General features: G+C 36.0%; 2 protein-coding genes and 3 pseudogenes across 2 annotated transcripts; 1 reads left to right on the top strand and 4 right to left on the bottom strand.

Annotated features, from left to right (window-relative positions):
• Nucleotides 1–15,089: 15,089 nt before the first annotated feature.
• LOC101435871 (axin interactor, dorsalization-associated protein pseudogene) lies at nt 15,090–16,007 on the top strand (annotated as a pseudogene).
• A 6,521-nt stretch (nt 16,008–22,528) lies between these two features.
• LOC101436289 (olfactory receptor 4F17) lies at nt 22,529–23,446 on the bottom strand. The gene has a single exon (XM_023583782.2). It carries the CDS (start codon nt 23,444–23,446, stop codon nt 22,529–22,531), a length of 918 nt encoding a protein of 305 aa, XP_023439550.1.
• Nucleotides 23,447–28,586: 5,140 nt separating this feature from the next.
• Nucleotides 28,587–29,391, bottom strand: LOC101436696 (olfactory receptor 4F21-like; annotated as a pseudogene).
• A 14,477-nt stretch (nt 29,392–43,868) lies between these two features.
• LOC101437970 (olfactory receptor 4F15-like) lies at nt 43,869–48,921 on the bottom strand (annotated as a pseudogene).
• A 16,445-nt stretch (nt 48,922–65,366) lies between these two features.
• On the bottom strand, nt 65,367–66,302 carry LOC101437116 (olfactory receptor 4F15-like). Its single transcript, XM_004475496.1, has one exon. The coding sequence runs from the start codon at nt 66,300–66,302 to the stop codon at nt 65,367–65,369; it is 936 nt and encodes a 311-aa protein (XP_004475553.1).
• Nucleotides 66,303–72,089: the final 5,787 nt, after the last annotated feature.

Here is a 72,089-nt window from a genome sequence, read left to right as displayed (position 1 = left end):
GATCATTGAACCCAGAATGTCTTTCCATTTATTAAGAGATTTAATTTCTTTTAGCCATGCTTTGTAGTTTTCATTGTACAAGTCTTCCATCTTCTGTATTTTATTTCCCAATCCAGAAATTCAAATTTCTGTTTGTTTTATTCATTGCTGGTGGATAGAAAAACAACTTTGCTGAAATCACTTACTAACTCTGGTAGATTTGCATGGGACCTTTAGAATTTTCTTTTTATAGGAACATGGCATCTGTGAATAAAAATAGTTTTACACATTCATTTTTACTTCAGATGTTTTAAATTTGCTTTTTTTTGCCTTATTTCTCTGTTTAGAATTCCCAGTATAATGTTGAATAGCACTTGCAAGAGTCAACACCCTTGTCTTGTTTCTAATCTTTTTTTTTTTTGTTGTTGTTGTTTCTAATCTTAGGGAGGATATTTCCAGTCTTTTACCACTGAATATGATGTTAGATGTTGGTGTTTTCATGGATGCCCTTTACCATGTTGAGGAAATTCCTTCTGTTCTTTATTTTATGTATTTTTTTTAATCATAAAAGTGTGTTGGATGCAATCAAATGCTTTTTCTTCATATGAAATTATCATGAGGATTTTTGTCTTCATTCTATCAATGGGTACGTTACTTTAATATTAATAGAATTTCATATATTGAGCCACCATTGCTTTCCTGGGATAAATTCTACCTGATCATGGTGCATAATACTTTTAAGATATGTAGTAGTTTGAGGTTTTTGTGGATCTCAGAAAAATAATGTCCTTGGAGTTAATCCATTCCTATGGATGTGAGCCAATTATGGGTGGGGACTTACAATTAGGTAATTTCAGTTAAGGGCCTTCTGATTAGATTATTTCAGTAAAACATGAACAAGGATGAGTCTTAATACTCTTTCTGGAGTCCTTTATATACATAATGAGTATGGAGAGAGTAGCAGAGAGAAAAACCACAGAAGCAAGTAACACCAAGAAGCTGAGAGAGAAAGCCACAGAAACCAGAAGCTAAATCAACAGAACAGAGAGGCAGAGATAAACCCACAGAAGTTAAGAAAGAAAACCAGAGGAAGCTCAAAGGTGTGGGCAGTGGAGTGCAGAGGAAAAGGCTGAGACTGGCAAATGCCATCATGGTCCTTGCTGTATGACAGAGGAGTCAAATATCACCAAGGCTCGTCTTTGAGGAGAAAGCATTGCCTGATGATGCCTTAATATAGACAATGTTCTCAGCCTCAGAAAGGTAAGTTTGCAAGTGAAGACACTCCCATTGTAAAAGCCAACCCATTTCTTGTATATCAGCTGCTTTTAGCAACCTAAAACAATATGCTATTGGATTTAGTTTGCTAAAAATTTCCTGGGGATTTTTTTTTTAAGAAAACTATTTCATTGATTAGCATATATCAATTTTATTTATAAAGCATATATCATCCAAATGGAACCATCAGTGGTATTTGATATAATCATGTAGGTGTGCATTCATTACTTCAATCATTTTTAAAGCATTTTCATTATTACAATAAGAATAATAAAAAACAAACAAACAAAATTCATCACCTTTTAATCTGTCTATGCTTCCCCTGTGAACATAGCTGCAATTCTGTTTCCTTCTCTCTAGCGTATTTATAATTTGTGGAAAATAGTCATATATGCAATATCACCCATATTTGTATTTTATGTTTTCACTATGTTATACAGTAATATTACTTATTATTTATATTATTTATATTATTTTAGTAATACACATGACCTTAGACATACTCTTTCAACCACTGTTATACCATATAGTGCCTACTCCAATGCCACCTTCCTGAAACTGCTGCTGAGGATTTTTGCATCTATATTCATAAATTATTTTTATTTGTAGTTTTATTTTTCATGGTTTCTTTTTTCTGGCTGTGGTATTAAGGTAGTATTGGCCTCATAATACAAGTTGGTGAGTGCCCCATTCCCTTAAATTTATGGATGAGTTTGAGGAAGATTGCTTTTAATTCTTCTTTAAATGCCTAATAGAATTTACCAGTGCAGCAATCTGGTCCTGGAACTTTAGATTTTAATAACTGATTCTCTCTCTTTACTTATTATAATCTATTAAGATTTTCTACTTATGGTCATTTATTTTCTGGTAGTTTGCCCATTTCTTGTAATGTATCCATTTCAATAAGGTTATCTAATTTGTTGGCAAACAATTTTATATAGTATTCTTTTATAATCTTTTTTATTTCTGTAATGTCTGTAGTAAGGCTTCCACTTTCATTTGTTTTATTTGCGTGTATTCTTTTTCTTCATTTAACTAAAGGTTTGTAAATTTTGTTGATGCTATCAAAGAATTGACTTTTTTTTTCAATTGATTATCTCTATTATTTTTCTATTCTCTCTTTCATCTATCTCCACTCAATGATTTATTTTTTTAAAAATAGTTTTTAAAATTAATTTTAAAAGATCCACAGATTACATAAATGCTACACAAAAAACCACAAGGGATTCCCATTCCCTACACCTCCCACCTTTCCCCACACAAACAACCTCCTTCATTAGTATGGCACATTTATAGCAGTTGGTGAACACATCTTGGAGCATTGCCACACAGCATGGACCATAGATCACATTGTAGTTCACACACTCTCTCTCCATTCTGCATGTTATGGCAGGATATATATAACATCCTGTGTCCATCTTTGCAATGTCATTCAGGACAATTCCAAGTCCTGAAAATACCTCCATATTATACCTCTTTTTCCTTCTCCCTGCCCTCAACAACTCCAGTGGCCACCTTCTCCGCATCAAAGATATAATTTCTTCCATTGCTAGAATCACAATAAATCCGTAGTAGAATACCAGTAAGTCGACTCCAGTTTATATTTTATTCCCAATCCTGAAGACTCTGGGATGGTGATGTCCACTTTATCTCTAATTGAAAGGGGATTTCAATCCCATATGGCTGATGGATGGGACACTCTTGCTTGCAGTTGTAGATTCGGTTCCTTGGTGTGGTAGGTGTCCATCCTCATCTCCCTGTTAGCTGTCCTAGGTGAGTCCAGTGAACTGGATAGTAGGTATTGCAACTCCACTGATGCTCAGGTTCCAGCTGTCACATGGACAGCCCAGATATTCAAGTCTCTTGAACATGCATCTACCAACTTCAGTGCCAACTATAGATTCAATAAAAGGGAAAGAATGGCATGTGTAGAGAAGTCACATCTGAGTCCACACCCAGAAGCACAAACTACAAAGTAGTGCCTACCGACAGGGAACCAGATACAAAGAGCCATATGCCATGACCATAGGACCTGGGTGTCTCCAGAGCCCTCAGGATCACCCCCATTTGGGGTAGTATCTTCTTTGGCTGTCTATGAGATCCTGCTGAGACATGCATAAGTGTTACTTCTCTGATGACCTCCTGACACATTTTGAAGCCTACTAACCACATAAACTCAATAGTCTTTACCATTTCCCTCTCTCATTAAAGGTATTCTTCCAGTTGCATCACCATCTGGTGCTTTGTAGTAATCCCTCAGCACCAAGGAGGCTAATCTCCAGGAGTAATATTCCACACTGGGGTGGAGGCAATGCATTTATACACTGAGTTTGCCTTAGAGAGTGACCACAATTGAGCAACATAGAGGCTCTCAAGAGGTACCTCTTAGGCACCCTTTAACTCTAGGCTAAGTTGTAGTTTCAAGAGCAAAAAGCTCATAAGCATAGTCATCAATACCATCAATGGACCATCCTTCTCCACCAGTCGCTGCCCCTGCACTTGGGGGAATGGTTGCCCTTCCATTAGAGAATGTGGCAGGGTTCCCCAGTATTCTTTTAATTGTTGTGTGAATCTATACCCACTGTAGTAATGCCCCATGAACATTTGAACATATTTATATCCATACATGTATGCCCCCATAGAACTTCCTCCCATGTATCTCCCTTCACTGACACCCCATTCCAATGATCCTCCCCTGCCATAGTTGTAACCCCTCTGTGATCCAAAACCTCTTCAAAATTCAAACCAAGAATATTGCCAAATACAATTAATAGGAAAATGAGATAGTAATGATAGGTTTAAATATATGAAATAAAATATATAATAATTTAGGAAAACTAAAACTAAAATAAAGGAAAAATTGGAATATTTAAAAAATGAAAAATATTTAAAAAATTTCTTTTTGATATTTTGCCTTTCATCACTGTAATAACAGTTGTCCGGTTTGTACGGTGCCATTTTCTTCCATTTCTACCTCAGTTCCTTGCATTTTTTTTCATTATGTCTTCAAAAAAGTCCCAGGTCACAACATATTCACACATAGAACAAAGGGGACTCTCATACACACAAGATTCTCTTCCTTTACCCCTTCCCAATCTATGACCTTTTTACATGTGGCTGATACATTTGTTACAACTGATGTGCAAATATTGAAATATAGCTACTAATCATGGTCAATAGTTTATATTATGGTTTACATTTTAGACCATAACTTCTATAAATTTTTTATGTAACTTAACAGGGACTGTATCTATCATTGCAAAATCATGCAGATCACTTTCATTGTCCCCCAACAACCCCCTTTTCCATCTGTTCTATTTCTCCCTCACTTTCTCTTTGGGGCCCACAGTGACCAACAGGCTTCACTCCTTGAAGGACAAGATTTAAAGATACTTGCAACAATGTTGAAGGCTTGACACACTACTTTGTCCTCCTCTATTAGGAACTGCCTATGATGTCAAGAGACACTCTTCCCTCCATTTGAGAACACATTGAGCCTCCCCAATATGGGAGCCCAACTCCTTTCCATTCATAGTGTGGGTCTCCCCCAATGATACAACTACCAATGACAAAATGATCACTCACACACTCTCTAGAAGACTGTCCCAGGTGTGCCCTGTCCCAAATGCCCCCCAACCCCCTGAACCAGTAACCCTTCCTTGTCATATTGCCAAAAGAGTTTTCACAACATTGCAATTTCAACCACTTACATGCCAATCACCAGTGTTCACCCACTCCCTCCCCAAATGCTCATCCCAGTTCCATGGAGAATTCAACACATCCTTCCCACCCTAACCCCTGTCAAGCTTGCACCATCCAACCCAATAGTATCCCTACATCCCTTTCACATCCCTTCACTGCAAAACTACTCACTTCCACCTTATAGATTTTGCCCGTGTGGATGTTGGCTCTCAGCCTACTCCCTTTCTATTTACTGTAAGTCAATCTTCCAGATTGTAGGTCTCTGAGTCAGCTTGATTTGCTTAATTCATATCAGAGAAGTCATGTAATATTTGTCCTTCAATGCATGGCTTGCTTCACTCAACATAAGGTCCTCAAGATTCATCCATGTTACCCTGTGTGTTGGTACTATATTCCTTCTTACAGTTGAGTAATATTCCACTGTATGTGTATACCACATTTTGTTTACAATTCATCTGGGTATTAGGGTTGATTCCAAATTTTGCTATAGTGAATAATGTTGCTATGAATGTTAGTGTACATATATCAGTAGGTATCCTTGCTTTCAACTCTTGTGGGCTTATAGCTAGCAGTGGAACTGCCTGGGTCATATGGCAGATTTATAGTTACTCTTTTGAGGAACCACCAAATTGTCCTCCACAATGACTGAGCAATTCTACATTTCCACCTGCAGAGGATGAGGGTTACCATTCCTCTACATCCTCTCCAATACTTGAAGTATTCTGTTTTCTTAACGGCTGCCAGTCTAAGGAGTGGAAGTTGGTATATCATTGTAGCTTTGATTTCCATTTCCCTAATTGCTAGTGATTTTGAGTATCTTTTCATTTGCTTTTTAGACATTTGTATTTCTTCTTCGGAGAAGTGTCTGTTCAAATCACTTGACCAATTTTTAATTTTTTTTTCATCTTATTTTCAAGATATAGGATTTCTTTATATATGCTGGACATTAGGCACCTATCAGATATATGGTTACCAAATATTTTCTCGCATTGGGCAGGCTGTCTTTTCACTGTCTTAACAAACTCCTTTGAGTTGCCAAGGGTTTTAGTTTTGAGGTCTTTTTTATTTATTTTTTTGCTGTTTGTGCTTTGGGTGTGAAATTCATGAAACCATTTCCTATAACAGTGTCCTATAGATGCTTCCCTATATTATCTACTAATGTCTTCATGCTCTTGGCTCTTATACTTGGATCTTTGATCCATCTTGAGCTGATTTTCATATAAGGTGTGAGACAGTGTTCTTCTCTCATTCTTTTGCATATGGATATCCAATTCTCCAAGCACCATTTTTTAAAGAAGCCATTCTCTGCCAGTTGAGTGCCTTGGTGGCCTTGTCAAATATCAGATGACTGTACATGTAAGGATCTATATTAGAATTCTCAATTCAGTTCCATTGGTCAGTATGTCTATCCTTGTGCTATTACCATGCAGTTTTGACCACTGTAGCTTTTTAGCATGTTTTAAAGTCAGATAATGTGATTTCTCTGATTTCATTTTTATTTTTCAATAAGTCTTTGGCTATTCAGGGTCTCTTGCCCTTCCAAATAAATTTCATAGTTAGTTTATCCAGTTCAGTAAAAAATGCTGTGTTGTTTTTTCTTGGGATTGCATTAAATCTGTATTTAGTTTGGATAGTATAGTCATTAATGATATTTTGTCTTCCTATCCTGAACAGGGAATATTCTTCCATTAATTTGAGTCTTCTTTGATTTTCTTTAACAGTGTTGTGTAGTTGTCTGTATATAAGTCATTTACATATTTAGTTTAATTTATTCTCATGTATTTGACTTTTTCAGATACTTTTGTAATGGTATTTTTTCTTGATTTCCTCCTCAGATTGCCCCTTATTGGTGTACAGAAATGCTACTGATTTTCACACATTGATCTTATAACCTGTGACTTTACTGAACTATTTTAAAAGTTCTAGAAATTTTGTTGTAAATTTCTCAGTGCTCTCTATGTTTAGAATCATGTCATCTGCAAATAGGGAAGTTTTTCCTTCTTCTTTTCTCATTTGGATGTCTTTTATCAGTTTTTCTCATCTATGTGCTTGAGCAAGTACTACTGACACAACGTTAAATAGGAGAGGTGATCGTGGGCAATTTGCTCTTCTTCCTGAACTTAGAGGAAAAGCATTTAGGATTTCAACATTATATATGATATTAGCTATGGGATTTTCATATATATCCTTTATCTTGTTCAGAAAGTTTCCTTCTATCCCTATGTTTTGCACTGTTTTATCAGGAAAGGTGCTGTATTTTGTTGAATGCTTTTTCTGAATCTATAGAAAATATCCTGTGATTTTTTTTCTTTCAATCCATTTATGTGGTGTATCTCACTGAGTTCTTATGTTGAACCATCCTTGCATATCCGAGCTGAAACCAACTTGATCATCATGTATAATTCATTTGATATGCTGTTGAACATGATTAACAAATATTTGGGTGAGGATTTTAGCATCTAGGTTCATTAAAGAGATTGCTCTGTAATTTTCCTTTCTTGTGGCATCTTTGTTTTGCTTTGATATTAGGGTAATGTTGGCATCATAGAATGAGTTAGGCAGTGTTCCTTCTACTTCTATTTTTTTGGAAGAGTTCAAGCAGGATTTGTATTTGTTTTTTCTCCAGAATGTTTGGTAGAATTCAGCTGTGAAGCCTGAATTTCTGGCTCTTCTTATTTGGAAGGTTTTTAATGACTTATTATATCTCATTGCTTGTGATTGGTCTGTTAAGCTTATCAATTTCTTCTTTCATCTATGTAGGCTATTCATGTGTTTCAAGGAATTTGTGCATTTCCTCTAAATTGTCATTTTTGCCATATCATTTTTCAAAGTATCTTCTTATGATTCTATTTATTTCTGTGGGGTAGTGGTGATATCCCTTTCCTCATTTCTTATTTTGTGTATTTGTATCTTCTCTCTTTTTTCTTTGTTTGTCTAACTAAGGGTTTATCAATTTATTAACCTTCTCTGAAAATCAGCTTTTGATTTTGTTTATTTTTTCTATTGCTTTCTTATTTTCTATTTCATTTAGTTCTGCTCCAATCTTTGTTATTTCCTTCTTCCCACTTTGTTTGTTGTTAGTTTTTTGTTCTTTTTCTAATTCCTCCAGGTGTGGGGTTAGGTCTTTTTCAATTTTAGCTCTTTCTTTCTTTCTTTTTTTTTTTTTTTGGATGTATGAATTTATGTCTATGAATTTCCCTCTCAGTACAGCTTTTGCTGCATCCCATAGGTTTTGATATGCTGTGTTATTGTTTTCATTCTTCCAAGGTATTTACTGATGTCTTTTGTGATTTCCTCCTTGACCCACTGTTTGTCTAATTGTGTGTTGTTTAACTTCCTTATCTTTATGCCTAATCTGGTTCTCTGGCCCTTTCTGATTTTCAGTTTCATTTCACTGTGGTCAGAGAAATTACTTTTTATAATTTCAATCTTTTTTAGTTCATTGCAAAATTTTCTGTGGCCTAGAATTTGGTCTATCTTGGAGAATGATACTTATGCACTTAAGAAGAATATATCCCACTGCATTTGGATGTAGTGTTCTGTATATGTCTATTAGGTCTAGATCCCCTAGTATGTTATTCCAAGTTTTTGTTTCTTTATTGATTCTGTTGAGATGTTCTGTCTAAAGGTGATAATGGCATATTAAATTCCCCCTTTATAGTTGTAGAGGCATCTATTTCTCCACTTAGTTTTGCCAATGTTTACCTCATGTATTTTGAGGCACCTGATTAGGTATATAAATGTTTTTGATTGTTCTTGTTCTTGAAAGATTAACCCTTCTACTAATATATTATGGCTGCCTTTGTCTCTTACAATAATATTGCATTTAAAGTCTATTTTGTCCAATATTACTATAGCTACTCCTTCCCTTTCTTGGTTGTTGTTTGCTTGTAAAATTGTTTTCCAGCCATTCACTTTCAACCTCTTTGAATCCTTGGGTCTAAGATTTGTTTCTTGTAGACAGCATAAAGATCGTCATATCTCCTTATACATTCTGCCAATCTGGGTCTCTTGGCTGGTGAGTTTAATCCATTGAAATTCAGTTTTATTACTGTCAAGGAATTACTTATATTAGCCATATTTCCTTTGGGTTTATGTATTTCACATGTTGTTTCTTTTTTCATCTTTTTAGTTTTCCTTACACTCTTTTCCAACTCTCTCTCTTGTTTTTTTTTTTTTTTTCCATTTCAACATGCAGATATCCCTTTAGTATTCTTGAGGTAGAGGCTTCTTATTTGTGCACTTTCTTATTTTCTGTTTATCTGTGAATATTTTGTTCTCTCCATCATTTTTGAATGCCACCTTTGCTGGATAGAGAATTCTTGGCTGGAAGGTTTTTTTTTTTTCTTTTTCTTTTTTCTTTTAGTACTTCATCTATGTCTTATCACTGATTTCTTGCCTCCATGGTTTCAGAAGAAAAATTAGCACTTCATTTTATTGAGCTTCCCTTATATGTGATGGTACTCTTTTCTCTTGCTGCCTTCAGTATTTTCTGTTTGTCTTGAGAATTGGAGAGTTTAACAAGTATGTCTTGGGGTTAGCCTGCTGGGATTTATATTGTTTGGGGTGTGCTGCGCTTCCTGGACATGTATTTCCATCTCCCTCAATAGGGTTGGGAAATTTTCAGGCAATTCCCTCCAATACTCCTTCTGCCCCCTTTCCCTTCTCTTCTCCCTCTGTGATGCCTATTATATGTATGTTTGTGCATTTTGTGTTGTTATTCAAATCTCTTATTCCCTGCTGGATTTTATTTATCCATTCTACTACCTGTTTGATTTCAGATGTACTGTCTTCTACATCACTAATTTTTGTCCCTGCCTGTTCAAATCTACTGTTATATGCTTCCAGTGTATTTTTGATCTCTTGGATTGTGCCATTCATCACGATCATATCCATTATCTTTTTATGTATGTTCACAATTTCTTCAGTATGTTCTCCCAGTGTCTTCTTAATATCCTTAATCCCTTCCTTCACTTTTTAAAGTTAGTCCATGATATTTGTTGGGCAGCTTTGATTAGTTGTTCAATGTTCTGCTTCTGGTTTTTAGTTTGTTCATTGGACTAGGGCACATCTTCCTCTTTCTTGGTATGGTTTGTAACATTTTGTTGTTGTCTGGTCATCTTTTTATCTTTATGGGTTAATTCAGTTGATTAGCTTCTCTCACTACTCTAGCGTTTTATTTAGTTCCTGTTTTTCTGTCTGTGTTAAGCTTTCTCATTGACACTTCGTTCTTCTTCTTTTATTTCCTTGCTGTTGTATATGTTCCCTTGAAGGAAAAAGATTAGAGCCAGAGAAAGCAAAAATGGTAATAAAATAATAATAATAATAATAATAATAATAATAAAATTTAGAACTGGAACTCTATAAGACATAGGAAAATGAATATTTAGTTCATGTATGCAGTGTAGAGTAATAGGAATTAAAAAGTGGAGTACTGGGAAACAAACTTGGCCCAATGGATAGGGCATTCGTCTACCACATGGGAGGTCTGTGGTTCAAACCCTGGGCCTCCCTGACCTGTGTGGAGCTGGCCCATGTGCAGTGCTGATGCGTGCAAGGAGTACTGTGCCATGTAGTGGTGTCTCCTGCATAGGGGAGACCCATGTCCAAGGATTGCACCCCATAAGTAGAGCCACCCAGCATGAAAGAAAGTGCAGCCTGCCCAAGAATGGCACCGCACACACAGAGAGTTGACACAACTGGGGGAAGGAGAGAGAAATAAATAAATAAATAAATAAATAAATAAATAAATAAATAAATAAATCTTTTTAAAAAAGTGGAGTACCCACAATGAAATGGGAAACTGAATATAGAAAAGTATGTAAAATAAATTTAAATGCCAGAATGATGAGTACAGAGGGAAAGATAACTGAAAGGGCAAAAGGAAAAAACGTCATTAAAAGAAAGAAAATGGAATAGAAGAGTCAAAAATAAAAATAAAAAATATTGAGGACTAAACAAAGAGAGCTGGAATGTAAGAACTACAACAGAAAGTGAAAAATAGAAAGATGGAAGAAGGAAGAGATAGCATTGGTAGACAAAATTGGTACACACAAAAAAGTGAAAATCAAGGAAGAGAAAACATAGCAAACAAGAAAACAAATCAGCAGCACCTAATTTAAAAAGAGTGGGGAGAGCAAGATGAAAGAAAAACAAGAAAACAAAAATCAAATCCATAAGCAAGCACTCAGACAAAAACTAAAGAAATACAGCTGTCCTTTTTGGGCCCCTGTGGAGTTTCTAAGGTTGTTGGTATTCAGATACTCTGTAACCTTCCCTCTGCAGGTTTTGAAGTGGGTTTTAGTGTGTAAAGTAAGTTAAATTTTAAAACCAAAGTAACTTTTTTTAAGGAAAAATAAGAGACCCAAGAGAAGCTACTACAAGAATAATGTCTATGTTTTCCCTCTCCTAAAGTATCAACTGAATATTTGATATCCTGGTGGATCACCACTCTAAAAATAGCTGAGAATCAAACTAGGGATCTTGTATATTCAAGGCAGAAACTCCTTCAGTGAGTTAAACCATTCTTTGGGTCAGTTAGCTCTTGAGACAGTTATCTAGTCACTTTCCCTTGGGCAGGTTTGACTTTGCAATTGGATAAATTCCTACTGAGTAGGAATCTGTCCCTATTCCTTTCTATTCTTATTGCTTTCTCTTCCAGGGCAGCAATAGCCTGTGTGCATGTTCACTTTGAGATTGAAATGGGGCCCAAGTGACTTAGCCCACCACAGAAAAAAATGACTCTCAACCCTCTTTCGGACTACACCCACCTCCCAGGGGACCTCGATAGTCTCTTGGAAGGTCATTAAGCACTTACTACTGCCCACCTCCCTTAGGGGAGTTAAAATTTTGATAGTTTTCAGCACCAGACTAGTCAATTGCCTGACTCCACCTTCTCTCAGGTCAAGTTTCTCTAACCCAGGTGGTTAGGTAAATCAGGCTGCCTGAGCATACTTGCCTATCCTCTGGTCCTGGTGCCACCTTGAGCCAGCTCATGTGCTCTTCAAGTTCAAAGGGGGTCCAGTCAACCAAACCCACAGAAAGGAAACTCCTCTCCACCCTTCATCAGAACCCTCCCACTCTCAGAGAATGCTTCCTCCAACTGCATGACTGGTGGGGGTCAAGGCTTGCTGCAATTTTTTGCCTTTAGAGTGGGGCCTAGCTGTCCCACCAGTTTCCAACCTCAAGGGCTAGAAACACATGGTTTTACCTTGACCAATTTATCTCTCTGTCAAGCTCTCACCAGATTGATGCTCTGAAGCCTCCTTCTCTGTGGGTCACAAAAACAGATCACTTGGGCAGGGACTTGCTCTTACACAGTCATTTTTTTGTGAGAGAGATGATGTGTGAGCACTTAAACTGATACCATCTTGTCCTTCCCTCCACTCAATTCTTTGTTATTTACTTCCTTTTGCTAGCTATGGATTTAGTTTTTTCATATATTTCCTTAACTTTAAAGCTAGGTTATTATTTTGAAATCTTTCTTCTTTTTCATGTATTATATATATATATATATATATATGTATTATATATATATGTTTAAAATTATAACAATTGTTCTGAGCAATTCTTTTGCTGAATCTCATAAGTCACATTATTTATATTTTCATTTCCCTTTTTCCATAAGTATTTTCTAACTAATCTTATGATTTCTTGTTGTTCTTTTGGCTATTTAAGACAATATGTTTATGAATTTTTTAGTTTTTCCTATATTATTCAATTCTAGTAGTATCATTCTATTGTGTTCATAGGAGATATATAGTATAGCTTCAACTTATTAAATTTATTGAACTTGTTTTGTAGTGCAATATATTGTCTATCCTGGAAAATATTCTATGTCCACTCTGTTCATATTTCTTCACTTTTTTGTGCTCTACAAACTAAATAATTTCAGTGGGCTTATCTTTGAGTTCGCTGATTCTTTTTTTCTGATTGTTCAAATCCATTATGAACTCTTTAGTGAGTTTTTTCTTTCAGTAATTATACTTTTCAGCTCTGCAATTCCTGTTTTGTTATTTTTGTAATTTTGATCTATTAATATTTTCCAATATTTCAAAATTATTTTCAGGCCTTGATTCTTTGTCCATAATTTTAGCTTTGTGAGCTTACTAAAGACAGTTGATTTAAAATCTTGGTCCAGTAATCTCAATATCTAGCTTTCAAAGCTGGCCATTTTGAATATTATCATCACACAATAACAAGGAAATGAAATTACTTCTCCTTCTAATGGTTTGCTTTTGTTTTTTACAGTGAGCTATAGATATTTATGATTTTTATAAGGTCTGTACTCTTTGGCATATATTGTCTCTGAAATGTTTAATCCTTTACCTTGTGTTCTGCTAGTGTTCTGACAGAGATTTCCTGTAATTAATGAAGAGAGAAAGAGAGAAAAAATGGGTAGGATAAAATAAGAAAAAATTAAAAAATAAAGAAATCTCTTATTTTTTTTCAGACTTTCTCTGTGCTGTAGTACTACTTTAATGTTTAGCAGGCCATTTACATAATGTCTTAGTCTTTACTTCCTTAGGATTTTCTTAGGTCTTTTCTGAACACGCATCCTAACCTGGGCATGTAGTGGCTTTCTAAATTCCTCCGTATACATGTTTGAATGTCTTAATTTCCCAAAGAACTCTCTTCCCAGTTTTCTTTTCAGGCTTTCTTTTCTTGATAGTTTGCCTCAATTGCAATTTTTTTTTTTTTTTGCCCCAGGCAGGTGTGGGTTATTTGTTTACCTTACAATGATTTTGAGGAGCATTCACTGCTTCTTTAGCCTGAGTGAATTCCAACTTATGTGAAAAAATGGTAAGTGTCTTGAACCAGTCCTTCAGGTAGTGCTCAGATTGCTTAAAATAGATAAACTAATTCCTAGGGAATTATGTATTCTCAAGACTAAGGTCCCCACTGGGCACATGGCCTGCTGTCTTTAAGACCACCCCTGAACTGGGGGAAAGAGGGGGACAATGGCAAGTGAAAATGCCACAAAGTTTTGCTATCTTTTTCTAACTCTTTATTTAGAAATAATTCCAAACGTAAGTTCCAAACACAGTTGCAAAAATAATACAAAACCCATACAGAGAACTCCTACATACTCACCATCTAGACATCCTTAGATCCACAAATTTTTAACATTTCACCACAGTTGTGGTAGGTGGCAGTTTGAAACTTTTAGTGGATTCCAGAAAACTCCATGTTCTTGGAGCTAATCCATTCTTGTGTGTGTGTGTGTGACTGTTTGATTGCATTGGATTCAGTTGGGGAGGGAACTTTTGTTGGATTGCTTCAGCAAAGCATGACCCAGTGCGGGTCTTATTCCTCTTGCAGGAGTTCTTTATAAAAGCAGTGACATACAGAAAAAAAGTAATAGAGACAGAGAAACCCAGAGGGGCTAAGAGAAAGTTCCCAGAGGCTGGAAACTGGAATCAGTGGAGCACAGGGCATGGAATGAGGCACTTGAGAGGTTGAGAGATCTGGAGGATAAGGGAGAGATAAGTCATATGCCTGATTGCCCATAGAGAGCTTCACTTAATGCCTTGATTTGGGAAGAGCTATCATTATCCTCTGCCATGTGCCTGATTACTCACAGCCAGTCTTTGGTGAGGCAGCATCTCATATGATGCTGGACATTTTCACAGCCTCAGAACTGTAAGAATTTATTAATTTAATAAATTCTCATTTTATAACTTTCCTCCTTCCTTCCTTCCTTCCTTCCTTCCTTCCTTCCTTCCTTCCTTCCTCCCTCCCTCCCTTCCCTTCTCCCTCCCTCCCTCCCTGCCTCTTTCCCTTCCTTTCTCATATTAATATCAATCTAATTTAATCTAAACTAATTTATCTATTATCTACACATTTGAAATTAGGTTGTATAAATTGTGCTCCTAGAACACTTAACACTTTAGTGAATGTTTCAAGAGAACAAAGATATTCACTTATTTATGTACCTTAAGTACAGTTGTCAAGTTCAAAAAGTTAGCATTGAAAAACAGCTTACATTTGGTGGCTGCAAATGGGTTTAGGTGGTTCCTGGGTGGGTGGCTGTGGTGACCACTGCAGATTCTCCTGGCCCTGTTAATATTGGGGCCAGGCCTAGGGAGGACGGCATCTTAGAGATGGCCTTGCTGTGGTAGAGGTGGGAGAGGATGGGGTGGGGACCAGCCATTTCAGAAGTAACCAGGGATCTGCTATAACACTGGGGTGCCAGTTTTAGGAGAGGCACTGACTTTTGCTCTAAAGGCCAGCTGGTTGAGGTGATAGACAAGTATTACATCTACAAAAAGAGGCCCACACTCAACATAATATTTCAGAATTCACAGAAGAACTAAAGAAAACAGTAGGCAAAATTGCAGCATTCTTGGAATTGTGAAGTGCAGCCTTCAGTCTACACTGTCCCAAAAAGAGATTAAACTGGAAGATTTGAAAAAGCTAGAACCAATCCTGAAGAATATTCTTAATTATAATAAGGAATTCACAATTTACATTCAGAATGTCCAATTAAGAAGTTTAGCACCTGGTAAGGAAGAGAATTTGGAATTTGAAGATGAAAAGGAAGGTGGTGCTGGAGCTGGGATTCCTGATTCCTTTCCTGAAAGAGTCCCTGGTACTTTATTACCAACGTTATCATCAGAACTAGGAATGACACTGCTCACTATCAGAATTGAGAAGATTGGCCTGAAAGATGCTGGGCAGTACATTGATTGGTATATTACTGCTAATGTAAAGGATCTAAATCATATAGATTTAACTCCTGTGCAAGATAATCCTGTGGCTTCAAGAAAAGAAGGTACGTATTTTCATTTTAATGTGGATATTGAGCTCCAGGGGTGTGTTGAAAAATTAACCAAAGATTCAGCTATCTTCTTCGAATTCACACACACAAGCCTAAGAAAAGATTTACCAGCACCAAATGTTTTGATTTCATGGAGATAGATGAAATCAAACCTGGGCCAATTGTAACAGAACTATATAAGAAACCTATTGACTTTAAAAGAAAAAAAATGCAGTTATTGATCAAGACACCACTTTATCTACCCCTATATCAAACTTTGGACAAGGAATGATCTTGACATGAAAGTCCTGGAACTTCTGTGAAATTTACCACTCAGTAGAAACCATCATGGTTATGTGTAACATATTCACCTTTCCACAAGCAGGAAGTGGGTTGTACCCATGCCAGTATACCAAGTAAGTCTGACACACAGCTATTCCACAGAATTCCAAAGCTAACACATCATTAATATATAAGACTTTTGTATATGGGCTTAATATAGATTCTGATACATGTTTTTACTTTTCTATTAATTATACAATTAATAATCTATTTTCTAATTTACCACTCTACATACCCTGCCTCCAGGAATAACACTGTTGTCGGTAGAACATGGTCATCTTCAGACTCAATACAGCAATAAGAATGTGCTAGAGTTTACACATCTGCTCATTTCAGCTCCTGTATGCTTTTTTGGATTTTGAGGTAGCTTCAAACTTTGGGTTGATGTGGATAAGGTATGAAACTGCTTTGAGAAGAATTCATTGGAACAGTTGTGCTGCCTGCCTGCCTAAGAAGGTCAGTCTGGAAATTTATAAGCTGCTCCTCAGAGGTGGCTTAACGTCATCCTGATCTGAGTGTTCCTAATTAGAAATCTTGTGCCTTGGCCACATCAGTGGCCTAGTTAGGAGTGTTCCCCAAATTACAGCCATGATTTTTCCAAATGACCAGGTTACTTTTTGAAAAGTGAGCATATTTTCAGTCATGTTGATTAGCTGGTCTTCTGTATCACATTGTTATTCTTTCTGATAATGATTCTAAGGTTAATGTTGGAATCATCTCAGAATAATTACAAATTTTATGAGTATTTAGCTACTATAAAGTAGCTAGCAAATGGTTATATAAGGTCTACTAAATCATGTAACCTAAAATTAGTTAGATGTTAACAAAATATTGTCGGAGTGACTACTGTTTTCTGACAACTGATTATGAAATCTTAAAACCTACTACCTCTTCTTATAGTGATGTGTATGCACATCTGGAAGGATCATTCTATTTTCTTTTCTGACATAGGCAGATAGGATTGTCATTTATTTCCTATTTAGATACACTGACATTCAACATTCATCTGTCTGAAAATACACACTATAATTTGACAATTTATATTACTTTTGATTGAATAATGGGGCATAAATAAAACTTTTATAGTATACATGAGGTGAATATTTGATACACAGACCTTTGATTCATAGTGGGCTTTCTGTGGGTTAGATGTAGAATCCACATAGTTTAATATTCACTGTTTTAAATGAACAATGCTAGCATGAAGGGAATGTAGTATCACTACTTGGCTTATTTTTAAAGTAATATAACCCTAGTCACACTGCATATTTGCTTTTTAAATTAAGTAACCATAGTAAGTTCTTTTAATCCTTGCACTTCAAGAGATCTAGTTTTTACTTTCAGTTGTCTATTTGGTCAATTCCATTTACTAAATAGATGTTAATAAAGACTGTAAAAGTATGAAAGAATGCACCAAACAACAACAATAACAAAAATAACAACAACAAATGAAAATAAAAAAACAATCAAACAAACAGAGCTTACATTCAATATTCCAGTTGTTTTTATGTGTCCCAGTAATTCACTTTAGATCTTTACTTTTCCATGACTAGTTCTATTGAAAAATCATGGACTGCTTTTAATTGTCATTGCCATGTTAGTCTCACTCTCTTTTTGAATGGTGGAAATATACAAGCAACATAAACTTTGCCATCTCAACCACTCTCAAGTAAACAATTCAGTGGGATTAATCACATTCACAATGTTACACTAACCTAATCATCATCCATTACTAGAATTTTCACATCACCCCAACGGAAACTCTGTATCCATTACACATTAACTCCCCTTCCTAGCTCTACCTCATCCTTGGTAAACTTTACTCTATTTTCTATCAGTATGGTTCTAGTTATTTCCTAAAAATGAGGTCGCACAATATTTGTCTTTTTGTGTCTATCTTCATTCGCTGAATATGATGTCTTCAAGGTTCAGCCAGGTTGAACATGCATCAGAAATTCATTCATTTTATGACAATATATTCTAACACATGTATAAACCACATTTTGACTATTCATCCATTGATGGCTATTTGATGGGCTTCCATCTTTTGGCTATTGTGAATAATGCTGCTATGAACAGTGGTATACAGAACCCTGGTTTCAATTCTTTGGAGTACCTAGAGTTGTGATTGTCTTTTCACAGGTTTAACTTTTTGAGGAACTGCCCAACTGTCTTGCACAGTGAGTGAACTGTTTTGCATTCTACCTAGCAAATGTACTAAGGTTCCTATTTCTCTGCGGCCTCACTAGTACATTATTTTCTGTCTGCTTATATTTTTAAAAAATAATTGTCATTATAATGGGTAAGAGATGGTACTTCATTGTGTTTTTTATTTTCATTTCTCTAATGGCTAATGATTTTGAGCATCTTTTCATGTATTTATTGACATTTGCATATCTTTGGGGTAATGTCTATTTAAGTCCCTTGCCCTTTTATTAAATTGGTGTTTTTATCTTTAGTTTTGCTGTTGAGATACAGGTTTAAAAAATACATACATATATATATATATATATATATGTATGTATTTTTTAAAGATTTATTTTATTTATTTTTTTCCCCTTCCTTCCCACCCCCTGCCCCCAGCCTCAATTGTCTGATCTCTGTGTCCATTTGCTGCTTGTTCTTCTTTTTGTCCGCTTCTGTTGTCAGCAGCACGGGAATCTGTGTTTCTTTTTGTTCCATCATCTTGTTGCATCAGCTCTCTGTGTGTGTGATGCCATTCCTGGGCAGGCTGCACTTTCTTTCGTGGTGGGTGGCTCTCCTTATGGGGTGCACTTCTTGCGCATGGGGCTCCCCTACACAGAGGACATCCCACCATAGCACAGCACTCCTTGCGCACATCAGCACTGTGCATGGGCCAACTCCACATGGGTCAAGGAGGCCCAGGGTTTGAACCACGGACCTCTCATTTGGTAGAAGGATGCCCTATCCACTGGGCCAAGTCCACTTCCCTATATATTAGATATTAAATCTTCTTAAAATATGTGGTTTCCAAATATTTTTTTCCCATTTTAGTGGTCATCTTTTCACTTTCGTGATAATGTCCTTTGATGCACAAGTTTTTTTTTATTTTGATGAAGTCCAATTTATCATTTTTGTTTTATTGCTCATACTTATTGTATAATCTATGATTCTGTTGCTTATTATAAGGCCTTGAAGACATTTCCTTATGTTTTCCTCTAAGAGATTTGTAGTTGTGAATCTTATATTTAGGTGGTTGATCCATTTTGAATTAATTTTTGTGTAGGCATGAGGGCAAGGTCCATTTTCATTCTTTGCATGTGGATATCCAGTATTCATTGCAACATTTGTTGAAGAGGCTTTTCTTTCCCCATTAAATGGCCTTGACATCTTTGTCAAAATTTAGTTTGCCATTGATGTTTAGGCATACTTCTGTGCTCTCAGTTCTATCCATACAATTGCTTTGGGTAATACTGACATTTTTAAAAAGATATATTTATTTATTTTCCCCTTTCCCTGCTCTTTGCCCCTCCCATTCCCCCTGCCCTGTTGTTTTTGCTGTCTGTGCTCATTCACTATGTGATCTTCTATATCTATATATTTTTTTGTCTTCTCTTCTCATTTTTTTTCCTCTGGGATTCACCAGGCTTCAATCCTGGGGACCTCTGATGTGGACAGACTTTCCCTGTCAGCTATACCACCACAGTTCCTGGTTTCTGTTGTGCTTCAACTTGATTTTCCCCTTCATTTTTCTTTTGTTGTGTTATCATTTTGCTGTATGATTCACTTGTATGGGCACTTGGCTCTCTGCATGGGCACTCGGCTCACCATGTGGGCACTGGCTTACCATGCAGGCATGTTTTCTCTTCTTTTTTTTTCATCAGGAGGCACCCAAGATCAAACTTGGGTCCTCCCATATGATAGGCAGAAGCTCTATCACTTGAGTCACATCCACTTCCCTAATATTGACATCTTAATGATAATAAACTTTTCAATATACAAATATGGTATATCATTCCATTTATTTAGATTTTATTTACTTTCAGTAATGCTTTATAGTTTTCTGCATACATGTCTTTTATATCCTTGGTTAAATTTATTCCTAGATAATTTATTCTTTTGGTTATTCTTGTAAATGAAATTGTTTGCTTGATTTCCTTTTCAGAGTGTTCATTGATGGTGTATAGAAACACCACTGATTTTTGAGAATTGATCTCCTAAATTGCTACTTTCCTGAATTAATTTATTAGTTCTAAGAGCTTTCTTCTGTCTTCTTTGGGGTTTTCTATATAGACATTCCCGTCATCTATGAATTGGAATACTTTTAGTTCTACCTTCCCAATATGTGTGTTTTCATTACTTTTACTTCTTTAATTCTTCAGGATAGCACTTCTAGTACAATGTTTTATAGCAGTAGTGACCATGGGCATCATTGTCTTGTTCCTGATTCTAGGGGAAATGTTTTCAGTTTTTCTTTGTTGAGTATGTTCATTATGGGTTTTCATACATACACTTAATCATTGTCAGAAAGTTCCCTTCTATTCCTACTTTTTTGAGATTTTATTAGCACATAGTGCTAAATTTTTCAAATATCTTTTCAGTGTTCATTAAGATCAACATATATTTTCAATTTATTTTATTAATATATTATTATATTGATTTCTTTTCTATGTTAATCTATTGTTGCATTCATGGGATAAGTCCCATTTTATCATTGGGTATGATATTTTGGATGTGGAATTGGATTCAGTTTGCAAGTATTTTGTTGAGGTTTTTATGCATCTACATTCATGAGGTATATTTGTGTAATTTTCTTTCTTTGTGATATTGTTATCTTGCTCTGGTAGTAGGAAGATGGTGGCCTCATAGAATTAGTTAAGTGTTTTGTCATCTTCAATTTTTTAGAAAGATTTGAGCAGGATTGGTATTAGGTTTTTTGTTTAGATTTATAACTTGAATTCACTTAAAAATCATTTTGGCACATTGTGTGGGAAATGGATCCAATACATCTTTTCACATACTGCTGTAGAGTTGTTCTACCACAAAAGGTTTTTCTTTTACTGCCAGTTTGAGATACTATAATTATCATATACCAATTTACCTATGTGTTTTTAACCTATTTATGGGTTTTATATTTTCTTATTTTCTGGATTAAAAATATTTTTACCCCTTCTGTCATCTGACACTCCTTTTGTATTAATTCAAACCATACTTTGACAAGCTACATTTCCCTTTACTTAGAATATTTAATCTTCATTTAGCCAGTTTCAGTGATTCTCACTGTAGTGAGTAGATATTTATCAGAATCACTTGTCAAACTGTTTTTCAACTTATGTTTCCCTTTACATCTATCCTGAATTTTTGGCATGCATCCCTAGGATGGTGTATAGTATGAGTATAAAAATACACACTTACTCAAAAATATACACACTTGTACTTTCAAGTATAATACCCCAAATGAGCAACTACTAATGATAGGAATGTATCATGTTCCTCAAGTACATTGGGATATGAAAGAAAAATGAAGAACTTTTGACTTTGTTGATATATTTGATTTACATATCATCATCAGTATACCTAATATTTCTTGAGAGGTAAAAATATGCCACAAAATGTACTTTGTGATCTATTACCTCATTTCCCATAGTAACCGTATATATGAAGTAATATTATATCCCTTTTAAAGATGTGGAAACTGAAGCTTAGGAAATGTAAATAATATGGAACCCATGACTAGTAAGGAAAATGTTGGATTGAACCCTGAATCTTTCTGACTTCAGAGACTGTGCCTTTAAAATCTAACTATAGAAAATGACATGGACAGATCCAAATGATTCCATTTTGGGCCAATGTTTTAAGGCACCAGATCCCAATAACTACCATTTACTTTTTATGAGCAGTTGCTGTATATCACAAGATGTCAAGTGCCCCCAAGGCAAGTTTAATGTTGGCAGTCTCCTTCTTCCTGTCACTCTTAAATGCACTCATAGATTATGGGTTGATGCAGTAGTAGAGGGTGAACTATAGAGTAAAATTTTATATGGGAAAAAGTTTTTTTTTAAATTTAATATAAGTTGGCATACATATTCTTATACCTAAGCAAAATTTTGAGCTAGACAAAAAGGACTTGCTTACTTGAAGTTTTTAGACCAAATGAGCCATGTAAAAACTTTTAAAATTTTATAAGCCAGACCAGTATATCCTTTTGTCAAATTTCCTCAGGATCACCCATACTGGAAGGCAGGGGTGCACAAACACTAATGTATTTATTCCTTTCATTGTGCTGAGAAATAGATGAGGTCATATTTTGAAAACACAATATTAGCTTTGCATTCCAAAAATATGAAGTACAGGGTTTTTGAGGATAAACTGAAGTAGTATATGTGAAAAATCCTTGAAAATTCCTAGGTGAAATGAAATGTACAATTTTTAAGAATTCTACTAAGTAATTTAAGTACTTTACTATATATTATGTCTTTATCTCAGAAAATCCTTGTAGTTAGAGAAGATCTATAATTTTACTCTAGAATTCACATTCTTTTTTCTCAGCCATCTCATTGCAGCTTTCATGTCTTTGTTCCGCAGTGTGTATATAATTGGGTTCAAGAGAGGGGTGACCACAGAATAAAATACAGCAAGGAATTTATCTAATGACTTGATGGGGAATGGCCAGGCATAAATGAAGATACATGGTCCAAAGAACAAAAGAACTACTGTGATGTGAGCAGTCAAAGTTGACAGAGCCTTGGATGATGTGTCTGAAGGGCGATGCTTGATGGTCACTAGGATGACGGTGTAGGAGGTGATTAGGAGCACAAAAGAACACACAGTAAGCACTCCACTGTTAGCTATAACCATGATATCCAACCTGAAGGTGTCTGTGCAGGCAAGTTTGATGACTCTAGGGAGGTCACAGTAAAAGCTGTCTACCTCATTTGGGCCACAGAAAGGTAAGTTCATTGCAAAGGCCAACTGACTCACCGAATGGAAGAAACCAATTCCCCATGAAGCAGCTACAATACCAACACACACACGGCCATGCATAATTGCAATGTAGCGAAGGGGTTTACAGATTGCTATATATCTGTCAAAGGCCATGGCTATGAGAATCACCAACTCACCCCCACCAAAAAGGTGAAGGAGAAATATCTGAGCAAGACAGCCTTTGAAAGAGATGACTTTGCGCTTCCTGAAAAAGTCAACTATCATTTTGGGGGCTGTGACTGAAGATAGACACAGATCATTAAGTGAGAGGTTGGCAAGCAAGAAGTACATGGGGGAGTGAAGATGGGTGTCAGAAATCACAGTTGTAATAATAAGAAGGTTCCCAAACACAATTCCTACATAGAATACAAAAAAGAACACAAATAAGAAAATTTGGAGTTCCTGAGAATTGGAAAGTCCCAGAAAAATGAATTCAGTCACCATAGAGTGGTTTGTTTCACTTCTTGACTTATTCCATGAAGTAGCTCCTGCAGTTACCTTGGAAAGGAGAAGGAAAAGGAAGTCAGAATTTTTAGGTTGAAATTCAATTGTATCATTCTGTTTGCACTTACAATGATATTCTATGGTTTATTACATAAAACCTCTCAAAATGCACACAATCTAAACTTAATATTTTTATCCAAGAGTATTATCCTGCATATGCCTTATAGTTCTTATTCACATCTCTATGGTTTCTCTACTTATGCTAGGCTTATTCTTAAAAATATGTTTGCTTATGCTTCCATTTCTGGTAGTTTAAGTCTTTGTCATCAATCTAAATACATCCCCTTTCTCTCTGACCTCCAAAACATTTTATATGTTATAATACTTACATTAGCTCTTAAATGTACAAAAATTGTACTATCTTCTACAAGTCTTTTCCTACCAAATAGAGAGGTATTTAAGTACAAGATGTCATATTTACAAAAGCTTCTTATTACATGTATTTTAAAAAATATGTATTCTTAGTAGTGTAGGATCACAATTATTTTGTGTGTGGCTGTTGGAAACTTCCTCTCCATCAAACTAAAATTTACAGTTTCACTCCATAAGTGCATGAGTTTTCTGTGCATTCTGTAAACCTTGTACACTTTATTTAACATCTTTCATTCTTATTTTCCATTTTTTAAAATATAGATAACAATTATCTATATTTCTTATGGCTATTATTAATTTTAAATGAGGTACTGAATGTAAAATGTTTTACATAAAGTTTTGTATTTATTAAGTGTTCAAGAGATTTAGCTAATTGTTAGTAGTAATATTTAGCAGTTTCTGATTCATAGAGAAAACATGGTTTTCCAATAATCATTTAAACATTTTACTTATATGCTAGAAATTATAACTAAAATGACGTGATTAAATTTGAGTTTCCTGTATTCCTCTATTTGTCTGCCTTTAAAATGCATACATTGGATCAAAAGTTCTCATAATCTCCACTACTCTAACACTCCATGACTCCATGGGTGGTGGCAGAGGGATACAACTCCAAAGTAATTTTCTCTAAGAAGCTTTGATGGAAACATTAAATCTAAGACACAGAGCTAGAGATTGAACCTTAGGGAGGGTTGAAGTGTATGAGAACAATAAAAGAGAAGTTAGCAGTTATAATGCCTTGTATAAAGGATGGGATTTATAATATTATTTGGTGTTCTTAAAGCATTGGGGGCAAAAAATTAAGCCAAAATAAAATGAAAGATGGAAATTAGAAATAATATGAAAGAAATAAAGCAACAGAAAATTAATATTTAATAAGTGAGAAAGAAAAAGAGTAGGGGAAATTAGAGGTGGAGTGACAAACAGTGAGGCAAATGCAATAAAATTTCACAGAAAAAAGTGTGAAGGGGTTTAATTGCAGATAAAATTGGAAAGGATTCTGGGATGCCTACTAAGGGATTAATGTTTTATTATGAAGTGAATGAGGAACTATTGAAGAATTATGAGCATTTTTAATAAATTAACTCTGGCCTCATAGTAAATTGGAATAGGGAAAGCTTGGAAGCAAAGCAAAGTTATTGTTTTAGCCTAACAGGAGGAAACAAACTGTGGTTTGTGCTTGTGTGAGGAAAGAAGGGGCAAGGAGAGGTTTGTGAAAGCCCGTCAAGCATGGTTAACATGTGTGCTTGTGTGTTAGGTGACCGGGATTCAAGTTGTGGGTTTATCTACCATGGCACTGGATGACCTTGAGCAAGTTACCTAACTGTTCTAAGTCTTATTGCCACATCTTGAAAAAAGAGGAATAAGAGTACTACTTCAGAGCAGCTTTTTGAGGAGCAAATGTGAATACATATATGAAGTTTTTAACACAGGGAAAGTGTAAAATAAAATAGCTATTATTAAGGTAGTCATAGGAAAATTGTCACATGAAGGAGATGAAAAAGGTAATTCCAATGTTTTTATTATGAGTAATCAGGAGCATTGTGATGGCTTTACATCTGTTAATAATTATAAAAAACACTAGTATAGCAATATGTATTACACAAATCACTTTTAAGAACAGGAATGTATTTGGAAGGAGGTAGGGGCTGATGCATTATCTAGACATACACAAGTATTTTGAGGCACCCTTGTAAGTTGCTCTGGTCTTTGTGAAAGCTTGAAAAGTACCTGTTTGGCATGGGTTGAAAGAGCCATTTCAGTTGTATAGAGAGGAGAAAAATAAGACTACTTTTTCAGTAAGTTTTCCAGTGAGGTGAAATACAAATGAAATGGTATCCTGAATGGAAAGCATGCCACAAGAATACTTATAAGATGAGGTGTAGGAGTTAATGGGTACATAAGATATAAAAGTGAAAAGTGGAAATTGATGGGATAAAGCTCCTGAAGATACATGAAGGGATAGAGGGTTACACTTCCCAAATTTCATGAAGGTACAGTATTATTTTTTTCTCTACTTTGCTCACAGTTATTCCATAGCCCTTGAAGAATGCACTTTTCTCATTATCCTGAATCTTATTATTTATTCCTACCTTTTTTAGTTTCACATTATTGTTTTTGAAGTTCTATAAAAATTTACTGGATCCAAATTAATAAATTAGCAAAGAGAAGTCTTATAGTAAAACAAGTCATGGATAGTCATTTAAGTTCCTTGAAGCTGAACACAGTAATAAATATAATCATATCAATCATTGATAATAAAGAAGATAGGATTCATCTTGTAAGATAATTTCTGACATAACTGATTGGTTGGGATGTTTTTTTAGAATCCAAGTATGCAATTCAGAACTTACTTTAAAGATTTGCATGTGTGTAACCATTTCCTTTCACTTAGAAAGGACAAACTTGACTGTTATGTCACCACAGGCAATATAACAAGGGTAATTGTTTTACCAAGGATTCTGAACTGCAGCAAGAAAGACTTTCTAACATGGTACAAATAAGAATTCAAGAAAGATATTCCTCAGAAAAACTTATTTGTCCCATTGAATGAGGTCGTTAGCATCTTATATATACAGGTTGTAGCAACTATGGAGAGCTAGTTGCAATTGAAGAAGAAAATCCATTCCCGTGCACTAGATTAATCTGTAAATTCAGTTATTAGGGTGTTATCTTTTAATATTAAACATTTTTTTATCCCGATTTAAATAAAAACACCTTACGTCTTTATATTGCTCACTAAGATGGCAGTCCGGAGACTTGGGTTCTAGCACAAATGCATTGTGTCATCCAAAATCTTTGGGTCTCAGTTTTCCTGTTTCTAAAATCAATTAATTGGCTCAAAAATTCTCAAAATCACCACAACTCTATGATTTGCATCTTCATGTGAAAGAAATGTTCAAAACCAGGTTTTGCTAGGGTTTCAGAATTGAAGGAAGGGATTGGGCAAGATAATAATACTAAACTTGGGGGAAGATGTGGAAAAGACCCCACAAATGGAAAGGAAAAATTAGATTAAACTAGAAGACTCAGGAGAAGGGTTTGACAATTGTTGCCAGTGTAGTATAATAAGGGTTAGCCTTGCTAACATTATTCATTCTCTGCTAAGTAAACCACCTTCACCTTCCACTTTTAACTGGAGATAAACTGGCAAAAGAATTCTGCAAAATGTATTCCTAATAATAGAAGCATCTCATTGTCCATAAAATGCTACAATTTGGTTCATTCTGGTAGTATATTTCTGTTTCATCATTCCACCTACCTCTTTCATAACTGGAAGAGGCTACAGCAATTTTCAGAGCAAAGAGGAATGCAGATGTTCCTGTTAATTGCACTCTCTTGAAGCATAAATTTTCCAAGAGAATGAAATTTATATGAACTGTCCTTACTAGTAAAGCACTTGGAATTATTGGTCCTTTAGGAAAATGATTGGAGACAGCTGAAGAGATCTGGGAATAGTCAGCCCAAGCTTTGGGTACTGAACCTAACTTTTATAGTCTCACAGGCTTTCTCTTGGTCATTAGATGAAACACAAAATCTTGAGTTAAGAGATATTGCTGCAATTTCTTGGTCCATTTAGATATTTTTACTCCCTTACTGAGTCTGAAGGTGAATTTTAAAGAATTATATTAAAATAATTAAATAAGATAAAATTTGAAAATTAAATTCCAGATGCTTTAGCAAGGCATTAAATAATGTAGATCTTATGAAACACTGTATATATTGATCACCAACTTATGAAGAAACTATTGGAAAAAATATCTTGATCAATAAAAACTGAGCTCTTATTTATCATTTCTTTAAGCAGCTTTTATTATCATGTAGTAGTTAAAACTGAGATAAATCACTGCAATTAATATTCCTTAAATCAATTATAGAAATAGATCCAACAGCCCTCTAAATTGTGCTCCTTGACCAGTAGGCCTTCAGGGTTTACATGAAAGATAAATCATTTTTATCCTAAGCACCCTAGATTAACCTCAGGCACATTAAAGAAACTTTAAAAATCTGAATGGGATACCCTTCCCTAGGAAATAAGTCCCTTCAAAAGTTTTAGAATTATACATGATTTGCTTAGACTGAATTAGTCATTTCCTTAATGCCTCATTGAGAAAAGTTTCAAGAAGTGCTTTGAGGAAGACTACAAAGGCAACAAAATTTTACTGTTGAAGAAAGTGGAACATAGTCGAATTTTGCAAAATGCGAAGTACTAGAGTCTATTGCTAAAATATTTTACAAAATAAATTGGACTGAAAATAATACTTAAGGTTTATAACATTATGCTAAACTTCCTGTTTATCTAACAGGATGAGAATTGTTTTATTGATTTTAATATCTGCTGGTTTATATAAGAGCTATTGCTGCAACTTTATCCATTTGGTTCACATAATTTCCAGAAGAAATACATATTGATTTCCAGAGATGCTAATGTAGTAATTTCTGGTGAACTACAATTTAGGTTTGTAGATTAAACAGAAATATAATTTATTTTTATGATAGCAAGAATTGTTTGCAACACCATAAGAAATGAAATTCTTGGATTCAATGCTTCCATTTCTGCAGACTTCTCAGCCTTTTAAAGGCAATAATGAAAATGTAAGCATTCCTGTGTTCATGGTGACCATGGTGTTCTTGATTGTGCTTGGAATTCACCTTGTGCTCTTATGAATGAAATTCATTATGTCATGTCTCTAGAACTTACAACTTATCAACTCAGTCTTCTTATTGCCACTTTCATATCTTTATTCCTTAAAGTATAGATGACAGGATTTAAGACAGGGGTGACAACAAAGTCCACAAAAGCAAAAAAATGTATCCAGTGACTTAGTAGGGAAAAATCATACATAGAGAAAAATACATGGAACATAAAACAAAACCACTACAGTGACATGAGCTGACAAAGTGAAGAATGCTTAGGATAAATCATTTGAAGAATATTGTCGGACACTCACTAGAATAAAGATGTATGAAACAATTAAGAAAAAGAAGGTGCCCATAGATATGAAGCCACTGTTGGCAGTGATCACAAATTTTAATCTGTAAGTGTCCATGCATGCAAGTTTCATAACTCTAGGAAAATCACAGTAAAAGCTCCTCATGTTATTAGGGCCACAGAAGGGTAAGTTTATAACAAAAACAAACTGAAACACAGCATGAATCACCCCAGTGATCCAAGCAGCTGCTACCAAAAGCCAGCACATTTTGGGATTCATAATAGTTAGATAATGGAGAGGCTTGCATATTGCTATGTACCTATCATATGCCATTGCTATGAGCAGTACCATCTTAACTCCTCCCATGACATGGATAAAGAACATCTGTATCATGCAATTATGGAAAGAAATAACTTTACATTTACTGAAAAGATCAGAGCTCAACCTAGGAACTGTGGTAGAGGAAAGGCCCAGGTCAATGAAAGATAGATTGGCCAGCAGAATATACATGGGGAAATGTAAGTGAGGATCAAAAATCACTGTGAATATAATAAAGAGATTTTTCAGGATAACTCCCATGAAGAATAAAGAGAAGAAGAATAAAAGGAAGCATTGCAGTCCCAAGGTTTGTACAAGTCCTAGTAATACAAAGTAATACAAAATCAGTCACAACAGAGTCATTCTGTTAATAATTCATTAAAAGAACTTCTATTTTAACTGTTAGTAGACTATTTACAAAATAATCGCATCTCAGATAAAAAAAGATGAAAGTACTTTGACCAAAGTTATTGTTTAAAATTTTCTCAGTGTTCAAATACATGAACTAATCAGCAACTTAGGTAGTTAGAAAAACATGCACAAAACAAATTCAAGGTATTCAAGTGAAAGAAAAGACAAAGATAAAAAGAATAAATGAATATAGAGTCATAGAAAATTGGAAGATACCATAAAAAATTAATAAAACAGGTTTTTAAAAAATTAAAAGATAGGCAAATTTTAAAAATATAATTACAAAAAAATTAGAAGTGAGAACAGAAATACTCAATAACAGTTAAAACATCTCTGAAGGTTAGATTTTACATATGATTAAAAAGTATCTAGCAACCCAACTCATAAAACATGCTTGAATTTGAAATGCTATGTAGCGATAAGAAAGTATACCATCATACTCTAATCAAACTAATAAAAAAATCCAGGACTTAATATATAAAGACAAATGATATGATGAGACTATTTAGAACTGTAAACAAAATGTGCATGTGTATTTATGTAACTTCGTTAGAAATCAAAGAAGCAAAATAAAATGTGATGCTATTATTTTCCTATTAAATTAGAAAAATGTGTAAAATTTATCAAAACTGGCACAGTTGCAGTGAAATAAGCACTTTCATAAATTGAAGAAGGATATAACTGATTGAAATATTAAAGAATACATGAAATCTTTCATCAAGAATCATTAATCTGTATCTTTTGACAGGATAATACTTCTGGAATTCTATTTATACTGAAATTTAGAAGACAAGATGTTAATCACATTTCACTTATAGTGGCAAAATTTGAAACAATAAATATAAGAACTAGTTTTTAGTGTATTATAATATACGTACTTGATTAAATTTAATATAATCATTAAAATAAACCGGTATGAAACAATTTGCAATAGCATTAGGAGATTTTTCCATTATAATATTAAGTGCTATGAAAATAAACAAATTGCTTATTTCCAGAATTTTAAAGGAGAGTGGTTGCTTTTGATATTCTTACAGCTTTTAAAAATTCCTCCTAGATTCTTAAATAGTTTTCAATTCACATATTATTTTTATATTTATATAATAAATTTTTGAAAAAAATCAAGTTGCATAAAAGGAAGGAATGGATGGTTTAAAAAGAACGTTTGAAAACCAAGATTGACATAATTATTAGACCTCAAAGCAACTGAGGAAATAAAAGATTCTAATACTTCTCTCATCCAGCCAGCCATTTTCATAAACTGTCTGAAAATGAGTCATAGATGAGATTATCATGGGAATATTATAACTAAATAAGTAAAGAGTTTTGATCAAACTTCTTGGGCTTTGTATAAATTATAATGAAATTGAAACTTCTTTAGGCATTCCATCTAGACAACTGATAAAATGTCTCCTTTGCTTCACTTTGACTAGTATTGGCCACTTTGAATGAAATCTGATAATTATAAAATAATTACAAGGGGATGCATATTCTGGAGATCTCATCTAATTCAGAGTGAGCAGTGTTGGTCATATTGGAGTGTGAAGTATTAAGAGTGATGCAATTAATTTTCAAAGAATCAGGGAATAGGATGCAATGGGAAAAGAAGAGATAATACTTTAGGATGAATGTAGTGGTTGGAAACAAATGCGCTTGATTTCTTTCTGTTTTCCACAATATGCACTTATTTTTGTTGTCTTTCAATCAATTTCCATATTAATAGTAAGAGGAATGTCCAAATCTGACAAAGTAATTGAGAATTTAAATGAATTTATAGAACACCGATTTTCATGATGAGAGTCTTGACATACTTAATTTATATATTTTGTCTTTTTGTTACAGGCTAAAAACATTATTTCTTTAAGCAATCAACATGATTCTTCAGTTTCACATTTATTTATTCAAAGACATTGAATTGGATGGTGATTTTAGGAAATCACTAAAATACCTTCAGCTCTGCAAAGTAGAGAATATTGCCATGAAACTTTCCCTAGGTTATTCCCAAAATCCTTTATTCCTGTGACCAGAATGATTTGAATGTAAGTGAGAAATTTACCACTAAGAGTATGACTGTATTGAAAAGACTAACAAATTTAGTTCTGCTGAAATGGTGTATTTTAGTTTGCTAAAAGCTGCCAAAAGTTCTCCCTAGAGTGTGAAGTAATAAAGTTTATTAAAGAGGAAAATTCCACACTCTCTGAACTATTAAGCCAAAGACTCAAGATACTATTTATAAAGAAAGAAGAGGACAAAAGAGAAGAAGAGAGAGACGGGAGAATGAACAAGAGAGATTCATAAACAACGAAAGACACAGGGGATAAAATGATGACCAAAAGTGTCATGGGTGGAAAATTGTACATCTTTGCAGGTTGCCTGCTACAGTTTAAATCTACACAAACGGCTGCATTGTGAACACCTAAGAGTATGAACTTTGGTTGAGTTTCAATACACTGTTTTACATACATTTTGACAGAAAGGATGGGAAAGTAATAGTACAGCTGGAAGAAAAATAGTTGCAAAAATGAAGAAGAGTTAAGCGTTCAAGCATGTGATGTGGCAGTAAGGTAAAGGTGCAATGGAGTGGGTGGTTGGCCATCACTAGTGTGGTTCAGCTAATTGACGGGTGAGTCACTTCCTAAAAAAATGAGGAAAAACTGATAAAAATCAAACCTCTCATCCCCAGGCAATATTTTTACTTACCTTAGTTCCAATATTTATTCATAAATGTAAAATTAAAGTCCATGAGTGCAGGGACCCTTTCTGCCTTGTTCAATGCTGTATTGCCTCCTGTATTGTCTGGCACATAGAAGAGTTCAAGAAGTATTTGGTGAATGGATTTTCTAGTCATGGGGACTAAATTGTTAATGTAAGAAATGAAACAATGGCCCACATATACATACAGAAATGGCATTTAATAATACTTCTCCACAACCTTGTACTTCCAGGTAACAATCCAAGTATACATAGAAAGTAAGTATGTAGATAAGTTAAAAAATGTCCCACCCATTCTGTTACAAAAATTTGGAGTTAGGGTTTATAATTATTTAAGAAATCCTGCAGACCTGATAAAGCTTGTTGGGAGAAAAAGTCCATGTGTTTGGCTCCTCTGCCTTCTTGGAAAACACTGATGGTTTCATGAAGCTCCCAGGAATTCTTCAGAAACCAAGTGCTCAGAAAATTTTCCCATCATTTCCTAGAGGACAGTTAAAATTTGTCAGTTATTTAGGGCCTGGGGAAGATAGAGCTGCAAATATGAAATATAGACACATATTTTAAACAAAACAAAATATTAAGATCAGAATCACAGATTTGTATAGACGTGAGAAATAATTCAGAGATGAACATCAATCACTACTTTCTACTGGTAAATAATCAAGTGTGGTTAAATGACTAGCTAGTGAGTTCACAGCAACACATTCACAAAGACAGAACCAGAAGTCAAACCTCTTTTCTTCTAGTCCAAAGGTTTTTCTCTGTAATATTTATACCTGCTTAGTAGAAAATGTGATGGAAAAAGCTAGAATTATTTATAGTTTGATAGAATCACTTTAACTTAATTGGAAGTGCCCTCTTTCCCTGAGTTGTCATTTATTTTAAAATAAAATTTTCCTCCACTCCTTACTTTCTTTCACTACACATCGCTCTTACAGTCCCCCCTTAAACAACCTCGTCAGTCTTCATACAGCTCCATTTCAGAATTTATAACCACCAGCTAATCTGTGCTATCCTCTGGCTCGGGACCATAATTAAGATCTTTTTTAATGTGAACACAGCCTCACAGCCTAGGCATTGGCTGGAGACTTTAAATGTGGAGGAAAGTAATAACCAAGGAGAGGGAACCACAGCAGAATACTGGAAATTTTTTCTTTTTTTTAAAGATTTATTTATTTATTTCTCTCCCCTTTCCCCCCAGCCCCAGTTGTCTGTTCTCTGTGTCTATTTGCTGCATGTTCTTTGTCTGCTTCTGTTGTTGTCAGCGACAGAGGAATCTGTGTTTCTTTCTGTTGCATCACCTTGTTGCGTCAGTTCTCCGTGTGCACGGCACCATTCTTGGGCATTCTGTACTTTCTTTCGCGCTAGTTGGCTCTCCTTATGGGGCGCACTCCTTGAGCGTGTGGCTTCTCTACACAGGGTACACCTGCGTGGCAGGGCACTCCTTGTGTGCATCAGCCAGCTCCCCATGGGTCAAGGAGGCCCGGGGTTTGAACTGCAGACCTCCCATGTGGTAGATGGACGTCCTAACCACTGGGCCAAGTCCACTTTCTGTGAATACTGAAAATTGAAGTTTAAGATTCCCTTCTGGTTTAAAATAGCATCAGATCCTCAAACCGTGTGGGAATGATAGATCTGATATCTACTTTGTGGAAAGGAAAATGAAGTTAAAAACAAGTTGGAGACCATAAAGATCAGAAATACATGAACCTTGAAAACACCTTCATGTTACAGAGTGATTAGAAATATCAAAAAAGGAGTATGTCGTATTAATTCTATAAGTCATATTACAATTCAATGAAACTTAGAAGAAGAGGAGTGAGATGATGTAGATTAAAAAACAATATTTCAGGAAGGAGGAAATATCTGATATAAATGTTTTGGTAGAAATTTGAAGGGAGGTGAAAGGGATTGAGAGAAAGCAGGAGCAGGACCACATGTTCAGTCAGAAGATGTATATTTTTAGAATGTGGAATTGAGACCCTCTTCTTTTCTGTAACTTACCATTGCCCTGCAAGGCAAAGCTACATATAAGTTTCTTTCTAATGGGAAAGAAACTAATTGGCTGCACAGAAGACTGACCCTTGGTGTTGCTGAGACACCAATACCCAGCCCATTATTAGTTTCTCTTGGGAGCTAGATCTTTGAGTCACACTGGTTTCCCTAAGAAAGAAGTATTAAAAAACAAAAACAAAAAAACAACCACAACAAGAAACAACTGGTGATGAAACATAGGAGAAGAGGAAAGTTTGAAGTAATGTATTTGTCACTATAAAATAATCACATTTAGAGGCGTGAGGTTGGGGTATGAATTAGTTGGAATTGTTGAGAGGGAGTGAAAATCCATTCAGGGTGGACAGACATACTTCATGGATGGTGCCAGGAATGAAATTTGAAGAAATAGATTCAAGTACCTTGCTATGAAATGCCTATAATTGTCAAGTGAATCAGAATAAGCTGATTTTTCTCCTGTTATCACTTATAGCAAATGTTTACCTATGAATCTCTACATGTGCTCCCAAACTTTAGAGTGCTTCAGTAAAGCGCTCCTTTGAAGTGTTGTGACTTTTATCCTTGCTGAGTAGACTGGGTACAAGTGAAACCTGTATTTCATTGTATCAAGTTATTCCAAGACATTGGGAAAATTTATTTGAGAAAAATTTGCATATTCAAATGAAAAGGAAAAACATGTAGGGAGTTATCTAGAGCTTTGTATAACAGGAGCATGTTTACCTGAGGAGATAATCATTTGAAAGAACTGTGTCAAACCATTGAGACAAGCCTGGTGCATCTCTCTGGGTGAACCTGTCTTTATTATTGATGGATAGATAGAGAAAAGTTGATCTCCAGCTTATCAAGGAGACCTGAAAGTATCAAGGTTTTTTCTTTCCTTAGAGCTATATTTAAATTTTACTTGCTCAGAAATAAGAGGAATTGTTTACTCATAAACAGTAGCAACATGAGGAATGTTGATTCATCCTAAATTAATTTTTGAAAAGTAGTGACATCCTAAAAATTCATAAGAAAGAATATAAACTAAAGAATAATGCAGGAAGAATATTGAAGAAAAAAAAAGAAATACGAATGTATGGTCAATTGCATGAACCATAGTGTCCATATGATGAAGTAAAACAATATATTTGCTTAGGAGAAATTTCTCATGTTGGCCCCAGAGAGAGCATTTTTTGCAATGCAGTGAACAACACACAGTCCATAAAGTCATTATATCATGACAACATGCTCCTATCCTGTGTGTGCTTTTGTTTTCTGTGGGAGACAGTTGTTCCAACAGAACAGCATATCAAAATGAAGAAGGGAGGATCTAGGCCACAATAAATTTCTAGGGAGTTGTGCAGCCAGGCAAAGTCTGTGCTATGATTTGAGGACTATCCTTGGGATGCGGACCATGGGTTTTCTTGGCAGCTGGGAAGTTTCCTGGTCTAGTAGGGGAGCAGAAATTATAAACATACAGTTCACCAGATCTGGGAGTACCAGAAAGAGTCTGACAAAAGTTTTATAGGCTGCTGCAGATAAGATTGGCTCAGGCTTTGAATTGGCCTATGTCAATTTATCAATGGATTTAGCTCAGGGAATTCAGAACAGTAATGGCAGAGAAAATTAATAGATAACAGAAAAGAAAAAAAAGAAAAGAAGCAGCTCTTTAGATATATACCCCTTTGTCAAATGCAAAAAGAAAGTCCAGACACTATCAATAGATAATTCATGTGGAAAATTTTTACTTCTTGTTGGGTTAATTTATTTATTTACTGACAAATATTTATTGAGCAATTTCTATACTGTTAATACTGATGTTACAGGAGCAAACATGATAGACAACAGCCCCTGCACTCACAGAACTCACAATGTGATGGTGAAGACATATATTGATTAAGAAATTTTGAGTGTTAACAATGTTATAAAAAATGGTAATAGGAAGTGCTAATGTAATATACAATGGAAGCAGCTCTTCTAGAATCAGGTTCAGAGAAGGCTTCTCTGAAAAAATGATGTTGAAACTGAAATTTGAAGAATGAATACGTGAATGAGGCTGGAAAGGAGAACAGGAACCAGGTCTTAGATTGTCTAACCAGTTGTTAGCATTTTATTTTATTTTTTTTATTTTTTATTTTTTTTAAATTTATTTATTTATTTTATTGATTTTGTAATAATATTACATTAAAAATATATATGTGAGGTCCCATTCAACCCCACCCCTCCACCCCACCTCTCCCCCCCCCCCAGCAACACTCATTCCCATCATCATGACACATCCATTGGATTTGGGAAGTACATCTTTGGGCACCTCTGCACCTCATAGTCAATGGTCCACATCATGGCCCATACTCTCCTCCATTCCATCCAGTGGGCCCTGTGAGGATTTACAATGTCCGGTGATTGCCTCTGAAGCACCATCCAGGGCAGCTCCATGTCCCAAAGACGCCTCCACCTCTCATCTCTTCCTGCCTTTCCCCATACCCATCAGCCACCATGTCCACTTTTCCCAATCCAATGCCACCTCTTCTATGTGGACATTGGATTGGTTGTGTCCATTGCACCTCTATGTCAAGAGGAGGCTCAGATTCCACATGGATGCTGGATGCAATCCTCCCACTTTCAGTTGTAATCACTCTAGGCTCCATGGTGTGGTGGTTGTCCTTCTTCAACTCCATCTTAGCTGAGTGTGGTAAGTCCAATAAATCAGATTGTAGGTGCTGGAGTCTGTTGAGGCTCAGGACCTGGCTATCACATTGTCAGTCCAGAGATTCAAATCCCCTAAATATATCTTAAACCCCAACATTAACTGCACCTCCAGCACATTAGCATGAAAGTCTTATGAAGGAAGATCCCATCTGAGTCCAGATTCATCACACATAAACACCATTTCCAAAGAGGGGCCATCTGACCTGGTAGTTAACCCCATCGGCCATGACCATAACTCCCATGGGTCTCTTTAGCCCTCAAAGGAACCAATATCTGGGGGTTGTATCTGCTTTATCTGTCTCTCTGACTCTGCTCAGTTGTGCATGAGGGCAATCCTTCTGCCAGCCTCCAGACTCTTTTTTAGAAACTCGTAGCCATATAAACTCATTTCTCCTTTCCATTTCCCCCTTACTTTAGGTCAAACAGCATTTTAAAGTCATGTTATTTTATGTAGACAGGGATATTCTGCTGATCCGCATTGAACCTTCCGTATATGGTCATTTTCCAGTTGCATCATCAGTTGGTAGTTGATAGTGGTCCCTCGGTGCCAGGGAGGCTCATCCCCGGGTGTCATGTCCCACGCTGGGGGGAAGGCATTGCATTTACATGCTGAGTTTGGCTTCGAGACTGGCCACATTTGAGTAACATGAAGGCTGACAGGAGGAAATTCCCAGGCACAATGTTGCTCTAGGCCTTGTTCTTATTTTAGGCTTATCAGCTCACAAGCATAGTCATTAGCATCAGAGGCTCACTGTTGAACCCTCACTCCCTCCCGGTCCCCGCCGCTGTACCTGGGAGACTGTCGCTGCTCCCCTAGGGACCACGACAGAGCACCACTGGCCAGGAACCCAGTACCCCCCCTGCTGTGGTTTTTAATTGTTGCCACTATGAGTATATCCAAACATTACCATGCACCCTGGACATATGTTCTGTACAGCTCCCTGTCAGCCATATATCACCTGTCATTGGTATCCCATACCAGTATCCCTCCATTGCCATTGTTGAAACACTCTGTGATCCAGAACTCCCTGAAATTTGAAGCCCAATATAATGTCATGGTCCCTTACTAGGGAATGGCATATAGCGATGGGTTTAAAGGTTAGATAAAGAACTTGGATAAAGTTAGATAAAGAACTTAGATAAAGAATGTTGACTTGAAAAAATTCTACATCCTATCTTTTTTTTTTTCCCCCTAATTATTCAGCTTCTCTTCACAGGAGTCCTAGACCACAGCAATGCATATATATAATATACAGCACTCCCATACATCCACCACAAAACCTTTTTCCTTCCACAGCGATACTCTTATACCCTATTCACATCATATTTACTTAACGTGATGTACAGAGTCTGAGACATTAGCTTTCTAACAAGGTGACATCTGTGCTTACATTATGGTGCATAATTTAGGATACACAGTTCTTTACATTCTTAGTTATCCTATGTTTTACATTATGGTTTACATTATCAGTCTGTCATCTCCTATATGTTATGGTGTAATATTACATGTTTTATATCCATCCTTGGGTACTCTCAAGAAACTCCTCTCTTACCCCCCATTTACCTTGGTTCCACACATTTAACGTCCATTTTCCCTTCCACCTTGGTGCCCACAGTGACAGCCAACCTCCGTTTCCTGAGGAGCCACTTCCAGAGATAGATGGAATAGTGTTCAGGGCCTAACTTGCTCAACTGCCCCAATGCCCTGGGAGCCACCCTTTCTCTCGAGGGATACAGTTCCCTCTATTTGATGGCATTAGTCCTCCCCAGGATGTGGGTCCACCCCCACTCTCACTACTTGGGTTTCTACCCCATGGTGTCACCCACTCTGGCAGAATGAGCATTTAGACATTCCCCAGGAGCCCGTTCTGCATCAGACCCTCCCCTCCGAGCATTCTAAACAGGTAACCCTCTTTATTATATTTTGATATGATTTTCTCGGCATTTTACTCTCCACCAACACCTGACCCTCTCCTGTGTTCGTATGCTACCCCTCCCTCCCCCCACTTTTGGGCAATGTTACCCATCCGTCCCTCCCCAGCCACCCTCAAACCCGCAAAGCCCCAACCAAAGGCAACCCCTTGCCCCCCTTTTTTCTCTTCTTTGTGTTCATACTTACCACCATCTCGTCTTAAATTCCACACCTGCAGACATCGGCTCATATCCTTCCTCCACCCTCCGATTTCCTGTAAGCCTATCGTTCAGTCTCTTGCTATCTAGGGCAGCTTGTTTATTTCATATCATTGAGGTCATGTAGTATTTGTCCTTCAATGTCTGGGTTGCTTCACTCAACATAAGGTTCTCAAGATTCATCCATGTTATCACATGTGTTTGTAGTGTGTTTGTTCTTACAGCCGAGTAGTATTCCATTGTGTGTATATACCACATTTTATTGATCCACTCATCTGTTGATGGGCATTTGGGTTGATTCCAACTTTTGGCAATAGTGAACAATGCTGCTATGAACATTGGTGTACATATATCGGTTTGTGTCCTTGTTTTCAGTTCTGCTGGGTATATACCCAGCAGTGGTATTGCTGGGTCATATGGCAAATCTATGGATAGTTTTTTGAGAAACCGCCATACTGTCCTCCAGAATGGTTGGATCCTTCTGCATTCCCACCAGCAGTGGATGAGTGTTCCCCTTCCTTCACATCCTCTCCAGCACTTGTATTCTTCTGTTTTTTTCATAGCTGCCAATCTTATGGGTGTAAGATGGTATCTCATTGTAGTTTTGATTTGCATTTCCCTGATAGCTAGAGATTTGGAACATTTTTTCATGTGCTTTCTTGCCATTTGTATTTCTTCTTCGGAAAAGTGTCTGTTTAAGTCTTTTTCCCATTTTTTAAATGGGTTGTTTATCTTTTTATTTTCAAGATATAGAAGTTCTTTATATATGCAAGTTATAAGTTTCTTATCAGATATATGATTGCCAAATATTTTCTCCCACTGTGTGGGCTCCCTTTTTACTTTCTTGACAAACTCCTTTGAGGTGCAGAAGGCTTTAATTTTGAGGAAGTCCCATTTATCTATTAGTTCTTTTGCTGCTCGTGCTTTTGGTGAGATATTCATAAATCCATTTCCTATTACAAGGTCCTGTAGATGTTTCCCTACACTGCTTTCTAAGGTTTTTATTGTCTTGGCTCTTATATTTAGGTCTTTGATCCATCTTGAGTTGATCTTTGTATAAGGTGTGAGATGGTAATCCTCTTTCATTCTTCTACATATGGCTATCCAGTTCTCCAGACACCATTTGTTGAATAGGCCACTCTCTCCCAGTTGAGAGGGTTTGGTGGCTTTATCGAATATTATGTGGCTGTATATGTGAGGTTCTATATCAGAGCTTTCATTTCGATTCCATTGGTCTATGTGTCTCTCCTTATGCCAATACCATGCTGTTTTCACCACCGTAGCTTTGTAGTATGTTTTGAAGTCAGGTAGTGTGATTCCTCCAATTTTGTTTTTCTTTTTCAGTATGTCTTTGGCTATTCAGGGTCTCTTTCCTTTCCAAATAAATTTCATAGTTAGTTTTTCTAGTTCCTTAAAGAAGGCTGCGTTGATTTATATTGGGATTGCATTGAATGTGTAGATCAGTTTTGGTAGGATAGACATCTTAATAATGTTCAGTCTTCCTATCCATGAACAAGGAATAGTCTTCCATTTATTCAGGTCTTCTTTGATTTCCTTTAACAATCTTGTATAGTTCTCGGTGTATAAGTTATTTACCTCTTTAGTTAAATTTATTCCTAAGTATTTGATTTTTTTATTTACTATTGTGAATGGTATTTGTTTCTTGATTTCCTCCTGATCTTGCTCATTATTGGTGTACAGAAATGCTACTGATTTTTGCGCATTGATCTTATAACCTGCGACTTTACTAAACTCATTTATGAGTTCTAGAATCTTCGTTGTAGATCTCTCAGGGTTTTCTATGTATAGGATCATGTCATCTGCAAATAATGAAATTTTGACTTCTTCCTTTCCAATTTGAATGTCTTTTATTTCTGGTTCTTGCCTCAGTGCTCGAGCAAGTACTTCTAAGACAATGTTAAATAGGAGCGGAGACAGTGGGCATCCTTGTCTTGTTCCTGAGTTTAGAGGGAAGGAGTCTAGGATTTCTCCATTGTAAACAATATTGGCTTTAGGTTTCTCATATATACTCTTTATCATGTTCAAAAAATTTCCTTGTATTCCAATCTTTTGGAGTGTTTTTATCAAGAAAGGGTGCTGTATTTTGTCAAATGCTTTTTCTGCATCAATAGATATAATCATGTGATTTTTTTCCTTCAATCTATTTATATGGTGTATTACGTTGATTGATTTTCTTATGTTGAACCATCCTTGCATACCTGGGATGAATCCCACTTGGTCGCGGTGTATAATACGTTTAATGTGTTGTTGAATATGATTAGCAAGTATTTTGTTAAGTATTTTTGCGTCTAGGTTCATTAGAGAAATTGGTCTGTAATTTTCCTTTCTTGTGATGTCTTTGTTTGGCTTTGGTACTAGGGTAATGTTGGCATCATAGAAGGAGTTGGGTAATGTTCTTTCTGCTTCGATTTTTTGGAATAGTTTCAGCAGGATTGGTGTCAGTTCTTTCCAGAATGTTTTGTAGAATTCACCTGTGAAGCCATCTGGCCCTGGGCTCTTCTTAGTTGGGAGATTTTTAATAACTGATTCTATCTCTCTGCTTGTGATTGGTTTGTTAAGATCATCAATTTCTTCTTTCGTCAATATGGGCTGCTTATGTGTTTCTAGGAATTTGTCCATTTCCTCTAGATTGTCATTTTTGTTGGAATATAGTTTTTCAAAATATCCTCTTATGATAGTCTTTATTTCTGTGGGGTCAGTGGTGATATCGCCTTTCTCATTTCTTATTTTGTGTATTTGCATCTTCTCTCTTTTTTTCTTTGTTAGTGTTGCTAAAGGTTTGTTAATTTTGTTAATCTTCTCAAAAAACCAGCTCTTGGTCTTGTTTATCTGTTCAAGTGCTTTCTTATTTTCTGTTTCATTTAGTTCTGCTCTTATCTTTGTTATTTCCTTCCTTCTTCTTCCTGTTGGGTTACTTTGTTGTTGTTTTTCTAATTCCTTCAAATGTGCAGTTAGTTCTTCAATTTTTGCTCTTTCTTCTTTTTTGATATATGAATTTATGGCTATAAACTTCCCTCTCAGTACTGCTTTTGCTGCATCCCATAAATTTTGGTATGTTGTGTTCTCATTATCATTTGTTTCAAGGTAGTCATTGATTTCTTTTGAGATTTCCTCTTTGACCCACTGTTTTTCTAAGAGTGTGCTGTTTAACTTCCAAATCGTGGTGTGAAATCTGGGCTTCTGTCCCTTGCAAATCTCCAGCTTGACTCCACTGTGGTCAGAGATAATGTTTTGTATGATTTCAATCTTTCTGAATTCATTCAGCCTTTCTTTGTGGCCTAGCATATGATCTATCTTGGAGAATGATCCATGTGCGCTTGAGAAAAATGTATATCCTGCTGTGTTTGGGTGTAGCGATCTATATATGTCTATTAGATCCAGCTTCTCTAATATACTATTCAGATGTTTTGTTTCTTTGGTGATTCTCTTTTGAGATATTCTGTCCAGAGTTGATAGTGGTGTATTAAAATCCCCCACTATAATTGTAGATGTATCTATTCTTTCACTTAGTTTTTCCAGTGTTTGCCTGACGTATTTAGAGGCACCCTTGTTAGGGGCATAGATATTTATGATTGTTCGATCTTCTTGACAGATTTTCCCTTTCACTAAAATGTAGTATCCTTCTTTGTCTCTCACAATTGCTTCACATTTAAAGTCTATTTTGTCTGATATTAATATAGCTACTCCTGCCTTTTTTTGGTTATTGTTAGCTTGTATGATTGTTTTCCAGCCATTCACTTTCAATCTCCATGCGTCTCTGGGTCTAAGATGTGTCTCTTGTAGACAGCATATGGATGGGTCATATTTCCTTATCCAATGTCCCAGTCTGAATCTTTTGATAGGTGAGTTTAATCCGTTGACATTCAGTGTTATTACTATCAAGGAATTATTTGTGTTAGCCATATTTTGATTGGATTTGTGTTTGTCATATTTTGTTTGTATATTTTTTTTTGTCTTTTTTGTTGTTGTTGGTCTTATACTCTCCTCCAACTCTGCCTTTCCTGTTTTTTCCTTTCTTCCTGCAGAACTCCCTTTAGAATTTCTTGAAGGGGAGGTTTCTTGTTGGTATACTCTTTCAGTTTCTGTTTGTCTGCGAATATTTTGAACTCTCCATCATGTCTGAATGCTAGTTTAGCTGGATAGAGTATTCTTGGTTGGAAATTTTTTCCCTTTAGTACCTTGACTATATCATACCACTGCCTTCTTGCCTCCATGGTTTCAGAAGAGAAATCAGCACTTAATCTAATTGAGCTTCCCTTGTATGTGATGGTTTTCTTTTCTCTTGCTGCTTTTAGGATTTTCTGTTTGTCTTGAGCATTGGATAATTTGACAAGTATATGTCTTGGGGTGGGCCTGTTGGGTTTTATGACTTGTGGAGTGTGCTGTGCTTCTTGGATATGTACATATGTCTCTTTCAGTAGATTTGGGAAATTTTCAGCCATTATTTCCTGCAACACTCCTTCTGACACCTTTCCCTTCTCTTCACCTTCTGGATTGCCTATAATATGTATGTTTGAGCGTTTTGCATTGTCATTCAGGTCCCTAAATCCTAATTGGATTTTTTCTATCTTCTTATTGACCCCTTCTACTATCTGTTTGATTTCTGATGTACTGTCTTCCACATCACTAATTCTCTGCTCTGTCTCTTCTAGTCTGCTGATATTTGCTGCAAGTGTATTTTTGATTTCTTGAACTATGGTGTTCATTCCCATCATATCTGTTATGTTTTTGCGTATGTCTGCAATTTCCCCTCCAAGTGATGTCTTCATGTTGTTAACCTCTTTCATTACTTCGTCAAATTTGTCGGTGATAAATGTTCTGAGATCTTTCATTGCTTGTGCCAAGTTTTGCTCCCCTTTGTGATTATTGGTTTGTTGATTGGATTCAGCCATGTTTTCCTGATTACTGGTTTGGTTTGTAGATTTTTGTTGCTTTCTGGTCATCTCTTTATTTTGACGGATTTAATCAGTTCCTTAGCTTCTTTGTCTGCTCTTGGAGGTTAATTAGCTGTTATTTTTGCATAGGTGTTATATCTTCTCTTTGTCACTTTTTTCTTCTTATTCTAGTTACTTGTTGTTGGTTAAGTTCACTTTAAAGGAAAGTATTAGTGTTGGGGAAAGGCAATTGTGTAAGCAAGGGAAAAGTGTAAAGTCGTATTGGTGATATATGTTAACAAAGCAAGAATATGAGATCTGGGAGGATGGAGGTTAGATTCATGTAAATTGTGTAGAGTTATAGCAGTAGGTAGAGTACCTATTATGAGGTAGATGATTGAATATGGGAGGAATATGGTATGAGCTAAAAAGCTATTGATTTCGTGAGAGAGGGAAAGAGAAAAGAAAGGTAATAGTTTCAAGAGTGGATAACAGACAGAAAACAAAACATAGGTATTAGAAATTAAGACTTAGACCCTTTGTGGATCGAAGAAAGGGAGGTGGGAGGTGGAATATAGGAGAGCCAGTAGATGGTGGCGGATATCAAGATGTAGGGGAAAGAGGATAGTGTAGGTAGCCTAAATCAGTTCACACAGAAATGAGGCAGTGAAGGATGAGAAAACCCAGTGAATGTGAGGTGTTTCCTGCCGCACCTATTGTATAATTGAGTTAAAATAAACTAAGTAGAATATGAGGGACAAGAGGGAGAGAGACAACAGGAAAAAAAGGGGAAAAAAAGGGGGGGGAGGAAGGGACGAGAGGAAGAAAGGAAAAGAGGGTGGGCAAGGGGTGGGGAACAGGTAGGGGAAAGAAAATAAAAATAAAAAAAAAACCAGATATACACGAACCAGAATTAAAACACCCACTACACAGCACCTACCACAAAAAAAAAAAAAAAACCCTTAAATAACTGAGTAAAAAAAGACTTTGGGGGATACGCTGTGAGAGAAGACTAGGGGATAATGCGGTGTTAGCAATCAGGAAATTGAAAAAAGTAAAGAATAAGTCAAAATGAAAATAAAAACAAAACAAAATGAAACGATAAAGAAAAAATGCTGACATTGAAGGCTAGGGCATTTAAGGACCTCAGATGGACCTCAGTGCGTGATGGATTCAGGGATGGAAAGTCTGAGATATTGAGGACTCAAGAGGTGTGAGTCTCTGTAGTGTGGGCCACCAGAATTTAGGGAATTCAGACCTGGCAGCCTCCAATCTCATCAACAGGAAGCCTGGGAGCCCCACAGTGTAACACAGCCCTCAGGGATCCCCACAGCTGGGTGCCAACCCTATGGGGGAAGTCAGATCCGCAAACTCTATATTGTGACTGAACCCTGCAATTCACTTTGCTGGGCTCATTAGTACGTTATCCTTCACTTCAGCTTTTGGACAGCTCCCGTCCTGTGATTCCAAACCACTGCCACTAGAGGGCGCCTCTACACCGCAGCCACTTTACTAGTACAGATCCGAAGCCCGGCCAGTGACGCGGAAAACAGATTCTAATACCAGAATTCTCAAGCTTCGCAGAATATTCCCTAATCGGCTTCCAGACGTGTCCCCCCCCCCTTGCCACAGCCTAGATCAATTTTCCAATTACTTCTCTTTATTGCCTACAGCCTATTTGGGTTGCAGAACGGTTGCCCGGCTTTTGGGGGCAGGGCTTCAGGCGGAAGCGCTATTGTTTATATTCGCACTCAAAAGTTTCTCCCGCTTCACAACAAAACACCGTCTATCTTCTGAAATCGATCCACAAAGGCGATCTGTCACATCAACCTGTCAACAGCTCACCCAGAGCTCCCGAACTCCTTAGCCCTTCAGAGCCATCCAAAAGCGGAACCCCAGGACAGGACCGCGGTTCCCCCCACCCCCAACAGGGAGGAGCCCATGCGCGGGTCTCACCTGCGGGCAATAGAACCCAAATTATATCTACTAGACCAATCCTCTCCTTTACCTTTCCACCCAATCGATGTCCCGACACTTCTGCCCTGCAAAAATCCCGAAAAAGCCTCGCCTTGGAGAACCTGCCGCTGCGCCCAGCCGTCTCTTCCCGGGACAGACCACAAAGGCAAGTTTACTCAGCGACCATCTTGTCTCCTCCAGCATTTTAATTTAACAGCAGTGGCAAGCCTGTGAAGGGTGTTAAGCAAGAGAATCACATGGTCAGATTTACATTTTATAAGATCTCTCTTACTGAAGTATAGATAAGAGGAATAAAGATAATTGTGCTTTGAAGAGGGATGACCATGTAGGTGACTTAATTATCTATTCCAAAAATGACATGTGAAGCCTTATACAAGGTTGGGGACTTTGGAGAAGAAAATAAGAGGACAGATTCAAGAGGTGTTAGAAGTTAGAATTAACAGTGTTTGCTGATTTATTGAATATTGGAGATAAGAGAGAGAGAGGAGATAGTATGACTCTCAGGGTTTTGGTTGAGCAACTGGGTAAATGGTGGTGCCATTTATTGTGACTGAAAACCCTGAAAGGAGAACAGATTTGAGGAGGAGTTCAGTTTCAGATTTGTTAAATGGAAAGCGATTGTGAGGAATCCAAATTGGTATGCAGTTGGGTATGTGTATCTAGTGCTTAAGAAATTAGTACATGGTTTAAGAGTCCCTAGCATGTGGATTGTGATAATAGCCATGGAAATAAATGATATTAGTTAGGAACAGAATATAAAAAAAGGCTAAAGATGAAATTTTGAGCAAAACTAGTACTGGTATTTGGGCAAATGAGGGAGACTCAACAAAGGACAATGGGAAGGAATCACCCAAGAGCAAGGAGGAAAACTAGAGAACTATGGTGTTTCAGAAGGCTGGGAGAATACCTGAGGGAAAGGATGGTTAGCAATGATTAAGAGAAGAAATTCCTGTCCAGATGAATTGCAAGGCAACAGAAAGAAACAGGGTTGATTTATTTACACAGAAGCCAGAGATATTATTGGAAATGTTCCAGGAGAATTGTAGAATAAAATAACAAGTGCATTAATTTCTTTTATTGAACAATGTTTGTTTCCAGATCAGTAGAAACAAATACACGAACAATTTTTGTGTGACTTCAATAAAGCTTTTAATTCCAAATGTGGAAATCCTCAATGAAATAAAAACTGTCTCCCCATGTTTGGCTTTACACATATCCAAGACTAATAAACACAGCTGCAGAAGTTCTGGGAGATCTTTTGCCTGACCAGGAAACCATATTCAAAGGAATCAGCCCTCTAAACATATATCTTTAGGTTATTATTTTCCTGTGAAAGAACTGTTCTCCCTAAGTCCTTTTTGAGGAAAAAAAAAAAGTGCTAATTGAATATTGGAAGGTCTTCAGTTTTAGAATAATAGGGAAGCACAGAAATGTGCAAAAAACTTTTTTCTGTATCTATCTAAAATATTGATATTATTAAAGAAATTTGTTTTCCACCTGAAATCATTCAAATATAAACACAAAATTAAAATAGCATCATAAACTAATCAAAGCTCAAGGCAAAGGCAAATCTGAGTTCAGGTCTTAGCAAAGATTTTCATCTTTGCTAATTTAAAAGGAAATTAAAATAGAAATTAAAAAATATACTTTATTTTTTTATGATTTATCTAAGCTCACTTTTATCTATTGGATTCATAGCTCACTATGAGAAATATTTGTCTATCTAATGAGCTATTACCAACTGAAGGTAATTACAATTAGCAAGTCCCAGAAAATGTCACTTGGGAACTGGCATTTGAATGTCATGTTTATTCCAGGAAATCAGCTTACTTTTCTATTCTCATCTCTCTTCTCAGTGGAAGTAGGCAAAATCAAACAATTTTCTGTGGTTGGTAATTTGTCATCTCTGACATGTACACCTTTGTTATGCTATCTTCCCAAGTAGTTGCTCTTAGCAGATGACTACCATGTGACTTTCAATGTTCTTGGCGAGCCGGAAGCATCTTGTACTCTTGGTCTGCACCATTCGTTATGAGATCGCACTAAAACCCACAATCTGTCTGTTCAGTCTTCTCATGGCTGTTTTCATGTCTTTGTTCTTTAATGTATATATGGCAGGATTCAAGACAGGAGTGATAGAAAAGCCGATGATGAATAAATATTTATCCAGTGATGTTGTAGGGAAAGGCCACATATAGAGAAACATGCATGGCATAAAAAACAACATCATAACAGAGATGTGAGCTGACGACGTGACAAATGCTTTGGATAAGTCTCCCAAAAAATGGTTCCAGACAGTGACCAAAATGAAGATACAGGATATAATTAAAGAGAAGAAGATGGCCCTGGATATAAGCCCACTATTAGCAATGATTACAAACTCTAGTTTGTAAGTGTCTACACATGCAAGTTTCATAACCTGTGGAAAATCACAGTAAAAACTGTCAACTTTCTTAGGGCCACAGAAAGGCAAGTTTATGACAAAAACAAACCGAGAAACAGCATGGATCATCTTTCCTATCCAGGCAGCCACTACAAAGGAAATACACATTTGGGGACTCATGATAGTCAGGTAATGGAGAGGCTTACAGAGTGCAGTGTACTTGTCATATGCCATGGCAATGAGCAGCACCATCTCAACTCTCCCCATGACATGAATTAAAAATATCTGTATCACACATTTTGAAAAAGAAATGAAGTTGCATTCAGTGAAAAGGTCAGAGATCATTTTAGGGATGGTGGTAGAGGAAAGACCCAGATCAAGAAGAGAGAGGTTGGCCAATAGATAGTACATGGGGGAGTGCAAATGAAAGTCAATAACTGTGAGCACAATGCAGAGGTTTCCCAGTATAATCCCCATGTAGAACACAGTGAAGAACCAAAAGAGGAAAAGATGAATCTCTCACGAGCTTGAAAACCCAGTCAATACAAATTCAGACACCACAGAGTCATTTACTCCATCCATTGACTCAATCAGTAGTGAAAAGGTTTAAGTATCCTGAAGGCAAAAAGTAAGGAAGAATGTAGAAATAAGGGCACTAAATGTTGATGTGTTGTTTACCCATCAACAATTTTGTGGAAAATATGTTGAAAGCACCAAAATGTGAGGTTAGGAAAAGGACAGATAAGGAAGATGAGAGGAAAATAAATAAATAGGAGAAATGAGATAATTTTAAGTTAGAAAAGAGAGGCAACAAAAGAAATCACATTGGAATAACCATGTAGGGTGGAGGAATTAGGAGGCAAAGAGGCTTACATTAGGTAATATTCCCATGACTGTGTGCTTTTTTGCATGCTTATTGTATAGTACCTATGGCTTCTTCAGGCTTGCCTGTATATAATTCAACAAAATATTTACCATGTCATGTATAGTCTCCTTTATTTGGAATGTTCAAACTCAAATTAGTCAGCACATACTCTTAAAGAACATACTTTGATCATTCTTTTTACTTCATTATTCCTAAGTAATCTCAGGCATTAATCACACATAGAGTAGTGATCAGCTAATGAGGGAAAGGACAATGAATCTAAGAGGGGCAGTAACACAAAATGCAAAGGCTTGCTCCTCTGATATTTTACAACACTTATGGCTTCAACCAGTCACTTGTTGGAAAATTAAACTCACTTTAAATGACCAAAAAAGGGGCATTTAAGCACCTTACTAGAGTTTTGGTGCTTTTGAGGGTATTGCTTTAGGCTTAGTGATTTTGGTAATTCAAACACGGACCTAAGAAGTAAAGATATTTTCCCTGAAACAAAATATTTAATCATAATACACTGATAACATGTAAAAACTACAGAGCCTCAGAGGGTCATCAAGATAAAATTCATACAAACTGGTTTTCAAATATTTGAGTCTTAATGCTACTAAAATTTTATTTACCAGTAAGAAAACGTTATCAATAAATTTTTATAGAGAATATCTCTTATCATCACATATAAGGAGAAAGTTTGCAAAAGTCTATCTATAACATATTTAGTCAGATAAGATTGACTGAAGTAATATATCTAAGAGAAAAGCTAAAAATGTGTGGTGAAATCAGACTTACTGTAACTCCAAATATTACTGAGTTGTGATTACGTGTTTAATGAAGCTCCCATCTTTTGTTCGTGACATGTCAGGAATTGGTTCTAACACTTACCTAGCTAATTCTAAAACTTTAAGTTCATGTTAAGGGCAGTGAGAGAAGAGGTTCTTTCAATAGGTTGAAAGAAAAGAAAATAAATGTAGTTTTTTGTTTTCTTAGAAAATATTAAAAATCAGAAATTCTCCTGAGTCTGAGTCCCATAAGATTTGGTTGCTGCTCCTGCTGGATATTTTGGCTTTAACACTCTAAGCTTGTGAACTCACCTTTTCAAACACATCATGCAGAAAATAAGAGATTTTGTGTTTCCTGACTTCACAGTGAATGACAATTTCCACTCCCTTAAGGGGCCAAGAACGACTGACCATCCTAAGAATGAAGTATAAAGAAGTTCAGCCTTTCCAACCTAATTCACCCAAGTCCTGTTTACAGATATACCTTATTCATCGATTTTTCTTTTTATTTCTACTCATAACCATCTTAGGTCCCTTGTAAAAATTGCCCATTTCAGAAGGATGGACAGCAATTCCATCAAGCCACGTACCTCTTAATCATTCTCCCATAACTTTGAATCCATACATTGACTAATGTTATCAAATGTTTCGTAAAATATACCATGCCTAAGAAACCAACTCCATCAATCCATATATGAGGGCTGATGATTACTTCCCCTGGTATAATCTTTTAGGAGCATGGGTAAGAATGCAATAGGTAAGACATGGACATATTTTTCTCCCACAATGGTAAACATAATTTATCATACAAATGATGATGGAAGTCATGAGAAAGACAAGATCCTTGAAACTGCAGCTCACCAAAGAAGACATCATAAATATATTGTTTTAGAAATATCTCCTTCTCCAGACATAATATAATTTAGTGATTAAATTGGTAAGACTAGAGTTGAGAGTACTGGAATAACAGGAGATAGAAAGAAAGCAAAGGAGTGGAAGAGAAAGATAGAAAGTGGAAAGGAAAGGGCATAAAATAGAGATCACTACAGGTTTCTTAACATTAGGAGGATTGTCTTGACCTACCTGCTCTGTTCTAGGGTGTGCAGCCCCGTAGATAATTTCTATTTCTCCTTTGTTGTGTAATCACTTCCAAAATGAAAGTATTTAATTTTCTTACTGATGAGAATACAATTAATTAGTAATACTAGATGTTGGTGACCTATTGATGCTTCTGAGATCCCTAATAATCAGACCTTTATTGATTTCTCCTAGGAACAAAGTCTCTGAGTCATACTGTTTTCCCAAGAGAAAAATATCAGAGGAGTTATTTGGTGATGAGACACAAGGAAAGAAGAAAGGTGTAAGAATATCTCTGAATTGATTGAGATAACTTGATGGAGGATGGGGAAAAAGTTCCAATTAGGAGAGGAACTATGGGGTCACTGACTTGTATTTATGGAGTTGACGGAGAGTAAGAAGTCATCCATAATAGATTCAGATGTCTTCATTGTTGGAGCAGAGTGCAGGGTCAATGAACCTAGTATAGCAATTTTTTTTCCAGAAACAAGCAAGAGACTTTATGCAAGAGAAATATATCCACAAGCATTCTTGATTCTTCCCATCTGACTCATTTTATTTATTAACAGCACTTCAGAAATTTATCATATAACTCTGAAATGTGTTGTATAATTTAATAAATAATAAAATATATCTTTGTGCAGTTGTTCTTTCCTTGAAACATATTTAATTCTGACTGAATGGGGAATATTTTGAGGCAGTCTCAGTTTCTCCAAGCTCAAATCCAGTACCAGTGGTTTGATGACTGAGTTCTCCCATCTTTCTACCAGCAAGCTGTTGCTTTTATTTTAGTCCTCCTCCTTCTCTTGATCTTGTGGCCTCCTCCCTCTTTTCTGTCCAGCAGAGTCTGGGGACATCTCACTGTTCCCCTTGCCACAAGCACCCCAGATGACAGGAGTCCACAATAAGACCACCATTACTCATGAAGTGAATAGAAGGTAAACATTAAACAGAATCAGCTTGAAGCAGTTTAAGGAAACGTGGAGTCAGAGAGGAAGAATCATTCATCATTCTCATTCCTCATTCAACACTTATTTACAGATTATCTATGTGCCAAGTACTCATCTTGGTGATATGAACAAAATCTCTGCCTTTGTGGAATTTGAGGAGTGGGGGTGGAAAGATAATATGTAACAGCAGTAAAAAATAAATCATACAGCATTTTAAAAGGTGATAGGTGGTATTGGAAAGAGAAATCAAACAGATTAATTTAAAAACAGTACATCATGATTTACTTTTCTACATATAACTACCTCACTCCTCAATGAAATTGTGTCAATTAAAATAAAAATATATACATATGAGTAAAGAGAAAGAGAAAACCCACTTATGAAACCCTAACCCCAAAAATAAGATTAACTTTTTGGAACATTTTGGTGTATAATTTATTTCTTTTTGCATATATATTATAAAATTGTACCTTGGGGCCTTTTTTTGTTATCTGAGGATTTTCATTCAGTGACATATTATGGACTTTTGCTAAGAAATACATTTATATAATATAAAACAAATGACTGTAAATTAAATCACTGCAAACTGAATGAAGGAAAGGACTGTGTCTATTGTTTTCATCTTTGCATCCCCAACATGTACCACTGCTGCATGTGAAGTAATTTTTGAAATAAAGGACAAAAAGTGGCACTTTGTTCCAGTTTACAGTGTTTTAACTACCAGTTACAGAGACATAGTTTGTGTTTTGACTATTTGCATTATTTATCCTTTCAAACTGACAGTTTGAACTGCTGTATTTATTAATTTAAAAATTATAATAGTTCATGTTTAATGAGTATCAATGCCTTGATTAACGTGAAGTACAGGGGGGTGGGGCGAGATGGTGGCTGAGTGAGCTTACCTGATAATCTCTCCACCAAAGAAGTGGCTGGGCAGCATTGGAGGTTCTTCGGGACCAGGCTGTTTTGGGATTTTTGCAGGGCAGGAGGTGTCTGGACATCGATTTGGTGGGAAGTCACTGCAGGGAACACCTCACATTTGCAGGATTTACTCATCCTCTGCTGCCTCATTTCTGTGTGAATTGATTTTGGCTACCTACATTATCCCTTTCCCCTACATCTTGATATCCTCCATCATCTACTGTCTCCTCTATATCTCACCTCCCTTTCTTTGATCCCCAAAGTGTCTAACTCTTAATTTCTAATACCTTTGTTTTGTTTTCTGTCTTTTATCCACTCTTGAAACTATTGCCTTTCTTTTCTCTTTCCCTCGCTCATGAAAACAATAGCTTTTTAATTCATACCATATTGCTCCCATATTCACTCGACTACCTCATTATAGGTACTCTACTACTGCTATAACTGTAAACAACTTACATGAATCTCATATCCATCCTCCCAGATCTCATATTGTTGCTCTGTTAAAATTTATCACCAATACTACTTTACACTTTTTACTTGCTTACACAATTGCCTTTCCCTGGCCCTAATATATCCTTTAAAGTGACCTCAACCAGCAATAAGAAATTAGAATAAGAAGAACAAAGTGACAAAGAGAAGATATTACACTTATGCAAAAACAACAGCTAATTAATCCCCAGCACTAGACAAAGAAGCTAAGGAACTGATTAAACCCGTCAAGATAAAATGATGACCAGACAGCAACAAAAACCTACAAACCAAACCAGTAATCAGGAAAACATGGCTGAATCCAATGAACAAACTAAAAACCAGGAAGGGGAGCAGAACTTCGCACAAGTAATTAAAGATTTCAGAACACTTATCACCAAAAAATTTAATGAAGTAAAGGAAGATGTTAACAACATGAAGACAACACTTGGAGGGGAAATTGCAGACATATGCAAAAAGATAACAGATATGATGGGAATGAACACCACAGTTCAAGAAATCAAAAATACACTTGCAGCAAATATCAGCAGACTAGAAGAGGCAGAGCAGAGAATTAGTGATGTGGAAGACAGTACATCGGAAATCAAACAGATAGTAGAATTGGTCGATAAAAAGGTAGAAAAAATCCAGCTAGGACTTAGGGACCTGAATGACAATACAAAATGCTCAAACATATGCATATAGGCATCCCAGAAGGAGAAGAGAAGGGAAAGGGGTCAGAAGGAGTGTTGCAGGAAATAATGGCTGAAAACTTCCCAAATCTACTGAAAGAGACAGATGTACATATCCAAGAAGCACAGCACACCCCAATCATCATAAACCCCAACAGGCCCACCCCAAGACATATACTTGTCAAATTATCCAACGCTCAAGACAAAGAGAAAATTCTAAAAGCAGCAAGAGAAAAGAAAACCATCACATACAAGGGAAGCTCCTTAAGATTAAGTGCTGATTTCTCATGTGAAACCATGGAGGCAAAAAGGCAGTGGTATGATATAGTCAAGGTACTAAAAGAAAAAAATTTCCAACCAAGAATACTCTATCCAGCTAAACTAGCATTAAAAATGATGGAGAGTTCAAAAAATTCACAGATAAACAGAAACTGAAAGAGTATGCCAACAAGAAACCTCCCCTTCAAGAAATTCTAAAGGGAGTTCTGCAGGAAGAAGGGAAAAAACAGGATAGGCAGAATTGGAGGAGAGTGTAAGAGCAACAAAAAAGACAAAAAGAGAAGGGAAAACAAACAAACAAAAAAATATGACAAACACAAGTCCAATCAAAATATGGCTAACATAAATAATTCCTTGAAAGTAATAACACTGAATGTCAATGGATTAAACTCACCTATCAAAAGATTCAGACTGGGACATTGGATAAGGAAATACGACCCATCTATATGCTATCTACAAGAGATACATCTTAGACCCAGAGACTCATGGAGGCTGAAAATGAATGGTTGGAAAACAATCATACAAGCAAACAATAACCAAAAAAAGGCACGAGTAGCTATATTAATATCAGAGAAAATAGACTTTAAATGCAAAACAATTGTGAGAGACAAAGAAGGATATGACATTTTAGTGAAAGGGACAATCTGTCAAGAAGAATGAACAATCATAAATATTTATGCTGCTAACAAGGGTGCCTCTAAATATGTGAGGCAGACGCTGGAAAAGCTAAGTGAAAGAATAGATGCATCTACAATTATAGTGGGGGATTTTAATACACCACTATCAACTCTGGACAGAACATCTGAAAAGAGAATCACTAAAGAAACAAAATATTTGAACAGTATATTAGAGGAACTGGATCTAATAGACATATACAGATCATTACACCCAAACACAGCAGGATATACATTTTTCTCAAGTGCACATGGATCATTCTCCAAGATAGACCATATGCTAGGCCACAAAGAAAAGCTTAATGAATTCAGAAAGATCGAAATCATACAAAATAATATCTCTGACCACAGTGGAGTGAAGCTGGAAATTTGCAAGGGCCAGAGGCCCAGATTTCACACCATGATTTGGAAATTAAACAGCACACTCTTAGAAAAACAGTGGATCAAAGAGGAAATTTCAAAAGAAATCAATGACTACCTTGAAACAAATGATAATGATAACACAACATAACAAAATTTATGGGATGCAGCAAAAGCAGTACTGAGAGGGAAATTTATAGCCATAAATTCATATATCAAAAAAGAAGAAAGAACAAAATTGAAGAACTAACTGCACATTTGGAGGAATTAGAAAACAACAACAAAATAATCCAACAGGAAGAATAAGGAAGGAAATATCAAAGATAAGAGCAGAACTAAATGAAATAGAAAATAAGAAAGCACTTGAACAGATAAACAAGACCAAGAGCTGTTTTTTTGAGAAGATGAACAAAATTGACAAAACGTTAGCAAGACTAACAAAGAAAAAAAGAGAGAAGATGCAAATTCACAAAATAAGAAATGAGAAAGGAGATAGCACCACTGACCCCACAGAAATGAAGACTATCATAAGAGAACACTTTGAAAAACTATATTCCAACAAAAATGACAATTCAGAGGAAATGGTCAAATTTCTAGAAACACATAAGCAGCCCATATTGATGAAAGAAGAAATGGATGATCTCAACAAACCAATCACAAGTAAAGAGATAGAATCAGTTATTAAAAACCTCCTAACTAAGAAGAGCCCAGGGCCAGACAGCTCCACAGGTGAATTCTACAAACATTCTGGAAAGAACTAACACAAATCCTGCTGAAACTATTCCAAAAAATCAAAACAGAAGGAACATTGCCTAACTCCTTCTATGATGCCAACATTACCCTACTACCAAAGCCAAACATAGACACCACAAGAAAGGAAAATTACAGACCAATTTCTCTAATGAACCTAGACACAAAAATACTTAACAAAATACTTGCTAATCATATTCAACAACACGTTAAATGAATTATACATCACGACCAAGTGTGATTCATTCCAGGTATGCAAGGATGGTTCAACATAAGAAAATCAATCAATGTAATACACCATATATAGAGATTGAAGGAAAAAAATCACATGATTATATCTATAGATGCAGAAAAAGCATTTGACAAAATACAGCACACTTTCTTGATAAAAACACTACAAAAGATCGGAATACAAGGAAATTTTTTGAACATGATAAAGAGTATATATGAATAACTTTCAGCCAACATTGTTTACAATGGAGAAATCCTAAAATCCTTCCCTCTAAAATCAGGAACAAGACAAGGGTGCCCACTGTCTCCCCTTCTATTTAACATTGTCTTAGAAGTACTTGCTCGAGCACTGAGGCAAGAACCAGATATAAAAGGCATTGAATTTGGAGAGGAAGAAGTCAAAATTTCAGTGTTTGCAGATGACATGATCCTATACATAGGAAACCCTGAGAGGTCTACAACAAAGCCTCTAGAACTCATAAATGAATTTAGTAAAGTCGCAGGTTAGAAGTTCAATGCGCAAAAATCAGTAGCATTTCTGTACACCAATAATGAGCAAGATCAGGAGGAAATCAAGAAACAAATACCATTTACAATAGTAAATAAAAAAATCAAATATTTAGGAATAAATTTAACTAAAGATGTAAAAAAACTTATACACTGAGAACTATACAAGACTGTTCAAGGAAATCAAAGAAGACCTAAATAAATGGAAGAATATTCCCTGTTCATGGATAGGAAGACTAAATATTATTAAGATGTCTATCCTACCAAAACTGATCTACACATTCAATGCAATCCCAATATAAATCAACACAGCCTTCTTTAAGGAACTAGAAAAACTAACTATGAAATTTATTTGGAAAGGAAAGAGGCCCCAAATAGCCAAAGACATATTGAAAAAGAAAACGATATTGGAAGAATCGCACTATCTGACTTGAAAACATACTACAAAGCTACAGTAGTGAAAACAGCGTGATATTGGCATAAAGAGAGACACACAGAACAATGGAATCGAATTGAAAGTTCTGATATAGAACCTCATATATAGAGCCATATAATATTTGATAAAGCCACCAAACCCTCTCAACTGGGAGAGAGTGGCCTATTCAACAAACTGTGCTTGGAGAACTGGATATCCATATGTAGAAGAATGAAAGAGGATTACCATCTCACACCTTATACAAAGATCAACTCAAGATGGATCAAAGACCTAAATAAAAGAGCCAAGACCATAAAGACCTTGGAAATCAGTGTAGGGAAACATCTATAGGACCTTGTAATAGAAAATGGCTTCATGAATATCACACCAAAAGCACAAGCAGCAAAAGAACAAATAGATAAATGGGACTTCCTCAAAATTAAAGCTTTCTGCACCTCAAAGGAGTTTGTCAAGAAAGTGAAAAGGGAACCCACACAATGGGAGAAAATATTTGGCAACCATATATCTGATAAGAGACTTAAAACTTGCATATATAAAGAACTCATATATCTTGAAAATAAAAAGATAAACAACCCATTTAAAAAATGGGAAAAATATTTAAACAGACACTTCTCCAATGAAGAAATACAAATGGCTAAAAAGCAAATGAAAAAATGCTCCAATTCTCTAGCTATCAGGGAAATGCAAATCAAAACTACAATGAGATACCATCTTACTCCCATAAGATTGGCAGCTATGAAAAAAACAGAAGAATACAAATGCTGGAGAGAATGTGAAGAAATGGGAACTCTCATCCACTGCTGGTGGGAATGCAGAAGGATCCAACCTTCTGGAGGACAGTTTGGCGGTTTCTCAAAAAACTAACCATAGAATTGCCATATGACCCAGCAATATCTCTGCTGGGTATATACCCAGCAAAACTGAAAACAAGGACACAAACCGATATATGTACACCAATGTTCATAGCAGCATTGTTCACTATCGCCAAAAGTTGGAACCAACCCAAATGCCCATCAACAGATGAGTGGATCAATAAAATGTGGTATATATGTACAATGGAATACTACTCGGCTTTAAGAACAAATACACTACAAACACATGTGATAACATGGATGAATCTTGAGAACCTTCTGTTGAGTGAAGCAACCCAGGCATCGAAGGACAAATACTACATGACCTCAATGATATGAAATAAGCAAGTTTCCTTAGAGAGCTAGAGACTGGAAGATAGTCTTACAGGAAATTGGGGGGTGGAGGAAGGATGTGAGCTGACCTCTGCAGGGGTGGAATTGATGATGAGTTGGTGGTAAGCATGAGCACAAAGAAGAGATAAAATGGGGGCAAGGGATTGCCTTTGGGTGGGATTTTGTGGGTTTGAGGGGGGCTGGGGATGGGCGGAGGGGTAATATTGCCCAAAAAATTGGGGGGAGGGAGGGGCAACATACGAACATAGGAGAGTGTCAGGTGTTGGTTGAGAGTAAAATGCTGAGAAAACCATATCAAAATATAATTAGGATGGTTGGAGGGGATGGTCTGATGCAGGACGGACTCCTGGGGAATGTCTGAATGCTCATTTTGCCAGGGTGGGTTGTACCATTGGGTAGAGACCCAAGTAGTGAGAGTGGGGGTGGACCCACATCCTGAGGAGGACTAATGCCATCAAATAGAGGGAACTGTATCTCTCGAGAGAAATGGTGGCTCCCAGGGCATTAGGGCAGTTGAGCAAGTCAGGCCCTGAACACTGTTGCAAGTATCTCTGGGCGTGGCTCCTCAGGAAATGGAGATGGGCCCCAAGGGGAGGGGAAAATGGATGTTGAATGGATGGAACCAAGGTAAATGTGGGGGCAAGAGAGGAGGTTCATGAGAGTACACAAGGATGAATATAAAACATGTAATATTACACCAAAAACATATAGGGGAAGACAGACTAATAATGTAAACCATAATGTAAAACATAGGATAACTAAAAAATTTAGAAAACTGTATATCCTAAAGTATGGACCACAATGTAAGCACAGATGTCACCTTGTTTGAAAGCTATTGTTTCGGAGTCTGTACATCAGTTTCAGTAAATATGATATGAATAAGTTAAAAGATTATCGCTGTGGAAGGAAAAAGGTTTTATGGTTGATGTGTGGGAGTACTGTATATTGTATATATGAATTACTGTGATCTAGGGCTCCTGTGAAGAGAAGCTCAATAATTAGGAAATAAGGAAAGAAAAAGATAGGATGTAGAATTTTTCCAAATCAATATGTATTCTATATTTAACCTTTAAACTCATCGCTATATTCCATTTTATGAGTAAGGGAACCTGACATTATATTGGGCTTCACTTTTCAGGAAGTTTTGGATCACAGAGTGGTTCAACAATGGCAGCGGAAGAATACTGGTATGAGATGTTATGGACAGGCGATATGTGGTTGACAGGGAGTTATACAGGGCATATGCCCGGGAGGCATGGAAATGTTTGGATATACTCATAGTGGAAACAATTAAAAACAACACCTGGGGGGGTACTGGGTTACTGGATGGGGAGTTCTCTGTCGTGGTCCCTAGGGGAGCAGTGGCAGTCCCCCAGGTGCAATGGTAAGGATGAGGAAGGAATGAGGGTCCAACAGTCAGCCCCTGATACTAATGACTATGTTTGTGAGCCTATATGCCTGAAATAAGAACAAGGCCTACAGCAGCACTGTGCCTAGGAGTTCCCTCCTGACAGCCTCCATGTTACTCAAATATGGCCAGTCTCGAAGCCAAACTCAACATGTAAATGCAATGCCTTTCCCCCAGCGTGGGACATGGCACCTGGGGATGAGTCTCCCTGGCACCGAGGGATCACTACCAATTACCAGCTGATGATGCAACTAGAAAATCACCTTGAATTAAAGGTTCAATGTGGACCAGCAGAATATCCCTGTCTACATATAACAGGAGTTAAAAATGCTGTTTGACCTAAAGTAAGGGGGAAATGGAAAGGACAAATGAGTTCATATGGCTATGAGTCTCTAAAAAACAGTCTGGAGGTTGTCAGAAGGATTGCCCTTATGCACACCTGAGCAGAGTCTCAGGGACAGATAAAGTAGATACAACCCCAGGTATTGGTTCTTTTGAGGGCTAAAGCGACCCACAGGTTCTATGGTCATGGCAGATGGGGTTCACTGCCATGTCAGTTGGCCCTTCTTTGGAGCTGGTGTTTCTGCGTGATGGAGCTGGACTCAGATGTGATCTCTTTTCACAAGCCTTTCATGCTACTTTACTGGAATTTTATTTGGTGCTGGAGCTTAAGATATATCTAGGGGATTTGAATCTCTGGACTGACAATATGATAGCCAGGCCCTGACCTCAACAGACTTCAGCTCCTACACTCTGATTTATTGGACTTACTCCACTCAGCTAACATGGAGTTGAAGAATGTCAACCACCACACGATGGATCCTAGAGTGCCTACAACTGAAAGCAGGAGGATTGCATCCAATATTCATGTGGAATCTAAATCCCCTCTTGACATAGATGTGGAATGAACACAACCAAGCCAAGGTCCACAGGGAGGAGGAATACAGTAAGTATCAGAGTGGACTTAATGATATTCTATTCATGAACTATTGTGGTTAATAATCAAGAAAATGTGGCATTGATGTGGAAAAAGTGGCCATGGTGGCTGCTGGGTGCGGGGAAGGGGAGGAAGAAAAGAGATGTGGAGGCATTCTCGGAAGTTGGAGTTGTCCTGGATGGTGCCCTAGGGACAATTGCCGGATGTTGTATGTCCTCCCATGGCCCACTGGATGGAACGTGGGAAAGTGTGGGCTATGGTGTGGAACACGGGACATGGGGTGCAGCGATGCCCGGAGATGTACTCACCAGACGCAAAGGATGTGACATGATGATGGGAGAGAGTGTTATTGGGGGCGGGGGGAGTGGTGGGGTAGGGGAGGTGTGGGTGAATGGGCCCTCATATTTTTTTAATGTAATATCTTTTTAAAAAATGAATAAATTGAGTAGAATTTGAAAGAAAAAAAAAAAGACAACATGAAGTACAAATATTCTTCCCATGTTGCAATTTTTCTTTGTCTCAGTTTCCAGGACCCTATTACACATACCACAAAATAAATTGGAGTAAACAACCAGAATTTGTTGGCTCATGGTTTTGGAGTTAAGAGAAGTCCAAAATCTAGGAAACAGTAAGGTGATGCCTTTTCCAAAGATAAAGGTTTTCTGCTGTTGGCTGCTAGTATTCCTTGGATTCCTTGGATTTCCTACCACATGGTGCTGTATGTAATGACATCTCCTCCTTTCTCTTCCAGTTCCTGCTGACCATCTGTCTTTTGGCTCCTCCTTTTGACTTTCTCTTTGTATAAGGCCTCCAGTAATAGATTAAAACCATCATGATTTGGCCACATCTTATGTATTAGTCAGCCAAAGCGGTGCTGATGCAAAGTACCAGGAATCTGTTGGCATTTATAAAGGGTATTTATTTGGGGTAGAAGCTTACAATTATCAGGCCATAAAGCTTAAGGTACTTCCTTCACCAAAGTCTGTTGCCATGTGTTAGAACAAAATGGCTGCTGATACCTGCAAGGCAGATGCTTCCTTCTTCCTCTTAAGGGTCCATGATGCCAGCTTCTTCCAATAATAGTTGTAGGCTGGGATAACTCTCATGTCTCTCCTGGGACTCTTCCTCTCTGGGCTCAGTGGCCCTGTTCTCTCCACTAGGAAGCTGTAGACTATCAATCTCTCTCTTGCCAGGGTGTCTGCCATATCTATGGAGTCATTTCTATTCCTCTGTGTTCTTCTCCTGTAGGCTTATTTCCCAGGGTTTCAATATCCAAAAACACTTCCACTAATTTCTCTGCCATGTAGTTTTTTCTGGCAATACCCAATCAAAGCCTTAATCAAAATTCAATCAAATAAAAGTGAAACCTCTGAATCTAATACAATCTAATATGCCCAGAGGAACATATCAATTCACAAACATAATCCAATATTTACTTTTGGAATCCTTAAATAATACCAAACTGTCACACCTTAACTAAATTTAAATTCTTCAAAGGTCTTATTTACAATGGATTCACGCCCGCAGGAATCAATTAAGATTAAAAACAGTTTTTTTCTGAAGTGTGTAACTCAATGTGCCACACCTTTATTTCTGTTTTTCACAAATTTAATCTACCATACTCTTTTGTATGATTTCTTTTGTTGCTGTGCATAAAAATCATACTTTATTCAAAGATTTAATAAAATTCATCTGATATATTTTACAGTTATTTTATGGTGCAATTTTGTTTGTTTGTTCAAATGCTTAATTATTTAATTGCATTGTAGGGATTGTTATACTGCTGCTTTCAGAAACCACCTAGGCAAAATGTACATTTCTTTCTGGAATTCCTTTACTATTCTAATCATTGTACTTTTAGTCTCCATTCAGAAGCACAGGCTTCCTACTTCAATTCCTTCCTAAATGCTAATTGATTAGTTTATAAACCTGGCATTTGACTTATTTTTTCTTTTCTATAGTATACAGATTAACTTTTCTATTTTATGTGTTTGAGGAAAGCAAAAGTAGCAACCGATTTTTAACACTTTCCAGTTAATCTAAAAGAGATATATGGATTTTCATCACAAATTTGTTTACAACAGGAGTACAAAGCTTGCTTGCCAAATGCAAAGTTACAATGACTTGGAAGTCTCATCAGCCCTCATCAAGAATTTTATCTTTTGCCACAGCTGCTCTTTCAGTTTACTGGGATATCTGACCATGTGTAAACAATAGAAAAGTAATCAGAGAGCTGTGCTCTGTTGGGAGTTATCAAATGACTCTCTTCAATGATATTGTCTTCATAACTATTTTTCTGTGGGAGTTAGCTTTATAATTTCTGTGCAACTGTATGATTGTCTCTCCAAAGGAATATGATTACGTACACATAGGTCAGTTTGAGATGTGATGTAATTTCTCCTTTAACAAGAAGAATGTACGATGGAAGACATAAAATTCTGATTTAAGTTTTATATCTTACTTTACTCCAAGAATACTGTTAAATAGCATGGATGGTAAGCTGGCTCAGCCACTCCCATCTCACACTATGGACCCATGAATGAAGCAGTTTTGACAGCAAAAATAAAGTCTGTGCATAGTCTCCCAATCAGCTAGGCAGTGCTAAATACTGCCACTGTTGAATGTTTGACTTGTCATCTGTAAAGATGGACACTAAACCCTTTATATGGTACCATATATTGAGGCATTCAATCAGGAACTTTATGGCAAATTATTTACATAGGACTCCTTCTACCCTAGAAGAATAATAATTTGTCTTTACTGGAATAAATGTGTATTCTAGGTATGGGTTTGGCTCTCTTTCCAGCAATACCTTCCCAAAGAAATATCCAAAGACTCAGAGAAGGCTTTTTGTCTTTCATGACACTGCTTAAGGCAAAGGAATACACTTTAGAGGAAAGAAAGTGCAAGAATAGTCATATAACCAAATGATTCCCAGGTTTTCCAATATACTGCATCACCCCGAAGCGGTCAATCTGATAGAAGATGGGGATTGCCTTTAAAAGGTATAAAGAAAGGGCCACCTTGAAGATGATAACCTGTAGAATTGCAGCTCTATTGTTAAACTGTATTATATTCTTTGAACCAAGGGGTTGTAATACAGATCGAACATGTCAGTCTTGGGAACCATGGGTAGATATAGGAGTAGCTCCTCTGACAATTACTGCTTTTAAGAATTTGAGCTTCCTGATCCTACAACTTAAAGCTGGGGTGGGATATGCTTTTATTGGGTTCAAAGGAAATGTTCCAATAAACTACATTTTAGTTGTTCCCTGGTCATTTGGACTTCCTCATGTGAACAAAGAAAGAAGTTAATATAATGGCAGGAATCATTGACCTTAATTATCATTAAGAAATAGAATTGCTGCTGCACTTGCATCAAACATGATTGATGATAACTGTAAATGGGTTGCAACTACCACCTGAGAGGAACATGGTGATTGTGACCTCAGAATGCCCAGGGGAAAATGTGGATATGGGGACATGCTGGATAAAGACAAAGGGAATCTAGAATGGATTGTGGAGAAGGAAGTTGTAGAGGAGGAAGATGATGACAATAATTTATGTCCTGGCAAAGAAATGTAACCGTACGAAACTTGCTTTTCCCGTTAACAGTCTTGTTAGTGGTCTCTCTCTTTGGATATTGCAAAAAGTCACAACCTGAACAAGCAGTGATGGAATGAACTAATGTGAACCTGTAAACATGGGAAGATGTGGATTGTATCTGATGTCAACGCTTCACATATATTTCTCTGCACTTAGTTATTCCCATACAGTTTTATACTGTAAATGCCTGAGATTCCCTACCTGAGGGTACTATTTTGGATATGATGTGTTCAACCCACTGTATGGGGGTGGCAGGAAAAGCCATGGACTTAATTCCCTAATGTTGTCCTATACTTTTAAAGAAATGCTTAACTTCCAGACCTCTTAAATGGGACAGCTGTAAGTCATAGAATCTATACAGTCTCTTAGAGGGCTACAGAAGCATTGTTCCCAAGTTGCCCACAGTGGTAGGATGTCAACTAATTCATTCTCTATTGGTATCCTTCCTTTTCCTATCTCAGTTCCATAATTCTGAGCCACTTTCTCTTAGATTTCCCTTCCAAAATAAATTATCTGCACTCATATTTTATCTCTGGGTCTTTTGGTAAATAATACATAAAGGCACAAGTTTAGAGGTTATTTTCATACCTTATAGATAGAAGCAATATTATGATATCTGTGTATTTATAAAATAATCTAAATATAATGATTAAAATATTATTTAGCAGACAGCATTGCTCTCTATAAGAATATCAATCCTTAGTATGATATATTCATTTTTTCCCATAAGGATAATGGGGATGGCCTCATACTCTGCAGATGCAGCAGGAGCAGCAGTAAGATGGTAGATAATGAATTTATTTTGGGCTTTAGGGACACCTAAGTGGAGAAGATCTGCATGCATTTTTAAAGCTCTAAGAAGAAATCTCATCAACAAAATCTAGCAAGATATTTCTTTTTGCTCCATCTTTTTATGGCTGTCTTTATTTCTTTATTCCTTAAAGTATAGATGGCAGGATTCAAGACAGGGGTGATAGCAAAGTCAACAATGAACAGATTTTTGTCAATTGATGGTGGGGGAGATGGCCACACATAGAGAAACATACATGGAGTGAAAAACAAAAAAACTACAGTGATGTGAGCTGACAATGTAACAAAAGCCTTGGATAAGTCTCCTGAAGAACGTTTCCAGACAATGACCAAAATGAAGACATAGGAAAGGATCAGCAGGAAGAAGGTGCCCATGGTCATGAAACCACTGTTGGCAGAAACAATAAACTCATACTTGGATGCATCTGTGCATGCAAGTTTTATGATCTCAGGAAAGTCACAATAGAAGCTGTCTACTTTATTAGGGCCACAAAATGGCAAGTTTATAACAAAAGCAAATTGAGACATAGCATGGATTACCCCAGTTACCCAGGCAGTGATTACAAATGCAACACATATTTTAGGGCTCATGATTTTCAAGTAGTGAAGAGGCTTGCAGATTGCCGTGTACCTGTCAAATGCCATGGCTATGAGTAACACCATCTCCACTCCTCCTATGATGTGAATGAAGCATATCTGTGTTATACAGCCTTGGAAAGAAACTGTGTTGTAATCATTTAAAAGGTCCGTGATAATCTTGGGAACAGTGGTAGAGGAAAGGGCCATGTCAATGAGGGACAGGTTGGCCAGCAGGAAGTACATAGGGGAATGTAAGTGAGAATAGAAAATCACCAAAAGCAAAATGAAAAGTTTTCCCAGGAAGATCCCTAAATAGAGCAAAAAGCATATTAAGATGAGGAAAAGTTCTGTTTTTGAAGAACAAGAAAGGGCCAGCAATACAAACTCAGTGACCACAGAGCCATTTACTCTATCCATTGACAGGGACAAAAGAGCTGTATTCAAGTGACCTGAAGATAAAAATGAAAAAGAAAAATTACACTGGCACAAAAGTAGATTCTCCTATTTTACCTGCTAATTAATTACATTAAGTAAAGTTCTTGATGTACAGTTAATCTATTGGAGGGAGAAAAAAATCAAGGCTATGGGAAAAATAAGGTTAGCAATGGCATTATTGCAAAGGGTAAACTGGAAGAAAATAATGCAATGGAAAATTATGTAGAGCAATGCAAATAGTGTAACTTAATTTTTCATCCCATAGTTAAACTACGTTTTTCTTTTTTGCAAGGTTTCTGGATCATTTTCTTCTTGATCATTTTTCTAGGGTCCATCACCAAATGAATGTAGCCTTTTCTATCACACCATAATCAATACTTTCACATTAGGGTGTATATTCTTTTTAGTTGAACTTTTCTTAGCCATTTAATCTCTTACCTCCATGGAACAAAGTAATCACCAGGAAAAAGTACTTGAACACAGTCTATCTCTCCCACTTTATACTTTATAAATTTAAATGGAGCTCAGGTACATAGAATGTATTTATTATAATATTTGTTTCATGACAAAATGTCATCTTTGATCCATAACCATTTATGTATTTTTTTCCTTTTTTAGAAAAGTTGTAGATTTACAGAAAATTCTTGCAGAAAATACACAGTTCCCATATACCTATCCATTTTTGGTATTTTGCATTAATGTGGTAACTTCATTACAATTGATAAGAAAATATTATTACACTTGTACTGTTAACTATAGATCATAATTTATATTAAGGTACATTGTGCTGTACAGTTCTAAGGTTTTTGGTTTTGTTTTTTTTTTGTTATTTTAGCAATACATATATCACCTAAAATTTCCCCTTGTAGCCACATTGCAATGTATAATTCAGTTGTGTAATTAGTTAACTGTTTTTAATTAATAAGTTACTTAATGACTACTAAGAAATAAAACTTTGGATATCTGTGAGTAAAAATTAGAATAGCATAACATTAATAATTAATCAACAATAATAATCCAGGGTAACATTTACTGAGTGCTTCCTACATGCAGAGCATTGTACTAAGTAATTACTGCTTTTAAATGTTACCATGACTCGATAAGTGATGTTTGATTTTATTATCCCAATACTACAAATGAATAAACTTCATCTCAGAGAGATAAATTGGCAGAGTCAGGACTGCTATCTAGGGCCTTAGTACTCTGGAATCCACTAAATACTTTTCTAAGCTCTGCAATAACAATACTTCTGTGTATCCTCTGGATTTCCCCAAGATCTTGATCCATAGATATACCCTTCTCCTGAATATTCAACTTTTCACTCTTCTTGGTCTGTTACATATTGAAACTTTCCTTTCAAAAATAAAATATTTCTGGACTAGTAGAACACCCTTCTGGTTTCTCCTTTTTTCTCCAACAGCTTTACAAGCTAGTTAATCTTAAGTTTTAAAACTTCTGTTTATCAAACAATACAAAACAATCTAGCTTCCTCTCCAGGACACCTTTAAGAGAAGTCACCAGGGATAAGAAAAATGATAGGCTACCTATAAAAAGTATCACATAGGATAATGACTTGTCAATCATATCTAAATTGATACCACTTCAGACCATTGTTTATGTCCTGGTTTGTGAAATTCCCTCTGCCATTAATTGCTATTTTTTTTCCCTACCCAAAAAACCTTGTTCATCCCCACAACAGAGCATCTATCTCTATGAGTAAATATTTGGTAGAGATCTTTTGATTTTTGAGTGTTATGTGTCTTCCATGGAAGGTTTACTTTTCCAGATAAATATGCAAAGTTTCATGTGGAATGGCCTTTTTCCTAGCATTTTTCTCTCTTTATCTAATACTAATTGTGATGCCTAAAGGAGCAGAACCATGGAATTCTAACATTCACATGCTAAATATGATCATGTGAGCAGATAGAATAAAACCTAGGTCTCAAAAGTTTTGTTACATTTCTTAACTGCTGCCAGCAGAGGTTCAGCTCTTGACATCTTATGTTGTGAGAAAAAAAAAATCCAAATTTGTATAACAGCCTGTAAATAAGGCATTCTATACTTTTCTAACATTTGTATAAAAGCACTCTGTTAATAGTTTCCCTTACATTTCCAACTTAACCCTTCTTTGTGTCTTTCATTGATAACACAGATTGGTTTTATCTTCTGCTTTCCTAATTGTCTATCTTGAATCTTATTTTTTTTATTCCAAACATTCATTGTTGTTTTATATTCTTCCCTCTTATTGAAGATTTATGTATATATAGCTTTAGACATGGTTTGCAGTGTAATATAGCAAATTAACTGTACTTGAGTATACAAATGGAAATCTCTCATGTGTGAAAGTTAAAATTATAATGGATAAACTCGTGATTTTATATTCTATATCAATATTTTAGAAATGTTGCAGTCATTCTCCCAGGTGCTTAGTCCAGGAAACTATATGCCCCCTCTCACCTTATATCCCCAAATGACATTATACCATTTCAATATTTCTCAGTTTATTTTCCTCCTTTCCATTTCCATTGTTATTTTCTTTATCAGGTCTATATATTTTCTCATATTGACAACTAAAAGCCTTTTGAATAAATTTTCTGTCCCCAATCTTATCCATGTTCAGTCCATTCTACACTAAACTTTCAGATATGTCTACCTAAAGATCAAATATGGTCATGTTGTTTTCCTATTAAAACTTATGGCTCAATCAGAAGATTATTTGAAATTTAACTGCATATCACATAAGACTGTTCATGAATTGGACACTACTTCCTAGATACATTTTTCAGTCTTTTCTACCTTTGCATATGCTTTCACTTGGGTTACCCCTGGTCATTACAAAGTGGAACCATCACTGCTTCTAAGGCAGATAGATTTTGGTTTTCATTCCAAATGTGTCACTTAAGAGGCACATAAACTTGAGCAAGCTACAAAATGATGCTGACACTTTATTTGTCTATAAAATGGGAGAAATACAACCTGTCTTTCCTAATGCTATGAGGATTCGAGATGACATAGGTAAAACTGTCTAGAACTCGTACCATCTATTCAGAAGTATTCATTGAAGACTCTAAAAAGAGTAAATAACCTCTTTCTCTAAACTACTGTTATATCTTGTGCATTCTTTATAATAATTATTTTTATTGTAATTTTTTGTTAGTTCCCATTTTAAACTATGATTGCTAAGAAAAGGATCTTTTAGTCACTTTTGTATACCGCAATATTTAGCACAATTTCTGGCAAAATTTAGGCAATAATATATGGCAGTCTTCATTAACATTTGTAGTAGAATTTTAAGAGGACATTTTAAATACAATCAAGGTCTAGAAATAAGGAGAGATTATGGGGGCTTTAGGAGAAGGTAAATCTCGAATGTAAGAATGCCTTGGAAATTAAACTTACCAGCACCTGCACACTGAGAAAATGAACAGGCACTACCCAGGAAGCCAGTGAAGTTCCTCTCACATGACTATCCACTCAGAACAAACTCTCTTCTCCATGTTCATAGCTAGAGCCTATACATAATAAAATAAAACAGAGAAAGTATAAATTTTCTCCTTTCTCCTTTTCCTAGAGCAATAAATGTGTAGGCCCTATAGATTATCTGACAGTTTTCACAAATTACAGTGGAGTATAAATATGACTGAATAAGGAAAAGTCGAAAAGATTTATGAATTCAAGAGAACAGCATAGATTTCATAATCAGAAGCTCTAGGAAAGAGATTTGCTAATGTTGTAGAAAAAGAAAACTTGATAGAAGAAATTGCAATAATGGGAATGGTCTCAACGTTAGCAAAGATGTTTAAAAAAAGAAGGGTATGAGATATTATCTCTTAAACTACAATAAATGTTCTACAATGGTGTAGTGTGTTGGTGAAGGGGTGTTGTATGGGAATTTCACACATATGCATGATTGTTTTGTAAGTTCACAAATTCTGTAATAAAAATACATAAAAAACTTAATCTGCCAAAAAAAAGTCAAGGCAGGCAATCAAAAACAAGGGAATTTTGAGAATCTGTCATACCTAAGAAGAGTTTAAGAAAAAATAACCACTAAATTTATGATGTGTTAATTTGGATGGGATCCTCAAACAGAAAAAAGACATTAGAGAAACGCTAATTAAATCTGAATAAAGTACAGACTTTAGTTTCTGTAAAAAAACAAAACAAAAAAAGGTACCAGAAACATTTGGTTTTACAGGAATTTTTAATAAAATTAAACAAACAGATGTACCAAATAGGTTATATTTTTCAGCACATCATCCTGATAAGAACTCTCCATATAAAAGGAACAGAAGCAGACAAACACTTCTTAACTTGGTCAGAGTCACATCTACAAGCACTACACCAAAATCAGAAACACAACAAAGAAAAGCTGCACACATCAGACACAAGATAATGAAATAGAGAGTAAACAGTAGTAATAAGTATTAGAGGGGAAAGATAGCAAAACTATTGTTATTTGCAGATCACAACGTTAACTCCTTTAAAATTTTGAGAAAGGGAATTTAAAAATTAGATCCAATCAGATCAATTTAATAAATACACAAAAGTAACCTATTAAATTATGATGAAAAATATCCAATTTATAAGAAAAATCTATAAGTACAAAACTTTCTTGATACACAGCGGACATATTTAATTAAGATCAAATTATACTAAAAGGAAGACAGTATTTTTCAGTTGCCAATTTTCTTTAAGCATGTATACAAAAACAGTAGTACTCAGCAACATTCTAGTGTTTTGTTTTGGAACAAGATAAAATCACTTAATTTTAATAACTAGGGAAATTTTTAAAAATGTAATTGGAATTACGGAAATCTCGGAAATATTCTATCTACAACATAGTGAAATGTATCACAAGTCTACCATAATTAGAAAAATGGTTAATTAGCATAGAACAAAAATTGGAACAAAATTAGTTAAGAATTTGATGTGTGTGTGTATACATACATATATATATATATATAAAGAAAGAGAGGAATTTAGTATAAGATAGAGGAGACATTACAAATATGTAAAAATGGTGAATTATTCAATACATATTATTTTATTCAATAGTTAAATAGTTCAATACTAGGACAAAAAGATTAACCTACTCTATTCCTTATAACAAGTGATATCTAATAAATTGAAAGTTAAATGAAAAAATAAAATAAGTATTAACTATTTTCTATAAATTTTAGGTAAATCAAAGTTTTACCTCAAATCTAGAAACTAGATTCTTCTATGTCTTTTTCTCTCACCAGAGAGTCAAAAATTAAACTGAGCTTTGTGAAATCAGTTTATCTTATTCTTAACTTATAGGAATGTGAGATGGTGCATATTCCAAAGGGCAATTAGTCAATACCATTTCCTGAAATTAAATGTACGGAAATAATTCAATAAAGATATATTTAAAAAAAGTGATTCACTTCAGTCTTGAAAATACGTTAATTGTGTATGATTGAGGGACTAAGGAAGTAAGCAAAATGATAACTTCATGCATTGTAGGTTTTTAAATTATTTTAAGCTTTGTACTAACTTAAAATATATTTATATAATGCCATTAAGCTAACAAAACATTATAAAACGGTACATATATAATGTTTAGACTTTATGTCACAGTGTTCCTAGATTGTGTGATATTAACTGATTTTACATTTTATCTAAATATTAACTTTTATTTTCCAATTTTTAAGAGAAAATATTATGGATTTTCTAATTTTTAAAGAAGTTTAGAAATTAATGGAGGAAATAAGAAAAATAATAGAAGAGAAATTTTCAAAGCAG

The sequence above is a fragment of the Dasypus novemcinctus genome, chromosome 3 (assembly GCF_030445035.2).
Source record: "Dasypus novemcinctus isolate mDasNov1 chromosome 3, mDasNov1.1.hap2, whole genome shotgun sequence".
Lineage (NCBI taxonomy): Eukaryota > Metazoa > Chordata > Mammalia > Cingulata > Dasypodidae > Dasypus > Dasypus novemcinctus.
The sequence above is the reverse complement of the archived record's forward strand: the minus strand, read 5'-3'. Positions and strand labels throughout refer to the sequence as shown.

Excerpts from the sequence above, each read along its gene's own strand:
- LOC101437116 (XM_004475496.1), bottom strand. The coding sequence starts at position 66,302 with ATGGATAGAGTAAATGGCTCTGTGGTCACTGAGTTTGTATTGCTGGCC.
- LOC101436289 (XM_023583782.2), bottom strand. The coding sequence starts at position 23,446 with ATGGTGACTGAATTCATTTTTCTGGGACTTTCCAATTCTCAGGAACTC.